The sequence below is a fragment of the Muntiacus reevesi genome, chromosome 12, assembly GCF_963930625.1.
Source record: "Muntiacus reevesi chromosome 12, mMunRee1.1, whole genome shotgun sequence".
Taxonomy (NCBI): Eukaryota; Metazoa; Chordata; class Mammalia; order Artiodactyla; family Cervidae; genus Muntiacus; species Muntiacus reevesi.
Window position 1 is genome coordinate 72,612,158 of NC_089260.1, and position 72,089 is coordinate 72,684,246.

Below are 72,089 nucleotides of genomic sequence, written 5' to 3' on the forward strand. Positions count from 1 at the left end.
TGCAAAAATTTCAATGAGAAAATACAGCCAGCCCTCTGTACCCCCCGGGTTCTGCATTCACAGATTTAACCAATGTTGGATCGGTACTCCACCAGCAATGGGCTTGAGCATCCCAGAGGGATGACTGTGGATGGGAAAGACTTTCGAGTGATGACAGTTTCTCCTTCTTTTGCTTCACCCTCAGCTCCTCCTCCTCCTCCACCATTTTTCCTCCTCCTCTCTACCTTCTCTGGTCAGTTGCTGGTGTTAGTAGCAGCTGCAACAATAGAAGTAGGAATAGAAAGCTTTACTTTCAAATGTTTCTTGGGTCATATCTTACTCTCTCACTGTTGGTTATATAAACCAGTGATTTACCCAAACCGGTGAGTTTTGATCTGAAAAATAAGAAAGATGCATATCTCCAAGGGCTGTTTTGAAGAATAAATAGAAACATAAATTCTTATTAGTACCACTTTGGCACATCACAATATTTCAACAAAAGGAAGTTCCTGTTATCCCTGACATCGTCATTCTTATCCACCACTCAAGTATTCTCAGGAGAAACATTCCTGCAATTCTGAATCAAGTCAGCTTGAAGTATGGCAGAAATCTTCTTGCTGAATCAGTATGAGGAAACCTATCCACAACAAATCTGAAGGCTCAGTGCTGGGACATTAAAGAATTGAGTTTGATTAAGACAAAACAATGGGGGAGAAAACCTTTGTGTGTGCATCACTCTGAAAAGCAACAGAAGATATACTACAGAAGAAAAGAAATTCTAGAAAATCTTTAGAGACTTCAAAAGAGAATTAAGTTGAAGGCCTTTGCACTGTTTCACATTTCCTGCTTTCCTTATTTTTACCTATTTTTAATGTATTTTCATGAAACAGCACCATAATATGCATTGACCAAAATTTGGTGACAAACTCCAAAAAACCAAGTAATAAAACTAGATTCTTAGTATCAGACTATTTTTCATATTTTTTTGAAAAATTATATTCATTGAGTCTAAAAACTATAAATTTTGTATTAAGATCCCTTGTCCACTTCACTCCTACCCTTCCCCAGCAAGAAACATAGAACTTGGTGGATCGACTCTCTGGTTTTGAATCTTGTTCTTGAGCTTATCTTCTTTATGAACTTTGGCACCTCACTACCATCATCTGTGCTATGGGTGTTCTCCAAGTGACGGTAACTGTCCTGCCAACAAATGGACCATCCAAATATAGACAAGCAGTCCATATTTCTTGGAATCACTATTATTAGAGTGAAGACATTTATTTTAACCCTTTTTGTCAATAGGTACTTGAATGGAAGCAAAAATGAAAACACAATATCTATAAATCTCTATGTACATTTATCTTGAGAGTCCCTTGGACAGCAAGGAGATCAAGCCAGTAAATCCTAAAGGAAATCAGTCCTGAATATTCATTGGAAGGACTGATGCTGAAGCTGAAGCTCCAATACTTTGGCCACTTGATGCAAAGAGACAACATACTAGAAAAGACCCTGATGCTGGGAAAGATTGAGGGCAGGAGGAGAAGGTGGAGGACAGGGGATGAGATGGTTGGATGGCATCATTGACTCAATGGACATGAGTTTGAGCAAATTCAGAGATACAGTGAAGAATAAGGAAGCCTGACATCCTGCAAACCATGGGGTCACAAAGAGTTGGACATGATTTAGCAACTGAACAATGACAATCTTTATCTTAGGGTAAATATTAAATCAAAATTATTTCAGATATTGATCATGTACTAAAATCATAACCCCTAAACATTTCAATTAGAGGAATGAGATTGGCAGCATGAGGGCCCTCTTTCCCTCTGAAGGACATGGACTCTTTCAGAATAAGCGTTCCCAACATTGAGGAAGCCTACATGAGTGCTGAACTAACCTAATGGTTGATCCCAGTGCTTTCCAAAGAGAAACCTCCATCAAAAGAGGGAAATGTGAAAGAAAAATCAAGATGGAGTTAGTACTGCTAAGAGAGCTCTCTGAGATGGAGTAGAGAGGCCCCTGAAGAAAAATGATTTACCTACAGTCTCAGCCTGGGTGAAATATGAAGTTTTGGCCACTCATTGTCTTAATGAAGGTATCTGGAACATCTGTAGGAAACTCAAGACATTTACTGGAATTTTATCCTAAAATAACTCATGACTGTCTATCTATTTGTTGGATGCACACTCTAAAACAACTCTTGACAGCCATCCTGTGAGGACAGGCAGTTCCTCTCCTGTGTCAGAGAACAGACTCTAGGCTTTGCCTTTCTAAGTCCTTGACTCTTTCTCTTTCCTGAACATTCTTTTGGTTTTACCCAAATCTCTGTCTCCCAAATTGCAGTTCTTAAGATCCCAAGTAAAACTCTGTTTTTTGGAGACTCAATATTCATTTTAGTTTAACAGGGAGCAAATTTAGAACAAACATTAAGAGATAAACAAGAAAGATGATAGTAACTACCTCTTAGGGCAACAGCTTGGTAGATAATAGAAATGTCAGGATTCAGGGCATATTTTGAAGATCCTATCTACAGGGTTTATTGATGTACTGGTTATGACAACAAAGAAAGATAATTTTTAGTCCATTTCTTTATTGTCTGTCTTTTCAGTCACAGTTTTCTTGGATACAGAGGGGAAGTTGCACTTGGTTTTGAAGGAGAAGGGCAACCTGAGCCTCAGTTTACAAAGTGAAATTGAAAGTGTTTGTTGCTCAGTCCTGTCTGACTCTTGGTAGTCCCATGGACTGTAGCCCACCAAGCTCCTCTGTCCAGGGGATTCTCCAGGCAAGAATACTGGAGTGGGTTGCCATCCCCTTCTCCAGGGGATCTTCTTGCCCAGGGATTGAACCCAGGTCTCCCACATTGCAGGCAAATTCTTTACTGTCTGAGCCACCAAGGAAGCCCATACTTAACAAGCATTCCTTCAGGATCACTCTGTGTAACACAGCATAATCTTCTAACCTCACACTCTCAATCAATATGAGCTGATGTAATAGAGACAGAGTTATTCTGGTCTGGTTCTCATCTGCTGGGGTGTTCCTTTGGGGACCACCCATACCACCACCTAGGATGGAAAAAAAAATAATGCAGCATTGCTAATCTACATGGTCTCACCACCCTCCTTTCTAGTGTAAGCTGCTCTCATTGGATGAGGGGCAAATCTTACGGACTAATGAAGAAGGTGGGCTCTCTAGTGAGGAGACTGAGCCAAGACGGGAAGCTCCTCGCTTGCTGTCATGCGGCTTTAGTGACTTAGGTTAGGGTCAGAGACTGACCAAAGTCTGGATCTTTTTATTTACCTCCAGTGTTACAGATTATTTCTATGCAGATATCAAACACACATATTTTCTTTTATCTATTTTTAATTGAGGATACTTACTTTACAATATTGTGTTGATTTCTGCCATACCTCAGCCTGAATCAGCCATAGGTATTCATATGACACCTCCCTCTTGAGCCTTCCTCCCATCTCCACTCCATCCATCCCTCTAGGTTGTCACAGAGCCCTGGTTTGAGCTCCCTGAGGCATACACCAAACTCCCACTCGCTCTCTGTTTGACATGTGATAGCGTATATGTTTCCATGCTTCTCTCTCCATTCATCCCCCCCTTTCCGTCACCCCTTCCCAGGGTCCATAAGCCTGTTCTCTACGTCTGCATTTCCACTGCTGCCCTGCAAATAGGTTCATCAGTATGATCCTTTTAGATTCCACATATATGCATTAACACATGATATTTGTTTTTCTCTTTCTGACTTATTTCACTCTGTATAATAGGCTCTAGGTTCAGCCACCTTATTAGCACTGACTCAAATGCACTCCTTTTTATGACTGAGTTATAATCCATTGTACATATGTAACACAGCATCTTTATCCATTTATCTGTCAATGGACATATATATAGGTTGCTTCCATGTCCTAGCTATTTAAATAATGCTGCAATGAATACTGGGTTTCATGTGTCTTTTTCAATTATGGTTTTCTCAGGGTATATGCCCAGAAGTGGGATTGTTGGGTCATACAGTAGTTTTATTCCTAGTTTTTAAAAGAATCTCCATACTGCCTTCCATCAATTTACACTCTACCAACAGTGCAAGAAAGTTTCCTTTTCTCCACATCCTCCCCAGCATTTATTGTTTGTAGATTTTTTGATGATGGTCATCAAACATTTAATTATTCTTGGTCCTGGCAATTTCAATCTAGTATCTATATTTCCTTTTTTAATGTTATTATTTTATTTTTAAAATCTCATGCATATATTTTATGGGGAAGATAAGAAATTCTGAATTAAAGTCAGTTACTGAACTTTCTGTGGGCAGATATTTGTGGTACTCAACTCTGAACCTCCATGAAGCACCAGAAGTAAAGACTAGCCTGGTTCAAAACAAAAATGCTACAAAGAATTATTTCCTTTAATAAGTCATTTAGAGTCTGCTAAAATTATTATCTGCATTAATTAAGCATCAACATACTAGCCAAATCTGAGAGAGGCAGCACACATTTAAAATACATTACATTTCTTGATTTTTTAATTAAAAATAATTATTCACTCAGTGCAGAGACAAATACAAAACCTAATTTTAATTAAAACCAGTGCAAGTGCATTTGTGTAAAAGTAGACTCACTTTGAAAAGATGACTTTGAATTTTAAATAGAAAAACTAAATGAAACATGCTATTACTCTTCTGGTGATAAAATATGTAAGCTTGTAGTCAGAAAACAAATTTTTTAAAATATTCCACTTAAAATCTCCACACACATTTTGATTTGTAAACAGTCTTACCACAAAGAATATCTGGTATCTACTATTTTCCTAGATTTTATTGTATTCTTTTAGCTGATGCAATCTTTCATTGTGTATTATGTTATCTGATTATTGTAACAACCTTGTGAAGTAGATCAGAAAGTATCTTTGTCCTCATTTTATATGAAACTGGCTTATCCAAGGCTGACATAGCATAGAGGCAGCAGAGCCAACACATTAATCTTAGGATCCTGTGGGCATTTCTCCCTCTAATCCCTTAATGGGCTTCCCAACTGGCTCAGTGGGAAAGAATTCACCTGCCAATGCAGGAGATGACGGTTCAATCCCTGGGTCAGGAAGGTCTCCTGGAGAAGGAAATGGCAACCCACTCCAGTGTTCTTGCCTGGGAAATCCCATGGACAGAGGAGCCTGGTGGGCTACAGTCCATGGGATTGCAAAGAGCTGGACACGACCGAGCGCCTAAACAGCAGCAGCAATCCCTTTATGGTCTGTAGTTGAGTCACTGTATGCATGCAGTCTAGCATGCTTGGTAGCTTCAGTCATGTCCGCTTCTTTGCAACCCATGGACTATAGTCTGCCAGGTTTCTCTGTCCATGGAATTCTCCAAGCAGGAATACTGGAGTGGCTTGCAATTTCCTACTCCAGGGGATGGATCTTCCTAACCCAGGGATCAATTTCCACATCTCCTGTTTCCTGCATTTGCAGGCGGATTCTTTACTTCTAATGCCACCTGGGAAACCCCTTTATAGTCTGGGTAATACCATAGCATGTACCCTGGATTTTTTTGGTAAAATTGTATGGTCTGTGTCACAGTTGCCACTTGAATTTTCTATGCGTGTGCATACTCAAAGTTACATTTTTACATTAGAAACCATGGTGACTATGATAAACTGCTGACAGGTAGCATTAATTTAATTAGTAGCATCCATTTTTTTTTACCCTAAAATCATAGATTGAGCAATTACAAAGTTCCAGGCCTCACAGATCAAAGATAGAACACCATTTCGAAAAAAAAAGCTAGTGTCGTCCATCTCAGTTGATAAATTGGCTTTTCTTGTTTCACTTGGAGAAATGCTCTTTCTACATAATTCTAAAGAAAAGACTAACAATTTAATGTATCAGCAACTCGATGAGATAAGCTGTAACCTTTGAATAATCACCCTGTCACCTGGCTTCTCAATGCTCGAATGCTAGAAATATTAACAAATATTTAATTTCCACATTAAAATTCTTGTTTGAAATAGTTTTATATTTGATTCTATCCATTTGAAAAGATTAATATTTACTATAATCTGCTTCATCTTGAAATCCAATACACTGTGTCCTGAGGACATTATAATTTAGTCGCATTTGACATGCCCAGAGAAGGATGCTGATTAAATCCCTGATGTGAGGCATTAAACATGAAAGTAGCCGATATTCCTGAAAGAGAAGAATACTCAGCTATGATTTGTTATTAAAAGAACAGCAATTTACAAATGCACTGCTATTGTCTGTGAAGACATAGAAAAAACCCACAGCAGAGCAATAATCTGCTGCAAAAGCAAGCAACCTTTGAAACTCAGCCTTAAGAGGCATTAATTCCTACTGCTTCACCATCCTGTGGATGTGAGGGGCAGGCTGAGCAATTCCAGAGAGTGGAGCCTTGTGATGCTCACGGCAAGGGGGTCGTGAGTGTCAAGGTCCTGACATCAGTCTCTTCCTCTCTGTGACATGCACTCCTGTGAATGTCTCCATTCAGCCTTCCCAGGATACCTTAGGATTTGGTATCTGTGTGTTTCCTCCTCACTTACTCCTTTGGGGCATCTTCAGAACAAGAGGATGATACCTGTGCATGTTTTAGAGGCTCAAAGGAGACTTGTTGAATGAGTGAAATGTGGGTGAACTCAAAGCCCTGAGGTCCTCCTGAGACCTGGACTATTTCAATATGAAATAGCAGTTGTAGAACAACCAGCACAATGGCAAGGGCTAAGTCTCCAAAATGGCCAATCCCTTTCCCCATCCTGTGTTCTTCTAAAGCCTTTCATATCTTCCTTTGCATTCACGTAATAGTTGTTTGTTGAAAAGTCTTCCCTGGTCTGACCAACTGTGCATAATGAGATGGCAAGTAACTTTCCTCATTAATCATTGTGCCTCCCAGTCCTAATTCAGTGTCTGAACTTAGGAACTTAGTATACAATCAACAGTGGGGCTTAGTGGTAAAGAATCCACCTGCAATGCAGAAGACACAGGAGACACGGGTTCGATCCGTAGGTAGGAAGATCCCCTGGAGAAGGAAATAGCAACCCACACCAATATTCTTGCCTGGGAAATCCTATGAACAGAGGAACCTGGCGGCTACAGTCTACAGGGTCACACAGAATCGGACATGACTGAGCTCACACACACACACACACACACACACACACACACACACACACACAGAGTCAACACAAGTTTAGTGAGTGAGGATTCAGAGGTATGAATGGGATGCCCTGTTTCAACCACTTCTCTTAAATGCTGTTGGGTATAATAAAGCATCCTGGCTGGAGCGGTCACAGAGCATGTGTGTGTGTGTGTGTGTGTGTGTGTGTGGACAGGAAGAGTAACTGGCACACTCCCATATGATATACAAAACAAAGTAAAGTGAGTGCAAACAGAAACCAGAGTGTGGGAACAGGAAGAATGAAATGTGCTAACCAAGGGCAAGAGTCAGGCACCAATTTAGTCTCCACACTCCCTGGTTTCCATGGCAAAGAGTAAAACACAGTGGCTAAATATTTCTGATTATCAGGAAGGAAGACATCTACCTAAAATTTTTCCTGGCACCTAATTATAAAGATATGTCATAACAAGGGCCTGTCAGATGCCAAACTCAAAGAAAGGTATCTTTATAGAACTAGCAGCTCAAATGCAGACCCATCTGCCTAGAGATCCCCTCATAGCACATCCATGAGAATCACAGCACATCCCCTGTCCAACCTCCAAGTGAGTCTTCTCATCTCTCTTAAGAAACACTGACCGCCTCACCTCTTACTCTCATAGACTGACTCTGGCACTCTATCCACTTAGAATCTTGCCTCTCCTGACTCCCCTGGCAAGGGGCTCATCGTCCATGTCCTCACCGCTGCTCTTCTGTTCAGATTCTCCCAGCATTCTTCTCTTTCTTCACCCAGGCATCTGACATCCTCCTTCTGCCTGGGAAGATGACTGACAACCCTCCTTCACTGGTTGCAAATACTTGCACTGTCTACTTGTGTCCACAGCTGCGTTCTCTGCAAGACTACAGGAGGCAACACCCATTTTCATATTTGGTACGATGTATCTCTACAACCCAGCGAGGTACCTGTAACAGAGCAGGTGCTCAGGGAATGGAAAGAAGTGTGATTCAGGGTCCAGGCTTGTTAAATGACTGAAATTGCCCAGAATTTTATAGACAGGCCATATTTAATGAGCAGTTTTCTCAGGAAAGAGCCATGATTTGACTGCCAAAGGATGCAGGCAAACTCAGGCACCAAGAAGTACATAGGACCCTAGTTGAGAGAGAAAAGCTCTCACCTTCATTCTGCCCAAAGAATAAACATCAGGCTTCTAGACTCGATATTCAAATCTATGTGGAAGATCCCAAAATATCTGTTTAGTCTCCTTTAACACCATTTCTGTTCCAGCATCCGAGACTCCAGACTTAACAGACTGATCGCTGAGAAATTTTTATTTCTCTCTGCTTTTCATGCCATGTGTTCACACAGCCTTGAAAGATCTTCCTTTTTTATTGTCCAGTATCTTCAAGACATTTAAATGACACTTAATGGCGATTTCCTTCATCTATTTTTAGAATTAACTTCTTCTGGGTTCTTATTTTGCTTATACTTATGTGGTGATCTTATTTCAATATGCTTTATCTGACTTCATTCTCCTGGATTTAATAATCTTAACAACAAATGCCAAGCAGCATGAAAAAGAAAACAAAAACAAAAATGTCTTCTGGCTTTCTTTTGCAGCTCTGTGATGAGCTTGGAGGCATGAAAACACCCATGAGACTGTCAGCACTGTCTATGCCATAAATATATTCATCATCTCTGAAAGTTTGCTCCTTCCCTCCTTTATCTGTTGTCATCATTGTTGTGATTACTTTGTGATAAGAGACTTAACATGATATACCCTTCTAGCATATTTTAAAGTATGAAATAGCATAGTTTACTATCGGCACAGTTTATACAGTAGATCTCTAGGGCTCTGTTCATTTCTGTCCAGTCTTCTTGGCGGCATCTTTGTCTCTACTTAACCCTTGATACAGGGGTACCCTGGGCACCCTGAGAAACTCAGGCTCCCATACTTGCTCCTCACCTGACCCACACTCTCTGGAGGATCACTTTCATTTTCTATAATTAATCCTTTCTCTGGTTGCAAAGGTCTCACTTAGGTTCCTGAGTGAGAACAGGTAAGGGAAGAGAGGGAAAGGAGAGGAGGGGAGAGGAGAGAAGGGGGAGAGATGGACTGGTGTTTGGGACGGGACAGACGTAGGAGAAGCCCTCACTCAAGACAGAAAGCCAGCTAGTTCTCAGGGAGGGTCTGGGACCAGGAGTTGAATCCATGTTAGAAGCCCAATCCTGTCTCATTCTCCATTTCTTTTCTCTTTTTACATATGATTTGCCCTCTTTCCGTGATCACAGTGCATACAAAGCAATCCAACATTCACGGTTCCTTAGTTTATTTTATTTTTATACATCTAGTCACATTGAAAGTGATTTCTCTTTGGTTCTTCTCATCGTTCTTAAGGAGAGAGACTCATGCAGTGTGGTTCAGCTGCCCACCTGTTGTTCAGCCAGTCCTGACCAGGCTCATGGGCTCAGTCTTCTGGGAACCTCTCCTGTGAACTGGAGACATTTAGGAATTTCTGATGACCTGAGACGACAACCCCAAATCACTATGACACCAGCAGTTCCTATTGTCATCCATAGGCTGTTACCTCTCATCCCTAGGTTGTTAGCAAAACTCACCAACTCATCCTTTCATCCTCCTGGATATACTGACTGAGATACCGTATAGCACATAAGCCAAAAATATTTAAAACCTACCTCAATTAATTTCCCTCCAACTTGTTCTCTTTCTCTGATGTAACCAAGAAATCTGGAGATTATCTTTTAAGTTCTTACTATTCTTTTGTAATTCAAATGTCTACTCAGTTATGAGTTTCTTTAAAATACATACCTATACCACTCATTGGTTTATTTCTTTGATTTCCCAGGATTAGGCTACCATTATCTCTAGCTTAAATTCAATACACACATTCTTCTTTTCCCCCAATCTCTTTGCTCTGATGTATTTTTCAGTATACATGCTTTAGAACAATTTTTTTATAGCTAAAGATATTGCAGCTGAAAACTACCACGTGTTTCTCTTTGTCTTGTTTTCAATTTACAACAATCCTTTGAGGACCCAGAGGAGTCGGGTGGAGGGGGGGGTGGGAGGGGGGATCGGGATGGGGAATACGTATAACTCTATGGCTGATTCATGTTAATGTATGACAAAATCCACTGAAATGTTGTGAAGTAATTGGCCTCCAACTAATAAAATTTAAAAAAAAAAAAAAGTTAAAAATGGGACTATCATATGATCCAAAGCAATTTCTGGGTATATATTCAAAGGAAATAAAATCAGTATCTCGAAGAAAAAAAAAAAAAAAAAAGAAGAAGATAGGAAAGAAACTCCACTTTATAGAAAAGAGAATGGAGTCTCTGAGAGATGAACTTCCTGGTGCATGTGGCCAGTAGAAAGATGCATGTGGGTGTAGACAGTAACTGAAGACATAAAATGTAAAAATATAGTTGGCTTAGGTGCAGAGTTCTGAAGGGGAGTAACTGGTGGGGGGGAAGCAGGAGATTTATTACTAATAAAAATAACTCAGCCTCCCACAACATACATATTCAACCTTTGTTAAACTTCAGTTTCCAATAAAGCTTGATCTATGTCTAAATGACCAATGAAGATATTTCTACTATTAATCTTTATAAGACTTATTTAACTTAATGGCTCTGAATGTCTTAAAAAAAAAAAAAATTGCAGAGCTGCTCTTTTTTCTTGACATTCATTGTGTGGGGCAATAGGCTTAAACTTAGAGTAACTTGAGAGTTTCCTTGATAGCCCAGTTGGTAAAGAATCTGCCTGCAATGTAGGAGACCCTCGTTCAATTCCTGGGTCAGGGAGATCTGCTGGAGAAGGGATAGGCTACCCATTCTAGTATTCTGGCCTAGAAAATTCCATGGACAGTCCATGAACTCCCAAAGAGTTGGACATGACTCAGCGATTTTCATTTTCACTTTAGAGTAATTTGACTCTAGTCTGATACACTCTGCTAATCTTATCCATTACTTTAGGTAGATTTCCTGAACTTTCTAGAATTGAGTTTCCTTGTTTGTTAAAGATGGAGGAACTGCCCCTTCACTGGCTGCGACCCTCAGCTGGTATGTTTCCCATTATTCCATCCAACTCATGGAGTAGCTCACAGGCTTGCCTGGTGGCTCGGACTGTAAACAATCTGCTTGCAGTGTGGAAGACCTGGGTTCAATCCCTGGGTTGGGAAGATTCCCTGGAGAAGGGAATGGTTACCCACTCCAGTATTCTTGCCTGCAGAATCCCAAGGACAGAGGAGCCTGGCAGGCTACAGTCCATAAGGTCCTAAAGAGTTGGACATAGCTGAGTGACTAACACTTTCACTTTCATGAAGTAGAGGTGTTAGCTGAGAGGTGACTTCTTTTCCTTCACATGACTCATTTTTCCCAATAAATGATTCATCCAGTCTAGTTCCCAAGAAGAGTATTTATTTCAGTCTGATGATGTACAGTATGCATTTTACCAGTGATATGAGTTTCAATAGTTAATGAGCTGTGGCTTTTTCTAAGAGTGATATGTCTTCGTCTTTCTGCAGCTTCAGCAAGAGAGCACCTTGCAATGATGAAACCTGACTTAAAAGTAGGTTGTCCACCACTTTTCATTTACAGCAAAGTTTCTTGAGTCTTAAAATCTAATAGAAATTGGCTCAATATTAGAGATATTTGTAATGCTGTGTGCCACTTTTGACTCGTAAAGTTGTTTGCAATTTGACACTGAAATAATCAAACCTCATTACTACTTGCAGTAAATGATGAGAAATACTGTATATCCTCAACTCTGGACTTGTAACAATCAATACGCACACATGTTTTGTAACGGCTACTGATACATTAGGGTGGTAGTTGACCTACGACCCCAGTTCAGGACAGAACATGGAGTAATCTTTCCTCAGTCTGCCTTTTTGACCTGTTCCTTTTCCCCATCATCTGCTTGTCTCTCTCATGACCTCTGTTTCTGAATAATATATTCATTATTTGGCTCAAAGACATATTTAGCTTTTCTGGAATAATTGTATGTTCTTTATCCTGTGCCTGGTTTTGTTTTCATAATCGCCCCAGGAAATTACTCTAACTGCTTAACCCTCATAATAGACAGTGCTCCTGGTCCTGGGCTGCCTGGCTAGGCTCACGCCAGGTGTTCCATGACCTTATTAAAGAGGATTTAGTGACTACAGCACTGAGGGAGCTGATCCAAATTGTCTGTGTGCATGAGATAATGATTCTGAGAATATGTGTAGGCTATAGAGAATTGATCAAGTGTTATTTGATTTATAAAACAATCTCTGACTCTTCTAAAGATATGTATGGATGGATGCATACATGCATCAGCAAAAAAACAGGCATGTACCTGGTATGTATGCATATTTATATACATGCATATGCAAGACTAGGTGTGTATATACATATATATGCAAATGATTGTGTGCATTTTGCTTACATATGTTCTGTATATATATCTACAGGTGCCTATGTTTTTATTTGTGTTTGTGGGTCTGTGTATGGCACAAATGTGCCAGAGTTTATTGGACTTCTCCTTGCTGAACAATAATTACTTCCTCATTTAACTTCACCCTTTACCCACACCTTTCATTTTTTTGGCTTCCTATCTCTGCATTTTTTTTTTTTTTCTTATCGGAAGTGGGGCTACATGATCCTGCTCCAGTTTCTAAGATAAGTTCTGGTGAAGGGCATAAGAATTTTTGAAGTGCTCTGCTCAAGGACAGAGCATCTGATATGACCAATAATACTTGAGTCAATTCCACACCCCATTTAGCGTACTTGGCTTTCTGCTTGTCACCATTTCCTTCTAAATCTTTAACTCAGTTCTCTCTAACACCAGGATGATTTCCTCTTGCCAGGACACCCCCTGCCTAGGGCTGGAGTCCAGTCCTTGCACAACAACCTCAGCCCCCACCGACTGCCTTTGTAAGAGCATGTTACTCACAAATGACTTCCCAATGATCTCCACCTACCCATTGGAACACTCCACTATGCCATGAAATGTGTTTGATACTGACAGAAATCTGTCACTTAACCCTTCAGATAGCAATGATCAAACCCATAACTATCTGTTTGCTTCTGGGGCATTAATGCTAAAATTTTGAAGGTAGCAAATGATAGCAAGAGGGGTGAAATTGAAAAAGGAAGAAAAAAATAGGTAGGGTTCAGAGATGGAGACTGCCCAAATGATGGATGGAAGGTATTAAGTACATATATTTACCTGGATATTTAAATAATGCTGAAAATGTAACAATTTAGCATGTCTGTTGTTCCAGAAATGCCTATACTACACCTCACGTATTGCTTCAGGCCCTTTATTCTACTGCTTAAATGGCTTCTTCCCAGCCCCAACCACAAAAGCCTGCCACACTGCAAGGGGCTGCCTTGCTTCAGAAAATCTGACAGACCCTAAAATATGACTGCTTCATTTTCCTTTCAACAGGCTCGATGTGTTGCTGGTGATTAGCACAAGTGATAGCCAAGCCACTTTTCCTGACTCGGAAGTTCCCCTGGGCTCTTTAGTATAATCAGAAAATAAAATGAATTCATATAACAGAAACAAGATAAGAAACACTAAGACTCCGCATTGAAATGAAAGGTTGAAAGCTTTACAAAATAATTAAAAATGTCTTCAAAACCAAGCACATAATTCCAGCAGAGTGGTATTGTGAAAGGATTTGAAGGGGCTCTTCTCCTCCACATATGTACCATCTGTCTAACCTAAGGCAATCCATAGAGCCTCTCCAGACTCTGTTCCCTCACTTATAAAAGAGGGGACTCTTTTTCCCAAATCAGGACTGTATCAAACAATTTTTTATGCTTAGTAAGATCTGATTGGTGGCTTCCCTGGTGGCTCAGATGGTAAAGTGTCTGCCTGCAATGTGGGAGACCCGGGTTCAATCCCTGGGTTGGGAAGATCTCCTGGAGAAGGAAATGGCAACCCCCTCCTGTACCCTTGCCTAGAAAATTCCATGGACTGAGGAGCCTGGTAGGCTACAGTCCATGGGGTCACAAAGATCTGATTATGCAATCCCTCCTAACTCCTCCCGTAAGAGGAAGAAGTTGAAAAAGAAAGACAAAATTCCTTTTCTACCCAAAGCAAATCCAACTCTGACGCACATGACTCTCATCCCCACCACCTAGACAAGCTCAGCCACAGGGCATATTCGTATTCAGCCAGGCTCACCAGAAAGAGGAAAATAGCGCCAGGAAGTACACCCCAGAGTCGTTCTCCAATTCCCATTCAGACTTGTCTCTCTTCTTTCATTTTCTCCTTTCTACCCACCTCTCTCCACAACCTTCCCACACGCATGCTTTGGCCTTCATTCTCAGTTCTCTGAATTGAAGCTTCCTGTGGCCTCACTTCTAACATCTCTCTGCTCAGGTGCCTCCTCTGCGTGGTCTCATGACAGCATGTGTGTATCTCATGTCCCTTAACCTGTGTCATTGTCTGTCCCGAAGGTTCGGTCCTGTCTCCACTACTACAAGAATCTGTCTGCAATGAAGGAGACCCGGGTTCGATTCCTGGGTTGGGAAGATCCCCTGGAGAAGGAACCATCCCACCATTCTTGCCTGGAGACTCTCATGGAGAGAGGAGACTTGCAGGCTACATACAGTCCATAAGGTCGCGAGAGTCGAACACAGCTTAGTGACTAAACTGCCACCACCACAACTAATACGAGGTAAACTGCTTATGGGCGTAAAGTAGGTTCTAGTCACTATTTTAAATGTATTACAAAGTAATATACACACAATATGTACTAAAAAAAAGTAACACTGAATTAATAAAGACACATATACTTACCAATTTAACTGTGTTATAAAGTAATATGGGCATCGCTGGTGACTCAGTGGTAAAGAATCTGCCTGCAGTCCAGGAGCTGCAGGAGACAAAGGCTCCATTTCTGAGTTAGAAATATCCCCTGGAGGAGGGCACGGCAATCCACTCCAGTATTCTTGCATGGAGAATCCTGTGGATAGAGGAGCCTGGTCCATAGAGTCACAGAGTCAGATATGACTGAAGCAACTTAACACGCATGCATAATACAATACACACACAACATGTTTTAAAAAAATCATTGATTGAATTAATGATCACATACACATAAGTGTAAATATAAATATATATTCTCAGACAATATAAATAGAAGTTATATCCAGTCTTAATTTCTTTATTCTTAGAAAAATCAAAACCTCATAATGAATCACTCTCATTTATGAATAACTGAATCATTATGACTTCTCTTTATGCTAGGATAGAGTATACTGCCCAGTAACATTCAAAAACGTTTGTGTCTCTACTATCTGGGGTCCATGTCTTATTTAAAAAGATAAAATATTAACAATGACATCACCCTTTATGATTTAGGAAATGTTTTTCCCAGATATTATCATTTAATTGCCCCAGCAACTTTATGTGATAGATTTTTATTCATGTCTATATTATCAGCCAAGGTCCAGCTAGGAGATAGAAAACATTCCAGTTATTTTAAAAGAGAAAATTTAATCTAATGACTGGTAACTAGGTTTTGAAGACCTGGAAAGACAAAAATGGAACCAAGAGGAAAGTTGGAGTTTTTAACACTGAGAAGTTCAGAAGACGGGCCCCGTGGGGCTGGCAGCGTGGGACATGCTGCCATCTCAGGGACAGATAGGTGGATTCTGGGGTCACTGGAGACACTGCAGACTGGAATAAACTGCTTACTTCTGGGCGAAGAACCTCTGCTTCCGTGAAGCTCAGAAACCCAGGAGGCAAAATCAGAAGCCGAGAGTAAACACGAAGGCTTGAACTCTTGCTTCCCCTCCAGCTTTCCGGCCTCCTCTGGCACTCCCTGTCGGCAGAGGATAAACAGAGTCAGTTCTCACAACAGACATCTTGTCGCCGAGTCACAACCCAGCCCCACACAGCTGAGTAGACAAGGGTGAGTTTGCTGCCTAGAGACATTAGTGCGTAACGACTGGCACATCCATTTCGTGTTCCAGAACATCGAAGAAACGAGAGCCTCATCAAGAATTTCCCCATAACACCTAGTCGGCATCATGTGCAGCACTGACCTGGGTTTCTATCTTTCTTCTCCAGATATGAGGCTAGGTTATTGGACCATGTCTCGTCCTCCATCCCCAAGGGCAAGGAAAGGGGTATGCTCGTGTGTATAGCAACGGGTACAGCAATGGTGTGGAGTTAAGAAACGAGGGTGTGAGTTGGCAGTATGGAGCACTGGCTGAGAGAGATCTCCAGCAAGCCCCGTCACCTTCCTGAGCCTTAGTTCCTCTACCTACACGTGCACATCACGGGCTTCCCATGCAACAAGATTCAGTCATTGCAGGGAGGAAATACTGAGCAGCCACAATACTCAGAACGCTGGGGGTAAAAATGACAACCAAGCTCACCTTCTCCTGAGATGAGAATCTAGCGGGGGCCACAGGCATTAATGAAACAACCACACAAGTATATGGAATAAATACAGCATTTATTGTTGTTGTTCAGTCGTGAACTGAACAAGTCGTGTCTAAGTCGTGTCTCACTCTTTATATGCCCATGGACTGCAGCACGCCAGGTTCCTCTGTCCTCCACTATCTCCCAGAGTTTTCTCAAATTCATGTCCATTGAGTCGGTGATGCTATCTAATAATCTCATCCTCTGCCATCCCCTTTGCCTTTTGCCTTCAATCTTTCCCAGCATCAGAGTCATTTCCAATAAGTCGGCTCTTTGCATCAAGCGGCCAAAGTATCGGAGCTTCAGCTTTATCATCAGTCCTTCCATCAGACTACCACAAAAATGACTGCAGTTGAGCTGACGGCATTGACAGAAAACCTCAGGCTCAAGAAATCATACAAAGCAAAGGATCCTGACTTGGGGTGGAGTCAGGGAAGACTTCCTGGGGGAAGTGAAATTTGATCTAAAATGTGGAGAGTGAGGAGGGGGTGCCTGAATGAAGTGGGAAGGGGAGAAAAGTGGATGAGGGAAGAGGTGGGAACCTGGCTCATTCAAGGACCTGAAAGAGTGACCGTGGGGCTGGGCTGATACACAGAGGGCAATGTGGGGGATGGAGAGACGGGCCTGGAGGGGGGCAGCGGCCAGAGCCTTGAGTTGATCGTTCCTGGGGATTTAAAACAAAATACAAGAATTTTTGCTCTCTGCCATTTGGAAAGTGAGCTCCTGGGCCAGAAGGAAAGACTGCAACTGGCAAGAAATCAGAATTATAAAAATTCACCAAAAAACACCCATGTATCCCTCCCAGATCAAAGTTTCTTCCCCACCCCCTGCATTAACGAAGTTGAGATTTTGCAGAGGGAAGAAGAGTGATAACACTTTACTGTTTAACTTCTTTCATCAGATATTTAAAATGTAATAATAATGTGGGCTTAAAAGGTTTGATTGCCTGATCACAGCAGCTTGTTAATTAAAGGTGCAAAGAGGGGAATGATTAGAGATGGGAAATTTGCACCTGAGGGAGAAGTAGGCTTCGTTCGCCTTAGAAATCAGATTAGGATACCTGGCAGCAGGCCAGTTGTGGAGGAAGAGTCCAGAACCTCCGGAGAAATAAAACCAGTGCCTTCCCAAGTGCCCTGAGAGAAGACAGGCCTCCCTTTCGCATGTCCAAGGGCAGAGGAGGAACAGAGACGCGTGGACTGCTCACCTTTGACATTGACTCGCTTCCCCAGTATGAGATGTGTGACTCTCTAATTGCTCTTGGTGGAGATAACTGTGTTTGGAATTCATTTGGCTGAGAAACGCGTGTGGCTGTGGACTCGCTGACACTACATGATTAATGAGGGAGCTGGCTCTCGCATCCTCTATTGGGAAGATTTGGGTTTCATCCCATTCCTAGGGCCCCTCTGGGTTTGGCTCCTGTCACCATGGCCTGCGTTTCATTAAGCTGAGCAGCTTGGCTTCCAGAGGGATGATGAGAAAGAGACAATAAGGTGGAACAGACTGGGAAGCTGGTGGCGGGAGGATGACGAAATCCAACCTGTGTACATGGTGGGCGTGACTCGATGAGATGCAAAAGCAGGGGCTTGGAAGCCAGAGGGCCCTGAGCTAGATCCTCGTCCTCTGCAGCATGGAGTCCCGTGACCTTGGGCGAGTTAGCTGGGTGTCTCTGCGGCTTAGATTACCTGCTGTGAATTGGGAAGCAGAATACCTGGAGGATGAGCTAGAAAATGTTTAGATAATGAAGCCCAGCGGTTTCTGACAGGATCATCTCATTCAAGAAGAAAAGGCTGTTGTTATAATTACAGCAGGCCTCCCTGGTGGTGCTAGTGGTAAAGAACCCGCCTGCCAGTGCAGGTAGACACAGGAAACACAGGTTCGATCCCTGGGCCAGGAAGATCCCCTGGAGGAGGGCATGGCAACCCACTCAGTAGTCCTGCCTGGAGAATCCCATGGACAGAGGAGCCTGACGGGTTTTAATCCACAGGGTTGCAGAGCTTCAGACACGGCTGAAGCAACTTAGCATGACTGCATTATTGTAGCAACGGGTTTTCACACATGTTCTCTCACTCTGCTGAGATGGCCAGATATCTCAGCCACCTAGGAACTGATCATTTTTATCTCAACACTGATGCCCCCACCCTGGGCATTTCACTTAACATGTCCAGTAGGGCTGCCTCCCGGGTAGCCAGGAGACTGTCTCAGTTTCAGTTTTGATGATTTGGGGCTTCTCTGGTGGCTCAGTCAGTAAAGAATCTGCCTGCTATGCAGGAGACCCGGGTTTGATCCCTGGGTCTGGAAGATCATGAGGAGGAGAGCACGGCAACCTAATCTAGTATTTTTGCCTGGAGAACCCCATGGACAGAGGAGCCTGGTGGGTACAGTCCATGGGTCACAAAGAGTCAGACGTGGCTGAAGCAACTCAGCACACATGCACACATGAAAAGGTTTAAAGTAAGAGTCTCACCCTCCCACCTCAAGGAACTCACAGACAGGTTGGGCAACCGGTCCAAAGTTAAAGAACAGCACGATGCGACCTTCCCGAGGCCAGCAGATCATGGACTAAGAGCCTGTGTTGGTCAAGGGAGAGCCCTGGAGTCAGATACATTTGAGTTCCAGCTCCAACAGTCACTACCTGTTCAAACTTTGGAAAGACACTGTGCCTCTGTTTAAGGCTGCTTCCTCCAGCATTTAGAGAAAACAAAGCACATCAGACCAAAAGATGTCCTTTTTGTGCTCCGTGGTTTTTAGTAAGTCACGTAAACCCCCTTTAACTTAACATCTTTCACTGACAGTTTGATGTAAAGACTTAATGAAATAGTATATTGCAAAATGAAATAATTCATTGCAGAAGAGCTTAGACTAAAGTTGATCCCAACTCATTGCAGGTTATTATTGCTGTGAATGTAAGTTCAGGCCTGTCTTTTCATCACACAGCCTGACAGTGGTTAACCAGTTCAGTTCAGTGGACGGTATGCTTTATGGGGCATTAAGTCCTAGTTGGTTTTAGCATGCTATTCCCTGACCCTCTGCACTTAGCTCAGTTTTTGACACATTGAAGGCACTGAATAAATAATTATCAATAAGCAAGTGATAATATATTTTCTTCATTACCTTGCAAGTGCATAATTTAAATAAATTGCTTTAAAACTCCCAGTAAAACCCTGAAGACAATGTACCATTTATTCTGATTTTAAAGACCTTGAGTGTTTTCATATTATCACTGACAAATATTCATTACATTTGTCTGTCAAATTATGACACATGAACACCATTTCTTGGAAGGAAATGAAAACTTCTGAAAGTATGAATATGCCCAACTTCTGTGTTTTCTGAATAACAGCAAGAATTTTATGTCAGGTTCTGTTTATTCATCTGGGAACTTTATGACATTTTTTTGTTCCTAGGGGAAAGGAACCTGAAAAATACCAGATTCTCTCAATACTGTACCTCTCTATATTTCTTACGAGTCCTGCAAGACACTAACTTAAGAAATATATCTTACTGGAAAACAACTTAATATATGACTTTAATGCTACTTCATGGAAAGGAAATATGTAAAACCTCTGCTCATTTGATTTTCTTCCAAGAAATGTGGGTCAGGAGATAAGATCAAATACAAACTGATATGATGATGATAATGATGATAGTGTGTGAACAGAAGGACTAATGGGCACTTGTCCATCTTATGTGAAAAGGGTGACATGAAGAGTAAAAGTTGCAGCCGTAAACAGAGAGGAGGACTCGGAAACAGAAATCCTGACTTGAAGACTTGGCTCTGTTGTTCTAACTCACTGAGCCTATATTAAGTAACTTTCAGAGTACTTAATATGATGATAGACAATTACATAACCTTATATATGTGAATTAAAACAATTTGTGTTATCACAGTGCTAGTGGGTGGAAATGGCTTCCCCCATGCTTGGTGAGGTGGTTACTAATTTTTGAAGAACTGACTCTGTTGTCATTATATTACACCCCTCCAGAAATTTGATCATTTTCCTTGTTCTGAAGTCTGTTTTGTTTAAGGTGAATACAGTTATTACAGATTTCTTTTGATTAATACTAGCCTGGTAAATCTTTATCTGTTTACTTTTACCTGTGTATTTATATGTAAAGATGATTTCTTGTAGACTACATGTAGCTGAGTCTTTGTTTCTTCCTTTGTTTTAGCCACTCTGACAATCTCTGTTTTTAATTGGTACAATTTTCAGTTAAAATGATTATTGGTATCAGTTCAGTTCAGTCGCTCAGTCGGGTCCTACTCTTCGTGACTGCATGGACCATAGCATGCCAGGCCTCCCTGTCCATCACCAACTCCTGGAGTTTACTCAAATTCATATCCATTGAGTCGGTGATGCCATCCAACCATCTTATCCTCTGTCATCCCTTTATCCTCCTGCCCTCAAGCTTTCCCAGCATCAGGGTCTTTTCAAATGAGTCAGCTCTTTGCATCAGGTGGCCAAAGTATTGGAGTTACAGCTTCAACATCAGTCCTTCCAGTGAACACTCAGAACTAATCTCTTCTAAGATGGACTGGTTGGATCTCCTTGCAGTCCACGGGACTCTCAAGAGTCTTCTCCAACACCACAATTCAAAAGCATCAATTCTTCGGCACTCAGCTTTCTTTATAGTCCAATTCTCACATCCATACATGACTACTGGAAAAACTATAGCCTTGATGAGATGGACCTTTGTTGGCAAAGTAATATCTCTGCTTTCTATTGGTACAGTTGTGTTAATATCTACCATGTTTCGGAGTTCCCTGGTGGTCCAGTGACTAACACTCTGCACTCACAACGCAGGGGTCCAGGGTTAGATTTATGGTCAGGAAACTAAATCCCTCATGCCACAACTAAGATCTGGTGTAGCCACAAAAATAAATAAAAGAAATATTTTAAAAATATCTACCATGTTTGTAACTTTTATATTTATTGCATCTGTTCCTGGAGGCCTCTTTTTTTTTCTGATTTCTCTGATTCCTTTTGAACATTTTATATGATTTCATTTGACCCTTTCTCCAACATTAATTATAAACCTATTTTAACAGTTTGTAGACGTGGTCCTGGAGTTTTCAATGTACATTTAAATCTAAGTCAAGTCCACCTTCAAGTCACAGTGCGTTGCTTCATGTTAGAGCAGGTGCCATACAGCAGGTGTTTCCACTTCTTCCGTCCGATCCCTATGGCATTTCTGCCATCTATTTCACTTACCTGCATGCTGTAATTTACAATCAGCTTATTATTATTACTTTAAACAATCAGATAGATGTATTTTAGATCAACTAAGGATAAGTAAAACACTTCACTTTCATTTTTTTCCTTCTCTGACATTTTTTTCTTTCTCTATGTACATTTGGGTTTCTGACCTATACAATTTTCCTTCTGCCAACCTCCAGGAGATGGTGAAGGACAGGGAAGTCTGGCATGCTGCAGTCCATGGAGTCACAAATAGTCAGACATGACTAAGCAACTGAACAAAAAAGAACATCTTTAGTCTTTCTTGCAGGTTACTTTTGTTAGCAATAAATTCGCTTATATTTTGCTTGAGAAACTATTTCTCATTCTTTTTTTCAAGAATGAAAAATATATTATATGCTATATAATATTATTATATTATATAGTGAGAGTGGTATCTGCGTATCTGAGGTTTTTAATATTTCTCCCAGGAATCTTGATTCCAGCTTGTATTTCATTCAGCCTGGCATTTTGAGTGATGTACTCTGCACAGAAGTTAATATTATAATATAAGTATATATTACATAATAATAATATTAAATGCTATTTATAAATAAACAATATTTCTTTCTTTCTCTTCCTGTTTGTATGGTTTTGTGCCGAGAAGCCCTCTGTAGTTCTGATCCTTCCTCCTCATAAGGTAAAGTATTCTTCCCCAACTGCTGGTTTATTTCAGAATGTTCTCTTTGCCTTTGCTTTCCTGCCATTTGCATATGAAATATCTAAGTGTAGATTTTTGGGGTATTTATCACATTTGGTATTCTTTATGCTTCCTGGTTCTGTAGTTTCTTTTCTGTCATTAATTTTGGAAAGATTTTGGACATTATTACTTCAAAACCTTCTTGTTACATTATGTTTTTTTTTTTTTTAATATTTCAATTAGATTTGTTTCATCTTTGGAAATTTTCTCACAGATCTTGGAGGTTCTGTTGTGTTCTTTGTATTTTGGCTTTAGTCTTTGCTTTGCAGTTTGAGTAATTTCAATCGACTTAACCTCCAGATCATTGGTTCTATCCCTGGTGGTTCAGTCTACTGATGAACCCATCAAAGGCATTCTTTATTTATGTTATATGTGTATGTTTTTTTAATTTTAACATCCTCTCTTAACTTTGTTCTTTTTGTTTCCATCTCTGCTTGCATTGCCCTTCTGTTTCTGCATGTTGTCTATCTTTTCCATTAAAACCCTTAAGACATTAATCATAGTGATTTCAATCCCCTATTGGATAATTCCAATGTCTGAGTCATATTTCATCCTGGTCCTTGTAATTGCTTATTCACTTCCGATGTGTTCTGTTCTTGCCTTTGGGCATGATGACTCGTAATTTTTTGTTGAAAGCCAAACTTAACATATTGGATATTAGGGACTGAAGTGCATAGGCTTTTCCCAAGAGTTCTATGTTATTCTGGTTAGAAGTTGGACTGGATTTTATGGTACTTGAATTGTCAGAAGCATCAAATTCTTCCAGTGTTCTCATTTTTGTCTTCCCTATTGACACTGAATTTCCCTACATACTCCTCAGAGAGGGTCTGTGTCTGGCATCTCTTCTACAATCCCTGTAAATATCCTGAGGTCCTGCTGATGCAGCAGTAAGGTCCAGGGAAGGGGGAGTGCCTTATCTGTTTGGACTAAATCTTTGGTTTTATTTTGTCCCTCGACTGTAACCTTTGCTTGCATTTCCCAGTCTCTCTCTCTTTTCTTTTTATCTTTTCATCCTTCCCTTGCATGAGACAGGTAACCTAGAAGGGAGAATAATAAGAGGAATGCTCTTTGTCCATGTGCAATAAGGTGGCCAAAGTGTTAGAGCTTCATCATCAGTCCTTCCAAAGAACATTCATGGTTGATTTCCTTTAGAATTGACTGGTTTGATCTCTTTGCAGTCCAAAGAGCAAACTCCAGGAGATAGTTGTAGACAGAGGAGCCTGGCATGCTGCAGTCCATGAGATCACAAAGAATCAGACATAACAACTTCCTACTAGAGTAACAACGGAATCTTTCTGGCATCTTCACTGTGACAGCCTGACAGGGTTGCTGTTGCTAAAACTCATGGAAGTTTGGTGTTCCCCTCACACCCGAAGAGAGGCAGCCAAGAGTTCCTCATCCTCACACTAGTCAAAACTCAGCCTCCAGCAGTTTTTAAAAGTTTCCATTTGGTGTTTCTATTAGCTTATGACCCCAGCAGCTTCTGCCTCAGGTCAGCAGATCTCACCACTAATTGCATTTTCCCATCTGCACAGGCTGTAGACTGGCTGTTGGTTACGCAGCTCCCATTCTCTGGTGCATCCCAGGAAAGTCGTCCAATATCAGGTTTTCAGGTGGGTGTCTTCTGTTTGTTTATAAGAATAAGCTCTTTCTTGTTGTTGTTTAGTTGCTGAGTTATGTCAGACTCTTTTGCAACCCCATGGACTGTAGCCTGCCAGGCTCCTCTGTCCTTGAGGTTCTCTAGGCAAGAATACTGGAGTGGGTAGCCATTCCTTTCTGCAGGGATCTTCCTGACCCAGGGATTGAACCCATGTCTCCTGCATCGGCAGTTGGGTCTTTACCACTGAGCTACCAGGGAAGCCCCTCTAAGATCTTTATGCACTGGAATTGTGTGTATATGAATTATATCTCAATAAAGCAGTCAGTTAGAAAATTAAGGACTAGAAAACAGTCTGCAACATAGGTGATATTATTTTAATGATAAAAAAGAGTCTTTAAAGAAAATGTTGTCTTCATTACATTGGTTTATTATAATATTACAATTCAGAGCTTTATGGCAGGTCATGCTGATTTTCCAATTACAGTGGTAATATCAAGTTACTCTTTTAATAAGAATGTTTAACTAAGATGCATATAAATAAGAAACAGTGTAATTAAGGTGGTGTCATCAGGACTGTGTATGTATCGAGCTTGGGAGCAACTCATCCAGACCACACTAACCTGTCCCATTAGTGCAACGTGGGCTGTCCGGAATATGTCCCAGAATCCTGTCCACTAAAGAGCCACGCAGAAACCAGGATGGGCTTAACCTAGTGTGGATATCTGGGAAGGCTGTTGCGTAATTCATGCTTTGTTAAAGATGCCAGGGCCTCCCATGGGAGCCAGGCCTGGAAGCAGGTTCTGGGAGCATGGAAACATAAGGTTAGGTGGAGGCTTCCTTCGCTTCTCCTGGCTAAAGACCCCTGGTCTCTTGGCTTAAGGTTGAAGACATGAGTAGTGACCCAATTTTCAGAGCCTATCTTTCGAGTTCTAGTGGCAGACAGAAATGTCTTCCAAGTGCACTGAAATCTCACCTGTGAGATCTCAGAAGAGCACCTTCCTACTCGCATTTAGAATATCATGTGATCTAGCAGAAGGAGTGAGAAAGTGTAGGGCAGAGTAAAGGCCTGGGGTCCACCCAGCTGAGGAGACGCCATGGAGAACTTTGCCCTTGGTTTCTGAAGCGAGAAAGACATGTTAAATGGTAGTAGGGATTAATCCCAAGGGATTAATCTACTTGGGATTAATAAAGTAACGAGGCCCTTGGAAACAAAATATGTTAGGAACACACATACTAAAGGTATCACATTTCAGAAGGGTGTGGTTTCAAGATAAAATAATTACATTGAAGGGACCTTAGAGTTAGGAAATGAACAACTATCGTGGTTAGGAGGAGGTCAAGTACCCGTCCTAGAATGCATCAGCCCAAGGACAGATTAAACTGTGCACTGAGTCAAGATATGAGAAAATTTCATTTTTAATAAATGTGCCAAATCCGAAGGCATGGGACAAATGGGGTAAATTGTCACTGAAAGGAGGTCAGATTGGACACAATGATACATCGAGAGGCTCTGTGTGGAGTAAGAGCTTTAGAAAGGAAAAGGCAGCAATGATGTCACATGGCAATTTCTAAAGCAGTGTGTTGTCAGTGCTGGAAATTCCGCCTTGAAATCAGGCAGGAAAGTACAGGTTTGCAACTGGGTGCTGGTTTCTTGGCGTACTCTGAAGTTGAACATGTCAGAAGAAGAAGACGCCACCTCAGGCTTATTGGGACCATCGAGAAGGCTGGATTTCACTTCCGGCTCTTTCTCCTCCAGATCTCTGTTCGCAGGCATAGCTGTTAGTATATCAGGGTTGTTCAGTTTATGCTCAAGAGGTTCCAGCCTGCTCATCGTATTTCCTTCCCGCCTGTGTGCTTGTGGACTCCGAGCTGCAGGGAAAAAATTAAAATGCCTGCAGAGACTTTTAACAAGCTCTGAGGTTGCAAAAATACGAATCCTTGTAACAAATAAGTACATGTGTGTGTGTGTGTGTGTTGTATTGGTTCTGCTTCTCTGGATGATCCCTTACTGATAGGGGTGATTAGCTTAAGTATCAGTAAAAGGAATCTGAAGCAATGCCCAGCATTCGTGGGAGAAGGAGATAATTCTAGTAGGAGAGTTATCAGGAGCGGTAGAGAAATGAATGGACTCACTTCGGCACACTGGATATTGTGTCAGCTCTGGAGATAAAGCAGTGGCTGCAACAGGATCCTGTCCTGGCATCAGAGCATGTGATGAACAGGAAGGACTGAGTTATCACAGGACATGCCAAGTAGCTACTGATGGAGCAACAACTAGGCTAGCATGTCCAGAAATACAGCCACAGAAGGAAAAGTTGCAAGATGATGGTACACTATAGAAAAACTATATAGAACTTTATTTTTCTTACAGTAAATTAAGGAGGAACCTGTGGCTATCGTAGGAAATGTATGCCTCTAGTGTGTGTAAGACATCGAGACACAAGAAAGGCAAATCTTTTGTCCTGTCCAGCTACTTAACCCCACCTTCATAGAGGGCGGGGCCCTGGGTTATTAAAGAACCTTGGAAGAACAATCAGAATGGCAGGGTTAGGTGAGTAGGTCATGAATGTTAATTGTCACCTATTGTCACCAGACTGCCCCTTGGCAAAGATGCTTTTAATTATGAGGATATCTATAAACACCTGAATTCAGTGGTTTAGGAACTAGACTTATTGGACTACGCTTCAGCAGAATTATATACCCTGTCACCCCCTCGGTGACAGCACCTGAATCTATACTAACAGGGCTTCTCTGTATCACAACTCTGTTCATTTGTACTTTTGTGTCCCCAAGTGTTTGTCTTTATGGACACTGGAAATAAAGGTATCATCTTTAACCCTCCCCCTCACGCTGATTCATCTTCCTACTTTTAAATCAACTAACGGAAAATTTAGGATTTAAGAAGTGCTCATTATGTATTAGGGCTTCCCAGGTGGCTCAGCAGTAAAAAAAATCTGCCTGCAGTTCAGGAGACTCAAGGCCGATCCTTGGCTCTGGAAGATCCCCTGGAGGAGGAAATGGTAGCCCACTCTAGTATTCTTGCCTGGGAAATCCTACAGACAGAGGAACCTGGCAGGTTACAGTCCATGGGGTCACAAAAGAGTCAGTCACAACTTAGCAACTAAACAACAATAACATTATGTATCAAGCACTATACTAAAGTGAAGAAACTCAGGCTGGGTTTGCATGCATCCCCATCACTTACAGAGCTTGAGCCCTTGAGTGTATCACAAACTCTGAGTTTCCGTGTACTGAACTACAGTTTAACACCCTCACAAAAATGCAGTAGTTACATTTATTTATATATGACAGAAAGCTGCATACCTCCTTAAGTGGTACAAGGGATGTCTAAAGACAATCCATGTCCTAGACATTTGTTTGTTATGGAAGACACATGAATCATTAGATCCATAGGGACAATGATAAATATAACAAAACCACATTGATAATAACCCAGGCAATGCTGTCTTTTGATTTTAAATTCTTTCTCATTCACAGCTAGAACATGGACTTTAGAGTCTAAAAACATTGGATATGATTTCTGCTTCTACCAGTTCATTTCTAGGTGGATTTGGAAAACTTAGCATGACCTTTTGAGAATGATCTTCCTTACCCATAAATCTAAAAAGAAATATGACCTATTTCACAAGGTTGTTGTAAGGACTAAGTGTGTTAGCATATGCCAAGTACTTAGCACAGAGCACACTTACAGCAAGCCCTCAAGGAATGAGAACAATCATTAGTTTTATTTTACTAGTTATTGCTGTTACTATAAATTCCCACCCCACGGCTCTGAGCCAGAGGTGATATTATCAGTCTTATTTAGGGAAAAGGACAAGAGATGAAGTGAGCTTCCCGGTCACAGCTCGAGAGAAAGCGGTGGAGTTGTGTTTTGGGCCCATGCCCTCCGTCTGCATGTCCAGCGGTGATTCCACATGGCACTATGAGGAACTCGAGCTGTAGTGAGATCCGCAAACTGTAGTTCAGATTATCTTGAGTGCTAAAGGGTTGGGTGATAGAGGTAGATGGCTTTGGCTTTCGGCTTTTGGTAAAGTTCTTAATTTCTCAGGATTCTCTACCATCCAGCCCAAGGGTTTATTTTTATGCCACAATTCTTTAAAAGATAACCTGACTTCACAAGCCTGAATCTGTAGCACCTTCTTACATTAATTGTTTTTCTGAACCCTGCAATTGCCCTCTTGTTGATGCTTTCTGAATAATACCTTTTATACAGATTTTTTTTTCTTTTAACTTGACCAGGTTAAAAAAAAAAAAAAATCCCCTCACACATACATACACATACACACACAGCAAGAAATGAATAAGCAGCAAATTGCCTTTGATTGCACACTATACATTATAGGGATTATGACTATTATAGCTGATCCAGATGCCTGACTTACAGGTGTAAAAAAAAAATAGAAATTAAAAACAAAAAATGTGAAGCCCCAGGTAGGAGGTTATTCTTAGGGTCTCACATATCTCACCATGCTAGGAACATTTCTGTGTATGCCTCTTATCCTGGGATAATTTTTAAGAGTGCCCCTTTTCACTTTCAAAATGGTTCTGGTATGATATTCAATTGAAGGATACAGAATATACATGCAAAACAGACAAAGACTGTTTTATGGATCATTGTAAATTCTTGAAAGAAAATGGAACAGAGAATTAACCAGTCAATATACAATTGGAAATGAAAGAACTATAGGCAAGGTAATGACAAAGTAATTACCCTGGTTTGAACTCAAGTTCTAAACTTTTCTAATTTATTTTAACGAAACACTGTGTTCTGACTACGTAAATCATATATTTCTACTAAATGATTTGTTATAAAATGTCTATTTAAATAGTTGAATAGAATGTCTGGCAGCAAGTAGGTGCTGGTGGGGATAATTCTGAGTCCAGACTTACTATTTGCATTAACAGAGGAAGAGAATCTGTAGCATTTTAATGAAAATTTGAAATGAAACTAAATTAGGTATTGAAATTAAGTGTAATTTCTCAAGCTAAGAATAGAAAAATATATCTAGTGGAACTCTTTATAGCTCAGAGACATGAGAATAAAAGTTTAACCCAATTTAACTATTCTTGATGTTTCTCTCTAGCTGGAGATATCATCTCTTTCTTATCCTAATTGAGTTTCCCTATCTCAATCCATTAATAAATGTTAGTGTGAGATATTGGTCAAGTGGGAAAATGACCATAAATGTTTTCTTGTTCTATAGAGAATTAGGCACTTGCAATATATGTGGATGATGGTAATTATGACCCAGTTGAACTATTCCTAAAGAAGGAAATGAATAGATATTTTTAAAATGAAAAATGTTCTCATTTTTTAAAATTTCAGGTAAACATTCAGCTCACTCAACAATGATTAAGCATTATTATTTTGAGATATTCTGCAAGTGCAGAACTTTAAAAATTGGAGAAATAAATAAGGATAGAACAAAAAATTGTCTCTGCCTACCCACCCCAAAATAGCTAAACTGATAAGAAGGACACGTAAGACAAGATAGAAATAATACAAACACCATAGATCACACGGTCTAACAGATTGTGTCAAAAATTAGAATGACCAATTTTTCCAAGAGGGTGAGAGAAGGTTTTAGGGTGGGTAGTGTTGGAGCAGGCGTCTTACAGGATGACTAAGCACTTCAAAAGACAGATTAACCCACCAAAAGTGTCTTGTGGGAGTTCGCAGGGAACATGCCAAGTGGATAAAAAGCACAGTAAGACCTGGGCATGTTCAGAGAAACCAGGAGGCGCCGTAAGTCTAGAAAGATGTTGGAAAGATGTGGCAAGGACTAGGCTGCAGGTTCGTCACACACCACGTCACTCTTCTGTGCTTCAGCATAAGGGCAACCACTTCCAGCTCCCTTTCAATGTGCTGAGACCACACGACTGATCCCATCCAGTAAAACAGGGGTTGTGTCTGAGCTGAGGAAGAAAACACCCTTTTCAATACATGATTCTCCAGCATATTGCTTCCCCTGAGGCCGTAAGTCTGGGAGCCTTTGACTGGAAGGTACCAAGGGGCTAAAGCAGGTTGGTCTACTGAATCACCACCCAGAAGACAGCTGCACAGTCATCCAGCCGACAGCAGGTTTCATATGAGGGCTGCTGGGTGGAACTTTGCCTTAAACCATTGAGACTGAGGGATTGTTTGTTACAGCAGCACAAGCTTTTCCTCTCTTTACTAAGTTCAGAGACAGTGGTAAGAGCTGGACCAGGAGATGAGGCAAACAGACTCAAAGGAATTACGCTCTGATTCCTTACTGATAATGAGAATTAATCTTTCTTCCTCTGCTCCCCAAGAATCTAACAAGTTTTATATTCAGCACTGATTCCACTCTGAAGGTCCTAGTTCATTCTTTGTCTCTTCTCCCCATTATATTATACAAGAACATGATTCAAGTTATGCATGCTACAGTAAAAATTCTTTGAAAAGCAGATGCACCTAAATTTGAATATCTGTTCAGTAAGAATATCTACATCTAGAACATGACCCGATCCTTTCAGGATTATCCATGAGGAACTCAGGGCTTCCCTGATGGCTTAGTAGTAAAGAATCTGCCTTCAATGCAGGAGCTGCAGGACATATAGGTTCATTCCCCGGTCAGGAAGATCCCCTGGAGGAAGCCACGGCAACCCACTCCAGTCTTCCTGCCTGAAGAATTCCACGGACAGAGGAGCCTGACAGACTATCGTCCATAGGATTGCTAAGAGTCGGACGTGACCAAAGCTACTTAGCACACGCACACATGTGAGGAGTTCAGTCTAACTTTTTGCTATTCAGTGAAAAGTCAGCTTCTTAAACCAAGAATGTGCTACATTTTTTCTACCAGGCTTCAGCGGCTCTGTGCTGAGCCCTTCACTGAGAGCAGGGGATAAAGAAGAGCTACAGCTGCAACAGTACTGCCCTACAGAAGTCATAGCACTAGCCCAGAACAGGGCTTCATAAGCATGAATGCAAGCTCTGCTACCCCCACAAGTAGTATTACAACCTATTGTGGATTAGCTTCTAACATGGTCCTGCAGTGTTTTGAATGATCTCATTAGAGTTTTGGGCAGAGTAGGGTGTCTAGGAGCCCCATAATGGCCAGTCATGCAAGAATTTGCTAAATTGGATGTTTATCATGTAAGCATATATATTGAATGTGTGCTGTGTGCTCAACTTTGAGACCCCATGGGCTGTAACCCACCAGGCTCCTCTGTCAATGGAATTCTCCAACAAGAATACTGGAGTGGGTTGCCATTTCCTACTCCAGAGGATCTTCCCGACCCAGAAATCGAAACTGTGTCTCTTGTGTCTCATGCATTGGCAGGTGGATTGTTTATCGCTGCTGCTTCCTAGATTCAAGATGTACACCGAATACTCCACATCATGGTCTACTTCTCCAAATGCTTAAGAAGCACTTTTGTTGTGGGAGGCAGATGCATAAGCTGCTATTTTCAATATAAATTAGTAAGAACAGAGAAGTTTCTCTGGTTTTATAGAAGAGGGACTATGAGTTAAATTATTGTGTAGACAAAGGTCACTTTCTAGAGTCTGCATTTTTATATATGATAATATCCTTAGATGTATTAATGTGGGAAACATTTTAATAATTTGTTTTATTCTTTGACATTTTGGCAGAAAACAACAACACTCTGACAGATAAATGATTTTGAATTTATGTAGGATGGCTAGGGAATGATCAACTTCTGATCAATTGACAAGCCGAAGAAGTTGCTCTAGAAGTTCTGCTCTATAAACAGTGAACTCTTACTGCTCAAAACATTCACGAAACACGTCAAAGTTTCAACACAGATGTGACTGTTTTGACTTTTAGACAGAGGTCAGTCTCTGTACCAAATCAGTCTCATTCTCCTCTCTGGCTATATTTTGTGTTGCTCAGGTTTCCAAATGCACATAGAATGTAATGGAATTGGCAAATAATTATCAAGAGTTTCACCTGAAAAGAAGAGGAGAGAAGCCACACTGCATTTGATGGCATCTTTATTCCAGTCATTTCTCTCTGCTCTGTGTCAGATGCATCCCCTCCCACCTCCATTCACCTCCTTACCTGGGTTTCTCAAGTGGTGCAGTGGTCAAGAATCTGCCTGCCAATTCAGGAGTCACGGGAGACATGGGTTTGATCCCTGGGTCAGGAAGATCCCCTGGAGTAGAAAATGGCAACCCACTCCAGTATTCTTGCCTGGGAAATTCCAGAGGAATTCCAGGACAGAGGAGCCTGGCGGGCTACAGAACATGGGGTGGCAAAGAGTAGGGCACGATTGAACATGCATGCATAATGACAGGTATCCGCCCTTGCAATATATGGGCTTCCCTGTTAGCTCAGACAGAAAAGAATTTGTCTGCATTGCTGGAAACGTGAATTTGATCTGTGGACTGGGAAGACTGCCTACAGAAGGGAAAGGCTACTCTCTCCAGTACTCTTCACGGAGAATCCCATGGACAAAGGAGCCTGGCGAGCCGCAGTTCATGGGGTCGCAAAGAGTCTGATACCACTGAGCGACTAACATACACTTTGTTTCTGCTTTCTAAATAAATCCAGAATCTAATTAATATTCAATAACCCCCCCAAATCCTATAAGTCTGTCTTAATCCTCTATGCCTTCCCTTACCGCCACCCCATCAAAAGCCAGATTATTTTTTTGTTTGGGTTTTTATTTTTGTTGTTATTGTTTTTAAGCCAGATTCTGAATTTTCTCTCTTTAAGGATGTGACAAAATGATCATCTCCCCCCACTTCTGCACTTTAGCATGGCTGCAGCCCAGATCTGGGCCTTCATTTCCTCCCACCTGAACTACCACAATCATCTCTTTGTTATTCTCCTCACACCCATATACTTCAAAATAGCCATTCTCTTCAGACATGAGAAAGAAAGAAAAAAAAAGATATATTATTAAATGTCGATCTACTCCAATGGCATTTCAAAGGACTTAGAGTACAATTTAGTCATGCCGTGACCCGCAAGGCTTGACCTAATCACTACTCTCTTTGTCTTCTCCCCAGACACATGTCACGGCAGACCTCACTCTCTTCACAATGCTTCAGTCATCGTGGTGTTTTCTGCGTCTTTTAAAGGGCATAAACTAGTTCCAACCTTACAGACCTTGTACTCAGGATGCATTCTCCTTGGAAGTCTTGCTGCAGAACCTCCCGTACCTCACGAATTTTTTATTGGTGGTGTTATTTGCAGTTGACTAACCATCTAAAGCACTTCTCGGGTTCCTTTATGTAAGGTGTTTCTGATTTCTCTTATCACCTGGAGAAATATTATTCTGTGCTTTTACAAACCTCACTGCTATCTGAAAAGATGGTTTACTATTTTCTCCCTTTATTCATTGTCAACTAGAATTTAGGTTCCATGCAAAGTGTAAAGACCTTGTCTGACTTCACTGCTGAATCACAAGAGAGCAAATGTCCATACATGTTACAGCAGCACAATACGTTTTGAATAACTGAATGAATTAGGTTGACAGGTAAAGGATGGCTGAGGGGAGAATTAAATGACTCCAGGAGCCCTTCTGATTTCAGCCTCTACAGGGAAAGAGTTTGATGTTCTTATAACAAGGGGAAAAAATTGCCAAGCAACGTAAAAATCAATGATTTTTCTTCTATCCATCAGAGATCTGTGGATATAGGACAGACCATCACCTTGAATCTGGAGAGACAGATGGGTACAGAGGATAACAGCCAAGATCAGAAGCCACTGTAACTACTGACTGGTAGGAATATGCACTTGGCAATTTTGATGAATTTCTGGGTCCTGAATGTGAACTTAGTTTGAGAATTAAAAACCCCTAGGAGGCCAGTCTCAAGGCCACACACTTTCACAGATTTTTGCCTGCAGAAGCCCTGCCAGGTTTTCATGATAAAGGTCAAAGAAAGGTTCTCTCTGGCCTTGGGAATAGGGACTGGGGAAAAAAAAAACAAACAAAAGGAAAGAAAAACAAACAAAAACACAAGGAAATTAGAGGAAACTGAAGCTTCTGGCATCTGTAGCTATAGCAGATATTAAACAGCCCAACTGCTAGCCAGACTAATCTGCTATAGCTATCAATGCCATAAAGAGTCAGAGAAGGAGAAAGAATTCACACATTTTTCATAGTCCCCTTTTCTGATCTGGGGAATCAGAGCTCAAATCATTGTAGATGTAACAGCTACACTGACAAGATGACGAAGTGGTCTGATGATTCCTTTTAAGATATTAATCCTGAGATGTCACATATTTTCATGCTTATAAACTGACTCACTCTCCATTTGGTTCAGATGTTGAAAACTTACTCTGAAAACCCAGACCAGTTTCTAGCAGAAGGGTTTTCCAATGGAACATGGTTAGTGAAGGCTAAGAGGTTTTGTGTCTTGAGTTGGACATGGTCCAGGCAGCTGTAATGAGAAAAGTTGGACATGGTTGTTGCTAGTCCTGCAAGAAGACTAAGCCTACTTGGTCAAGTGATGCAGCACTGTGTGTGTGGGTCGGAGCGGGGGAGCCCTGGGCCTGGAGGCTGGAGCAGAGTCTGTTTCCAAACAGGAAGATGTGAAGTTTTAGTCACCATCATATGAAAAATGGAGCAATTATTTCAGGCCACAAATGCCCCCTTCTCTCAGACTTTCAGGAGACTAGGGGCTGGGATGGGATGATCAGTTGAAATCAAGGTCCCTTTGTTCAGCTTTCTGACTCCAGAGCAGACTCTGACTATGAACAGCTACAGTGCAAGTGCTAGAGGAGGTTGCAATAAATGATTTCCTGGGAGTTGTGCATAATTTGCTCTGCCTCAGAAGGCATAAGCTAATTTTGAACAAATCCCTTTGCTGTCATCTAGTATAACCCAGCCGATTTAGATAAATCCTTGAACTGGGATTCCGCATACATAATATTGTCTCCTAAACAAAGACAGACATACTTGGGACATTCATAGTATCCAAATGATTGCTTGGGTTTAATGCCAAGCTCCTTTTTTAAAAAAAATAGTCCAATTTTTAATCTCATCTGTGCAAACAAAGACTCAGGCAGAAGATTAAGCATGTTCAAGAGATGCTAACAACACAAAGAGGAACTGTATTTTAAACAACAAGTGGTGCCCATCCTTCTTGCCTGCTTTGGCCAGATGATCTGGCTGGTAGTTAGACACTTATTAGGAGCCAAGAGTCATTTTAGTGTATTTTCCTTCAAAATACAGTGAGAAAATGCATCTTTGGTAATTTTATTATCAAGGCCCTGTAGTCGTGTATCAGGAGCCAACGGAAGCATCTTGAACCCAATTATGACCTTGTGTTTAGATTTAAATGAGGCCAGGCTTCAGTCTTCCCAGTTTATCACTAGGAATATCTCACACTATTAGTTTTCCCTTTTAATCTGCTTATTAATGCCGGTTAAGAGCAGGGAGTTACAATGATCACACTTCATGATTCTGGTCTGGATTGTCACTCTGTGCAGGTTATTTAATCTTTGCAAGCTACAGTGTCCAACCTGAAATATGGGAATAATAGTTCAATTTACTTTATAATGCTGGTGGGAGAACAGAATCAAATATGTGTAGAAAAGATCTAGCGCTGAACCTGCACACATATACATAGGAGCTTCTCAATAAGTGCTAGACCTGACTGGAGGGGATAGCCATTCCCTTCTCCAGGGGATCTTCCCATCCCAGGGATCAAACTCGGGTCTCCTGCTTTGCAGGCAGATTCTTTACCAGCTAAGCCACAAGGGAAGCCCAAGGATGTTGATAATATGCTAATAATAGGAACAACCTATTTAGAAGTCATAGTGTGCTAGAAGCTAGAAAGGCCTAGGAAGGGCTCCTTTCCTGTTATCTGCCTCGGCCTGAGATTCCCTATACTTCCTTCCCTGACTCTTTTGTGACATATTTAGAAAGAGAAGTATAATTGTTAAACATTTTCTGAGTTCTAACTATGTGCCAGACCAGGCCCTGGTCTTTGGGAATATAGGGATATACCCATATTTGTATTGCCTTGTGAGTCTTACAGTTTTTTTCACAGGACCAGCAATCTTGTCTTGATATCAGAACAGGCTGTGCTTTATGCCGAGAACCTAACAGGTATTATCATGTTTTACTCATTATCAAGTAGATATTTTTATAATAATCTTGTACTTGAAGAGACCAAGATGCAAGTAAGTTGCTCAAAGATACAGACAGTAGGCAAAAGAGATTTAGCCCTTCCTTACTTTGATGTCTTATGAGTAGGTGTTTAGATTTTGACATGTTGAGCTTTAGACACCTATTGGATAAACCACTGAAAACTTCAAGTCCTTGGATGTATTTAACTAGAGCTCAGAAAAATGTAACAAAAATATAGATATGAGAACTATCAACTCAAAAGCAGGAATTTGGAGAAGTGGAAATGAAAAAAATCACCTAGGGCTGTACCTTTGCGAATCCTCAGGGGACTGACACAAAAGATCAAATGTCAGGCTCTCCCTCTAGAGATTTTTATTTAATTGGTTTTCAGAGGGTCCTGAGCACAAGTCCTTTTAATTTTATAAACTGATTTGAATACACAACCTGGATTCAAAACCTAGACTTAAAACTCAGTGAAAAGATAAAAGACAAAAGAGTCCAGAGCCTCAGCTCCAAAATGAAAACTCATGCTGAGAGAAAAAAATGTAATTAAGGAGACAGATGTACACTGGGAAATAGACAAACATTCCAACCAGGAACACTGGGGATGACACTGATGTGAGAATTTGAACAATAACACTTGGAAAAACAGAAATGGGACTGAGTATGAATTCAGTGAGAAGAGGAAAAGATGCTCACACTGGAATACCCTCTGCTGACCTTTCTGTAGGACTCTGAAATCCCAGGGAGGATCTTCCAGATCAATCAGCTCTTGGACATGTGGTCACCAGCTGTCTGAAATAGATGCTGGCCCATCTCCTCTTGGCCACATCTCCAGGTGACACTGAGCCCTCATCCATAATGCAGAATCAGGTGACAGTTAATTTAGGTCATCAGATACTGTCTGGAAACTTGAGATCCATCTCTTTTTTCCCATCATCAATTTAAACAAGCTGACATCATTGTAAATTTCTCACAAGGAACTGCCACTGATCGAGCAGACAGACACAAAAGAATTCTCCAGATTGATGATCGAAATAACTCAAGAACAAGATCTCACCCTGAATGCCTTTGGTGGATGTGCTAGTAAAAACTTTCATTTAGGACAAAGGTGATTCTTTAACCCTTTTGTTTGCCTATTGCTCTATGCGGATTTTTTTTTTTAAATTTTATTCTTGAAGTCATAATTTCAGCCAGAAGGTAGGCCTTCCTTAAAATGGCAGTTAGAGTTGGTTCATATATTCCTGGTATATGAATCCCTGTCATTTACCACTTACTAGTTCTTTCACCTGGGACACACTAGAGCACACTTAGGTGCTCAGATTCCAAATGTGGAAAATAGTTGTAACACTAGAACAAATCTTACAGGATTTTCAGAAGTTTCTGGCACATGTTTGGGATTCCATAAATGTTGTCGTTTTGTTGCTAAGTCATGTCTGATTCTTTGTGACCCCATGGATTGTAGCCCGCCAGGTTCCTCAGTCTATGGGATTCTCTAGGCAAGAACACTGGAGTGGGTTGCCATTCCCTTCTCCAGGGGATCTCTCTGACCGAGGGATTGAACCCTCGTCTCTTATAATTGGCAGGTGATTCTTTACCACTAGCACCACTGGGTAAGCCTAGATAAGTCATCCAGAATGTACTTTAAAAAGTGAACAGGGCTTCATGCTAGGTGTACAGGTTTACACACCAGACCCCAAATTTCAATAGTTACATAATCATTTTGGATCACAGCCCCCTTATCTGTAAAATGGGATAAGAAGGGATAAAATGGGCTCCTGTATATCTCACATGGAGATGCTAAGAATAAGATCAGCTGTATATATGAAAACATTCTATACAGTGGAATGTCATTCCAGACTACTGCTGCTGCTGTTGGACAGGCACACAGTTTATGAGCCTGGGTGTGGATTATCAGTGGTTTCTGTGTGTGTTTGGGTTGACAGTGTTGTGGAGACTTGGGCTCGGCTCGGTTCTGCAGGAAATAGGCAAGGGGTCATAGATGCTTCTTGCCCTCCAGAGCAGCTCCAGACAAGAGGGGTCCTTTTCTAGAATAGTACACTGGTGGATTGGGTCCTCTCCTCCCACAGAGGGGGATGCCAACCATCCAGGTCATCAGCCTCCGTCTAATGCCTGAGTCTCAGAGGGAGGCAGGCAGTGTCCAAGCTCCATATCGTGTCTAAAATACAATTATCCAGTCTGGCCTGTTGACCATCAAGGGAAGCCTTCTGCTCTCAAAGCTTTTAGAAGCCAAGACCAGGGCTTACCTGGTAGCTCAGTCGGTAAAGAATCCACCTGCAATCCCAGTAATGCAGGAGAACCAGGTCTGAATGAGAAAGATCCCTGGAGAAGGAAATGGCAACCCACGCCAGTATTCTTTCCTAGAGAATCCCATGGACAGAGGAGACTGGAGGGTACATTCAATGGGGTCGCAAAATTAGGACACAACTTAGCCACTAAACCAAACCAGGCCAGGGTGGAGCCAGAGGCCTGCAATTATCACATTAAAAAAAATTAAGAACATTTCAAAGCTAAACAGTGTTAGATTTATTTACCAGGGTTACACATTTACTCATAGTTCACTCAATGTGCAAATAAATTTCTTATTTTTTTTCTTTTTAGCCTGATTTTTTTTTCAAAAACTTCACCCTTGTGAATAGTCAAGAAAAACTCAGATTTTGTCCATCAATGTAGTGATCTCTTGGTATTCTACCCTGACATCACTTTCTTCCCCATGATGGTGCTGGGTTCTAGTCTAGCAGATCCAGGAAAGAATAAGACTTCTCACTCACGGTAGCCACTTTGGATCCCTCTGTCATCTGATGTAAACAGCCTGCTGGCCTTCTTCCTGGGCTGGAGGTAGAAGAGTTGTTCTCTTGGCTCTTTGCAGCAATGCCCTAACATCCAGGACTGGAGTCCCTGACACCAGCCGGTTGCTGGTCTTTAAGCCCCTGTACACTGACCCCTCTGCACCTTGACCTTGGGTTTCTGCCAACCGTCAGCCTTCTGGCACCTTCTAGTTCCTCCTGGGAATGTGTAGGAACCTGACTTAGACACACACATTGGAGTCACGTGAGACGCCCAGTGCACGGCTTCCTCTGGATTTCTGCAGTCATCCCTCCATGTCCTATTCTCATACCACTCAGGACTCGGTGCCAGGTCACCAGGTAGAGGTGGGGATTGTCCCAGAGGACATCACAGAAAGCAGGTGGGGAGGAGAGAGTGGACGGAGAGCCTGGTTGCTGACCTTGCTCTTTCCTGCCTGCCTTCTCAACCACTCCACAACCTGAGTTAAGAAATAGAAATTTTTCTTCTTTTTTATTATCATCTCTTTCTTTTTCTTTTTTTATTATCTTCTCTTTCTTCTTCTGAATTCTGGGAAAAATGAATTTAATTAAACAGAGTTTGAAAAATTATATAATTGTTACAATACTGGGGGGGAAAACGAAGTCTCAGAAGCAATCAGTGATTTATCCTTACTGGGGATAGTGTTTTGGTGGACTCAAGGCTTGTTACTTTGATGAAAAAGCTAAGATGTGGATTTGTGGTGATTTGAAGGCTCTACAAGGCCCCAGAGGGGAGTACAAGGGGAACTACAGGAGAAAAGGAATGGGGATCAAGGCAAGGACTGGTATGGAGGACAGTGCATCAGTCTACTTCGGGAAGTGGTGTAGTGGTGTAGACAGATCGTGGAAACCAGACCCCTGACCCCTCCTAGCTGACTTTAAGTGAGTTCTTAACCTCTTTGAGCTTCACTCTGACACTATACTGTCATACTCATCCCTTAGGACTGTTGTGAAAATTGAATAAAGTCCTTAGCACAAGTCCTGGACAACAGATGGTTTGTTCTTCTTTTTACCTTTCTTAAAAATGAATGGACAAAGACACAGAGATGGATAAAGGAGTGATTACGAGAAACTGCTAGCAAGAGCTATTCACTTGCCCCGCCTTGTAACATCTACAAAATTAGTACTGCCTTTTTGCAAGTACCTGGTCTGACATAGAAACCAGAGCTTAAGGAAGCCAGCAATTTCCACGCAAGTTTAACATCAGCTTCCTTGTGCATAGCAAGTGCCCTTCTGAAAATCTTTCCCAGTGGACATCTTTTTCGTGTTCAAGTTTCTAATTGTGAGCTCATCCTGAAGAATAAGTGAAGGGCATTTGTTCATGATATTTCAGCCACACCAGCAAACTGATGGCATGTGCCAAATCAATTAGAAAATCCTGCTGGAAATGCCTTGCCGGTGGGGAGGTACCATGGCTTTGAGGAAAGAGCATGTGACTTGAATTGACTGCACTCCAACCCTACTGTGGGTGCTGACCTCTGGGCCTTCACTCCCTGGTCTGTACACTATGGATGTGCTTCCCATCTATTTCCTGATGCTTTTGCAAAAATTAAATGAGAAGATTTCGGGAACCTAATTTGTGGAGATTTACAAATTTCTATATAAATATTGGAGGTACTTAATACATGCCTTATGCATTATCCATGAAAGGCCCTTCTTATACTCAATATATTACCAAGGAACTTCCCTGATGATACAGTTGCTAAGACTCCAAGCAGGGGATCTGGATTCAATCCCTGGTCAGGGAACTAAGTCCCGAGTATTGAAACTAAGAGTTCCCATGCTGCAGCTAAAAGATCCTGCGTGCCACAACTAAGTCCCAATACAGCCAAATAAATAAATATTAAGAAAATAAATTAAAATATTACTTAAAATTTATTAGATATTTCTTCTCAACCATAATATTTACGTACTTAAATACAGTATATGTTGTTTAAAATATTTAAAAACAATGACTGATTCCTTTGTAAAAAAATAAAAAAGAAGAAAGGTGATAAGTAATAGTACTAGAAATAGAACTGGACAGAAAACAAAATTTACTGGTTTCTTTAAAAGGGGGTGAGATATTAGAGGTATGATGGGGGGTCTTGGGCATCAAAAGGGTTGGAAGAGGTAGAGTAATTACAGGAGGGTTTGCTGCATCTATTCCATGAGCAAAAGCAAAGAGCAAACTACACACATGATAAGCTCTGGCTTTAATGAGGCCTGCATTCCCTAAGCAGTCACTTTCCAGGGAAAATGGAGAATTCCCAGACTGAGACTTGCATAGAGAAGCAAAATAATCCTGACTAGAGACCTTTAGGGCAATGAGAAGACTTTGGTGGTTGTTCAGTGAGGTAGCAGCAATATTAAATGGAGCCCTGGGATGATAGAGCAAAGTGGTTTTTGGAATTAGATTGCTTGAGTGTGATGCTCAGCTCTGACCCTATCGGATGGTCAGATTCACAGAAGGAAGAACCTTCCAACAACTGTTCCAAGCCCGGTGATGACCTTGACAAGAGAAGCCCCGAATACAGGAAGGAGAATCTTCCAGGCCCAACTTGGGGTCAGCTTGTGTATCCAGAAGTGGTGATGAAAGCAAAATTTCAGAACACAGGTAGGAATTGTTTGGGCAGAGAAAGTTAGGCGTTCGATTCTGTGGGCTCATATTTGGGACATTTTGGGGTCAAGGAAGAAGAGAGAGATTGAGACAAGGAGGGAAATAGAGCACGCGGGGAAAACTTCATATGAACTGAAATTAGGCTTGAAGATTTGTCCTGAACGACGTGTCCACATGGACCCCTGCACCATACTGAGCCTCTCTGACTTTGTTCTAAGTTTGCAAGGCAGGAAATCCATCAGCGACTATTTCAAGCCCACTGCAATTCTGCTTTCTGTCCCTCCTGCCTGAACTGTCACAGACCCAGTAGGAAACCTGATTTGTTATATTCACAGCATTTTTTTCTTAGGGCAAATACTGACTCCTCAAGAAAAGTAATGACTAAAAAGCACCTCCCTCCAAACTCTCTTGTCAATAGAAGAGGAAAAAAAAAAAAAATAGAAAGAAAAAATACCTGCCTGGCATAGGTATTGTAAATGGAGCCATCAAAACCCCCTCTGGGTTTTTATGATAAATACACACACAAGGCAGGTATTTTGGTGAGAAACTATTTCGATTTTAATGCAAGAAAGGCAGACCAATGCATCAGCCTCCTGCCTCTTAATTCTCATAATGTGTAGGCTCATTTTACCTACCCTGCTCTTTGCTGTAGAATAAGCTCCTTAGATGTGTTAGTGACATGAACTTGGTTCAAAGCCTCCAAGCTGTCTTCCACAAGTTTCTTGTTTAGGAATCCCAAGTAGCAAAGTCTTAACATAATTATTCTTAGTGGAAAGTCTAGAATTTCCTGAGTTTGAATTCATAACTGACTAATGGTTTGTTTCCTGAAAAAGAAAAATTATACAAGAGTTATTGGGAGATCTGTGATAGACAAAGCAGGAGGCAGTGGTGACTTCAGAAGGTAAGGTCCTTTCATGGGGCACTTCATTTAGTTTAAAAACAAAGCTGGAAGGAAAGAAGGAAAGGGGAATTTCATACAATCTCTTTCTGTCCCATTACACCTTTTGCTTTATGGCAGGATGGATGTCCCTGGGTGGTGGGGTAGACCTGAGCAGCATTCTGTCTCCTGAGATGAACAAACAGTTAGGTGTCCTTCAGAAATTTCAAAGGGTCGAGGGTTCTAGCTGGCTCCTTCATCTTGGAGTAACTTCCTCAGTTTTTCATGCACTCAATGGGGTATTTCTTTCACTTATGATGGAATTGCTAGAAGCTAGACCATTCTTTCCAGTTACTGGAACTTTTGTTCAGACCAAGATACTGAGTTCTCCCCATGCAGCTTCTTAATTCTCTGGGGCCCCTGCACTGATGGATGGTCCTTAAATTCTGTGTTATTCATCAGTCAGAATGGCTGCTATCCAAAAGTCTACAAGCGATAAAAGCTGGAGAGGGTGTGGAGAAAAGGGAACCCTCTTACACTGTTGGTGGGAATGCAAACTAGTACAGCCGCTATGGAGAACAGTGTGGAGATTCCTTAAAAAACTGGAAATAGAACTGCCATATGACCCAGCCATCCCACTCCTGGGCATACACACTGAGGAAACCAGATCTGAAAGAGACACGTGCACCCCAATGTTCATCGCAGCACTGTTTATAATAGCCAGGACATGGAAGCAACCTAGATGTCCATCAGCAGACGAATGGATAAGGAAGCTGTGGTACATATACACAATGGAATATTACTCAGCCATTAAAAAGAATTCATTTGAATCAGTTCTAATGAGATGGATGAAACTGGAGCCCATTATACAGAGTGAAGTAAGCCAGAAAGATAAACACCAATACAGTATACTAACACATATATATACGGAATTTAGAAAGATGGTAACGATAACCTTATATGCAAGACAGAAAAAGAGACACAGATGTATAGAACAGACCTTTGAACTCTGTGGGAGAAGGCGAGGGTGGGATGATCTGAGAGAACAGCATCAAAACATGTATACTATCAAGTGTGAAACAGGTCGCCAGTCCAGGTTGGATGCATGAGACAAGTGCTCGGGGCTGGTGCACTGGGAAGACCCAGAGGAATGAGGTGGGGAGGGAGGTGGGAGGGGGGTTCAGGATGGGGAACACATGTAAATCCATGGCTGATTCATGTCACTGTATGGCAAAAACCACTACAATATTGTAAAGTAATTAGCCTCCAACTAATAAAAATAATTGGGAAAAAACAAAAACAAAATAAACAAAATTCTGTGTTATTGATAACTTCCCATAGGGATGGTCAAAGTTCCAAATTAGACAATGTTGTTAGCTAGTCTCCACTAACATCTTAGTTTATTCACATATTATCTTTGTCTTTTTGGGCTGCTATCACAAAATACCAGAGACTCATCATCTCACACGCAAGTAAAGTAATGCTCAAAATTCTCCAAGCCAGGCTTCAGCAATATGTGAACCGGGAACTTCCAGATGTTCAAGCTGGTTTTAGAAAAGGCAGAGGAGCCAGAGATAAAACTGCCAACATCTGCTGGATCATCAAAAAAGCAAGAGAGTTTCAGAAAAACATCTATTTCTGCTTTATTGACTATGCCAAAGCCTTTGACTGTGTGCATCACAATAAACTGTGGAAAATTCTGAAAGAGATGGGAATACCAGATCACCCAACCTGCCTCTTGAGAAACCTGTATGCAGGTCAGGAAGCAACAGTTAGAACTGGACATGGAACAACAGACTGGTTCCACATAGGAAAAGGAGTACGTCAAGGTTGTATATTGTCACCCTCTTTATTTAACTTATATGCAGAGTACATCATGAGAAACGCTGGGCTGGAAGAAGCACAAGCTGGAATCAAGATTACTGGAAGAAATATCAATAACCTCAGATATGCAGATGACACCACCCTTATGGCAGAAAGTGAAGAGCAACTAAAAAGCCTCTTGATAAAAGTGAAAGAGGAGAGTGAAAAAGTTGGCTTCAAGCTCAACATTCAGAAAACTAAGATCATGGCATCTGCTCCCATCACTTTGTGGGAAATAGATGGAAAAACAGTGGAAACAGTGTCAGACTTTATTTTTTGAGCTCCAAAATCACTGCAGATGGTGATTGCATTCATGAAATTAAAAGACACTTACTCCTTGGAAGGAAAGTTATGACCAACTTAGAGAGCATATTAAAAAGCAGAGACATTACCTTGCCAACAAGTACGTCTAGTCAAGGCTATGGTTTTTCCAGTGGTCATGTATGGATGTGAGAGTTGGACTGTGAAGAAAGCCGAGCACTGAAGAATTGATGCATTTGAACTGTGGTGTTGGAGAAAACTCTTGAGAGTCCCTTGGACTGTAAGGAGATCCAACCAGTCCATCCTAAAGGAGATCAGTCCTGAATATTCATTGGAAGGACTGATGTTGAAGCTGAAACTCCAATACTTTGGCCACCTGATGCGAAGAGCTGACTCACTGGAAAAGACCCTGGTGCTGGAAGGGATTGGGGGCAGCACCAGGAGAAGGGGACAACAGAGGATGAGATGGTTGGATGGCATCACTGGCTCAACGGACATGGGTTTGGGTGGACTCTGGGAGTTGGTGATGGACAGGGAGGCCTGGCATGCTGCAGTTCATGGGGTCACAAAGAATCAGACATGACTGAGTGACTGAACTGAATTGAACTGAGTGGCTTATGAATAGCAGAGATAGAAATGTATTTCTCACGGTTCTGAATGCTAGAGGCCCAACGTCAAGTCCAGCAGATTCAGTGTTTGGTGAGGGCCAACTTTCCGGTTTATAGTTGAAACTTTCTAACCATGTCATCAATGTGTCCTTATATTGGTCAAGGCAAGATGGAGCCTTCTTGGGTCTGTTTTGTAGGAGCACTAATCCCTTTCAAGGGGACTCGACTCTCATGTCCTAAGAATTTCCTAAATTCCTTATCTTCTCAGACTACCACTTTGGGCATTCAGCTTTTACATGTGAATGGAGGGTACTCATTCATGCCAATGTACATATTGCTTATCAATATACTCATATAAGGTCAACAGAGAATAGACATACATGTTGACATATATATTTGTGTGCACATATGTGGTTGGCTAGATAGGCAGATACATCTATGTATCTATCTATCTAGGTACATCTGGAAAGAGGAAGGGGAAAAGGAGGTGCTTGGGGATGAAGAGAAAAGATGATGATATTCTTACAGGGTCAACATTCACAAAAAGAGAAAGAAGGGTGTGGATTTAAGAAATATATAGAAATAATATTAGAATTTGTTGAGTGATTAAATGTGGGGAAAGACAGGGAGAAGTTTTTTTTTTTTGTTTTTTTTTTTTAACCACCAATTAAAACAGGGTATGAGAGGGGGTACATATCTGGTGACATGTAGAAAATAAATTTATATTTTGATATTAGAACTTTAAAGGGTTTATTGGGAAGAAAATGCCCAGGTAGAACTGTCCAGAAGGCTTCTGAAATGTGTGCCTCTGAATTTTAGGAAGGTGGTCTCACCTAGAAATAGTGATTTTAGAGCTAACATAGTATAAATAAGTAGTTGAAAATAGTGTAAAAAGTGGCTGACTTTTTTAGTGAACATAATGGCCCATGTGTGCAACTCTGAGAAGGGGAAGAAGAAGACCATTAAAGGTGATAAAAACCAGAAGGCAATTAGGCAAGAGAGATACACAACAGAAAAGGAAGAGTAAACTGCTAGTAAACTGGGAAAGATCTACAACGAACAGGTATTAGTGACTGACCTTATCTTTATTTAAGATCCTGATATTTTGTTCCTTATGAATTTTCCCATTTTTTTTTTAACGTTGCATTAAAACATATTTGTCTTGATTACTGAGTGTTTGGGAATCCTCTTAAATTCTGACTCTGAGGCAGGAGCGTCACAAAATCCACCCTCCTTCCAGCCTTGACAGTAAGCTCTGGGTCATTTTTTTTTTTTTTAATTCTAGGAAGAGCATTTTCAGTACAGAAGAGGGGACAAACATCAGACTTTAGAGACTTAGGTGTAAATGGAAGGGAGAAAATGAAACCATAAAGCACAGGTTACAATTGTGAGAGGTCCAGAAGAGTAAAGGAAAAGACAAGGCGATTGACATTATAGGATCTGCAAGATCAACTGAAAATCACACTGAGGAGTCCTTTTCACAACCTGGCACACCTCCTTCTGGGACTATCCTTCACCCTAAGTTCTCCCACCCCAAGAAAAGTGGTAAAGCTTCTTTCTCACACATCTACTCCCACTAACGGGCTGAACCAAGCACCAGCCTTTTTTATTTGAGACAACCTCCCAGAAAAAACATACCCACAGCCCCATAAATGTAGATGGTGGTGTCCTTACTGAGATGAGAATGCTCTTCTGAACAGGGAGGCGTCTCCCATCCTCAGAACCATGAAGGTGCAGCAGAGGCCCTGTGCTGACCAAAGCCCCAGCTCCCATTCCTCAGATGGCTTTTGAGGCAGTCAGCTCATACACCCCTTTGTCTTCATGATTAGCCATGAGTCACTGATGTCTGTATCTGTAGGTCCAACCAGAACTCCCTCACAAGATTGAATTCTGTACCATTGAAGACCTGCCTCATGGATATGTCCACTTACATATCCCACAGACCCCCCATCTCAGCTTGGTCATTACGAGAGTATCACTTGTCTTTGCATAAAAGTATTACAAGGAGATCAAACCAGTCAATCCTAAAGGAAATCAACCCTGAATATTCATTGGAAGGACTGAGGCTGAAGCATAAGCTACAATACTTTGGCCACCTGATGCAGAGAGCTGACTCACTGGAAAAGACACTGATGCTGAGTCTTTTGAGATTGAGGGCAGGAGGAGAAGGGGGCAACAGAGGATGAGATGGTTGGATGGCATCACTGACTCAATGGACATGAGTTTGAGCAAACTCAGGGAGATCGTTAAGGACAGAGAAGTGTAGCTTGCTGCAGTCCATGGGGTCACAAAGAGTCGGACATGACTGAGTGACTAAATAACAACAAGGATATCATATACGATCACAGATCATATATGGACAGATGGACTCATTGTTTATCAATTACATTCTTCTTTCCCCCTGAGCACACAGCTCGACTATCATTGCCAAACTCTCTTGGGGACTTTTTTGTGGACATGGAATTTTTCTGGCTAGTGAAACATGTACGAAAAAGTGAAAGTGAAAGTCATGTCCGACTCTTTGTGATCCCATGGACTATACAGTCCATGAAATTCTCCAGGCCAGAATACTGGAGTGGGTAGCCTTCTCCAGGGGATCTTCCCAACCCAGGGATCGAACCCAGGTTCCCCATATTGCAGATGGATTCTTTACCAGCTGAGGCACAAGGTAAACCCAAGAATCCTTGAATGGATAGCCTATCCTTTCTCCAGGGGATCGTCCTGACCCAGGAATCGGACCGGGGTCTCCTACATTACAGGTGGATTCATTACCAACTGAGCTATCAGGGAAGCCTGAAACATGCATAGCACAGATAGATTCTGCTTCCATGCCTGGCTTATTAAAAACCACAACAACAATAGTGCTGGGCCAGAATTGGGTCATAGGCCCATAAACTAGCTGTGGAGGAGGCTGTTGATGCAAACATATGGTGTTTCAATCCTGCAGTGGGAGGTAAGATCTGTGAGTGTGGCGGGATGGGGAAAACTGCTGAGCAGCCAGTCAACAAGGCCAGCTAGCATATCCCTAAGCTTTGTCTCATCTCTCAGGACTCTAAGCGGCTTCCCTGGTAACTCAGACAGCAGAGATTCTGCCCGCAGTGCAGGAGACCTGGATTTGATCCCTGGGTCGGGAAGATCCCATGGAGAAGGAAATGGCAACCCACTCCAGTATTCTTGCCTGGAGAATTCCATGGACAGAGGAGCCTGGCAGGCTACAATCTGTAGGGTTGCAAAAGAGTCAGACAGGAATGAGCAACTTTCACTCATGCACTCTCTTAGAGCTCTAACAGACACTGCCCCCCCCCCCAAACCCCTTGTGATATCCCTTTTCCCGAGTGGGACGAGTGTCATTCACCTTTGCTTCATCATGCCTTGTCCCTGTCACCACTGTACCCCTAGTGACATGATGCTGAAACTGCCTGGCTGGGTGTCTATCTCTCCTGATTAAAAGTGATCTCCTAGAAGGCAATGGACTTGTCTGGCTCATTATTATATAATCACCACCCAGTGTATTGCTTGGAATATAGTAGACATTAAAAAAATAGATAGTATTTAATTGAATCTTTTTATGATACATTTCACTTCTAATTTGACAGTATTTGGATTGCATACTGAGGAATAATTTATCTATAGGTTTTGATTTTTCCAACCTGGCTTTTAAACAAAAATAATATGAAACTCAAGGGACAATTTGTTCCAGGTCCCTGCATTTAATCATTTCATTAGTCTCACTAAAGAGATAAATTAGCTGAGGTCTCAGAGAGAGACTGGCTCCAGCAGTTTGGGCTCACTGCAGGAAACAAACCTCTCTAAGTATTTTAAACAAAATGTGAATTAATACAAAGAATTAAGTGCTTATGGAATCTTGGAAGGACAGGAGGAGCGAGAGTGCAGGACTTACAATAGCCGAGGCTAGAGTTCACTCCAACTCAGGGATTGGGAAATCATACAGAGCTGACTCATTGGAAAAGACCCTGACTCTGGGAAAGATTAAGGGCAGGAGGAGAAGGGGACGACAGAGGATGAGATGGTTGGATGGCATCGTCAACTCAAAGGACATGAGTCTGAGCAAACTCTGGGAGATAGTGAAGGACATAGAAGCCTGCTGTGCTGCAGTCCATGGGGTCGCAAAGAGTTGGACACGACTGAGTGACTGAACAATGAACAATAACACAGTATTCTTGCCTAGAGAATCCCATGGACAGAGGAGCCTGGCGGGCTACAGACCATGGGGTTGCAGAGAGTCAGACGTGAGTTTCACTTACACTTTCAAAGCCTGTCTCAAGTTGTCCACATAGAGACATTCTTGGTTGGCCCAGAGACATTTGCTTTTCTTTCTCCAGTTATTGGTTTCACTTCTCAGTTGAGATAATCACAACACATATGTATAGTCAGAAACTAATAGTTGTGTGCTGCAGCCTATTTGTGACTACTAGACAAGGTGGGGAACTACGCATCACCAGGCTAGTATCATCAGCCTGTTTCCAACCTGATGAGAGGAAGCCTCTGCAGGAAGTTCTACCTCAACTCTGAAGGCTCATCACCACGAGCCCTGGGTCACTAGGAGGGAGGATCATATCCAGGCCCAAGATCGGTCAAGACTCTGCACTGATGTCAGACTTGTGAACACAGAGGTGACGCTGAAGGGTGTTCTGTCCACTGCCTTGAGTCACAAATCTGTCAGCAAGTCAGTCATTCTGACTCTGCCCTTGAAACCCTGTTCACGTTTACACACAGTTAGATAACTTCTGAATGTCCAAGCTTGTACCTAACTTGTCCAGCCATTCATTCTTTCTGTTATTAATGAAAAATCCGACTCTCAGACAGAATAAATAGATATCGCTACTAGACAATTCATCCTCTATACATCTTAAAGCATAGATCTAACATTTCAACATTTTATCTATGCATGATGACCCACAAACTATGTCACTGCATGAGTTTAAAAAGCAAAACTTCCGCTATGAAGAAATCCATGGTCCAATCAGTACTTGGCATATTGTAGTAAAACAGATGAGTTCTTGCCGAAGAATATAAGTTCACAGACCAATCCTCCATTAGCAGCTACTAATTACAGCTACAAGGTTACTTCATCATTGCCTACCTCTGTTTTCCTATCTGTAAAATGAGGATAATAAATAATACCTTCTGTTTGAAGTCTGTAGAATTTTATGTGTGTGAAATTGCTTGGGACCATGGCAGTCACAGGGAAATTGGCCAAAATAAGTTGGCTATCAGTAACCAGAAAGCTATAGCTCAGCATGATGATTGCAATGAGTAGAGAATATAAAAAACATACTGGAAGCATGAAATCTCCTCAGTTTGAAGCCCTGTGATATTTTCCCCTTAAACTGGAAAGTAAATGGTTTATTTTAATTAACATGATTCATTTCAATTCAGTAAAAATTTGTTGAGTGCACATGCCACGTGCCTGGCATGGATGGAACACATTTTGCATGTATTACCTATTCAATATTTTCCACACAAGACACATTATATTTATTATATAAACAAAATTATCCCTCACCCTAAAGTTAGAAGACTAAATCTTAAGTTGTAAAACTGCACAAAAAGCAATATGACTTAGTAATTAATATATCCTCTGCAAATAAAAGGCAAACATTAAAACTTCAGCTCCAAAACTTATCTCTGTTACTGTAGGCAAGATCTTAACATCCAGGCTCCAGTTAACCCACCCATCAAATCTCAATAAAAATGGGACATGACTCACGGAAGTGCTACAAGCATAGAACCAGTAGGTTTGCGCCACTTCTTGGAAGAGTCTCGGTGCTTAGTAAGTGCGCTAATGTCTGTTGCTATTACAGAATTGCCAAAGGCATCAGAGTTAAAATGTGCCAGTGCTAGGACTTGAACCCAGGTCAAACTCATTCTCAAGCTCATATTCTTTTTATAGCATCATACATACACTTCTCCATCGATGTTTTGTTATTTGATAGGGAGGGTGATTAGAAGACACTCAGACCAAATGTGTATGCAGATGTGTGGCTCGAATGAACTCAACTGTCCAAAATTTGAGATTAAAACCTGGAGGGTCTTGAGGAAGCAGGACCCTCCTACTAGATGCTCTCATTTGCTAGACTGTCTGTTAAATAGCTACAGGCACAGTGAATATTAAGATTAATTTAAAGGAGTGACTATAGGACCGTACTTAATAAATGTCTATCAAGAGAGTAAGTATATAAGGATGGAGGATGTGATCTGAATTATGTTAGTTTGTCATCTCTAAAAATTCACCTTTTTTAATGAGTCATTTGCTAACTCAGGATTTCAATTTTTTTCTTGAGTTAAATTTCTGATTTTTTTAAAAAAATTTTATTCAATCTGCATTATCAAATATATTGTCATGATGTTTTCATGGACCTTTTTATTGGTTTAAATTTCAACTCTAAACAATGGTCTCCTTTTTAAATTTCAGATAGGTTTTAGTAAGGTTTTTTTAAAAATAGACAAAGGGAAAACAAAAAGAAATTTAAATATAGAGCCCAAATCATAATTACAAGTGAACACACCTGGTCACTAGCGTCCAGTTTAGAAATAGAGCAATACCAACACTCCAGAAATTGTCTTGTGCTTTGTCCCAGCCACTAATCTTTCTCTCCCCGACAAGGTAGCCATCATCTTAAACCTTGACGCCAAAATTAGCATTGCTATTTTTAAAAAAATTTACATAAATGGAATTGCACATTATTTAGTGTTGTCATTTTTTAAAAATACTTAGCAATTCATTAATTTTGTTTTGTATCAACTATTTGTGCTATTTTGTGCTAATTTGTCACTGTTTTCTAGCAACTATTTGTGCTTTTAATTTACGTTTCCTTGAAGATGTGCTATCAATAGCTCTGTGGAAATCCTCTTTTGATGAAATTTATGTGTTTATTGCAGAGAAGGCAATGGCACCCCACTCCAATACTCTTGCCTGGAAAATCCCATGGACGGAGGAGCCTGGTAGGCTACAGTCCATAGGGTCTTGAAAGAGTCGGACACGACTGAGTGACTTCACGTTCACTTTTCACTTTCATGCATTGGAGAAGGAAATGGCAACCCACTCCAGTGTTCTTGCCTGGAGAATCCCAGGGACAGGGGAGCCTGGTGGGCTACCGTCTAATGGGTCGCACAGGGTCGGACACAACTGAACTGACTTAGCAGCAGCAGCATGTCTTTATCCACTTTCCATTTTTAATTGGGTTATAGGTCTTTTTCTTACTTATTTATTGGCATTCCTGATGCATGTTCTGATTATGAGACTTTTGTTTGGTGTGTGTGTGTGTGTGTGTGTGCTTAGTTGCCTAGTCATGTCTGGCTCTTTGTGACCCCATGGACTGTAGCCCACCAGACTCCTCTATCCATGGGATTCTTCAGGTGAGGATACTGGAGTGGGTTGCCATCCCTTCTCCAGGGGATGTTCTCGACCCAGGGATCAAACCCTAGTCTTCTGCATTGCAGGCAGACTCTTTGCCATCTGAGCCATTAGGGAAGCCCAAAAGGGAAGGAAATTATGAGTTCTTATACATCTTCCTCCACTTTGTAGCTTCACTTTTCACTTCCTTAATAAAATATTTTGACGAAGACGCATTCCTAATTTTAGCAGAGCCTGCTTCATTAGTGTTTTCCTTGTATTAATAATTTCCTTCATAAATAATGTTTTCGCCTATTTAAGGAATCTTTCCTGATGTTATTATCAAAAAAGATATGCTAGTTTTGGTTTCACATTTAGATCTAGAATCAGGCTAAACTTTCTGATATTTTAGTATGAGGTGACGTCTGTTGTAAAATTCTTAACATCTGCATCCAGTTGTCTCTATAACATATACTGAAAAACCTTTCCTTTCCCAGTCTTCTGTAACACTGTCTTTGTCATAAATCACATGTGCTGTAAGAGTGAGATGAATTTTCAGTTCTCCCACCGGAGAATCTATGCTTATGCTGATACCACAAAGTTCTACTTGGTAGAGCTTTCTCATAAGTCTTCCCATGGAAAGAGTAAGACATCATATTGTGTCATTCTTCAATTTAAGAGCAAAAGAAAGAATTCAGGCGAAGGCTGGGTGTGTCTGGTAAGACAGTGCAGAAGTTCTGGGCCCAGAAATAGATAGGGTGTTTGAGCTCATTTTTCAGTTTTTCTCCAAAGAGTCCCATGGGCATCCACTGGAAACATTGCCACACACTCAGAAACACTGCTTCGTACCGGTGGGGGAAGGAGAAACAGCTCCAGAGGGAGGGGCAAAGAGGCCTCATGAGACTGCTCTTCTCTGCCTCCACCAGGGAACAGAATCTTAAACCGAAGCCCCCACCCCACAATCAAGGAATTGCTAGATAAATGTAAAAGTGATGATGCATTGAGTTTACCCACATCACAAACAAGTCCCAAACCCAATGCAACCCCTAATGAGACTAACTTGAACCCTTATCTTAAGGGCTTAATGCAGGGTTTCTCTACCAAGGACAATTCTGTCCCCCAACCACCATCAGGTTGGTTGTCTGCATTGGGTGGGGGGATGTTATTAGTGTATAGACAGTGAAGGGATGCTGCTACAGACTCTACAGTGAACACTTCCTCATACACTCCCTCATAGTCATAGGCTTCCCAGGTGGCCCTAGTGGCAAAGCCAATGCAGGAGATGCAGGAGATGCAGGCTCGGTCACTGGGTCAGAAACATTCACTGGAGAAAGGCATGGCAATCCACTCCAGAATTCTTGCCTGGAGAATTCCATGGATAGAGGAGCCTGGTGGGCTACAGTCCATGAGGTTGCAAAGAGTCAAACACAACTGAGAACCTTCAGCACCACAGTGAATTTGCCTGAGTCAAGATGCCAATTGTGCTCAGTTTAAGAAACCTTGAAATAGGGGAATGAAAACCTATGGGCAACATAATATTTAATGATGAAAATAATCATTTTCCTTAGAACCAGGAGCAAGACAAAGATTTCTACAAAGATTTAATATTGTATTGGAGGTTCTAGGTATTTCAATAGGCAAGAAAATTAAATAAAAGTTAGGGATATTTGAAAGAAGAAGGATGCAAAATTGATTCTATGTTTGCAACATGTTATAGTGTATGAAGGAAGTTCTAAGGAAATTACAGAAAAGCTAGTAGAACTAATGGGTGAATTTCACAAGGTTGTGACATGCAAGTTCAATATACAAAACAATTGTGTGTGTGTGTGTGTGTGTGTGTGTGTGTATAACAAGTAATTTAAAAATGAATTTAATGTGTTACCAGTGCTAGTTGCATCTGAAAATAAATGGAATACTTAGGGATAAATTTTTAAATATATATGTGTGGAATCTGTACTCTGAAAATGACTGAGAGAAATGCTACCAAGAGAAAATAAAAGTGAAATATTAAAATGAAGATATATATTAATACAATGTTTATGGGTTGGAGACCCAAACGTGCAAGATGCCAGTTTTCTTTCATTTAGTTAGCTATTCAATGCAATCCCAGTCAAACACTAGAATCCTTCTTTGTGAAAAGACAAGCTTATCTAATATGTATACATACTGCTTGCTTGCTTGAGTGATGGACTGTAGCCTGCCAGGTTCCTCTGTCCATGGGATTATCCAGGCAAGAATACTGGAGTGGGTTACCATCGCCTCCTCCAGGGGGATCTTTCTAACCCAGAGATTCAACCTGCATCCCTTGCGTTTCCTATATTGGCAGGTAGATTCTTCACCGCTGAGTCACCTGGGAATCCCCAAATATGTATGTGATAATTCCAAATATCTAGAGTAGCCAAAACAATTTTAATAAGGATAGTAATGTGGTATAACTTACAGTATTCGATCTTGAGACATATGGACAAGGTTTATGAGCTTATATACTTATATTTTTGTTTTAAATTTATTTCTTGAATTTCCTAAATTGAATGCATATTTATTTCATTGTAGAAAAGAAGTTGCAATAACTTAAGCATAAACAAACTAAAACTACTAGTTGTTGGTCCACTGTATAAAGACATCAAGCAGAGGGAGGACTGATTCCCACGTACCTCTCACAACTCAGTCCTAGTCAAGAGTGTGAGTTACCCCTTAGCACGCATTGTCACAGAAGGTGCCCACATCCTCAGGTGCTCTTACAAGGCTGACAAGTGCCCTGGACTCTAGACTCTGTGTCATCCATACATTTGAATCAGTGGCACTGAGGGTGGTTTACACTTCAAAGAGCTTGGTAAGGGACTACACCCAGGGTCCGATGGCTAAAACTCCATTACACTCCCTATGCAGGAGACCTGGGTTCCATCCTTGGTCAGGAAACTAGATCCCACATACTGCAACTAAAACCTGGCATAGTCAAATAAATATTCTAAAAAAGAACAAAAGAAAAGAGCCTGGTGGAGTCCCTACCCTTCTCCTTCTCCCATCTCCTTTTCCCCCAGAGGTCTCTTCTCCCTTCATGTTTTCCTCTTTTTTCTTAGTCCTCCTTTTTCTCTTCCTCTCTCTCCTCTCAAGATTTTTCTAATCATTGGATCGATATAATTGGATCAGAAATCAAGAAACAGCGTCTCTCTGTAACTGCTTCTGCTCAGAGGGTGCTCCCAAGGTGCCTGTGGAAGGACAGCAGTAGCAGAGAGAAACCAAAAGACAAAACAAACACCATCATAATTTCAGGTATAAATCTGCCTCCAAACCACAGCACAAACCTGGGAAAGAAATGATTGCGTAGGTAGTAAACCTTGCAGACACTCTCTACTTCTGTAATTCTGTTGCTGTGTGAATCACATAGGTGGCAGCTGAGCTACATCTTGAAAGATATTATTCACTGTACACAATAAAAGGAGGAAAAAGGTCATAAAATGTCACATAGCTGAATAACCTCAAAATTTTGAAAGAGGAATAAGAAAACCGGACCTAATACCCCAAATTTTTATAGATGAAATATTGACACTGTTCATTTGTTTCTGCCTTTGTTGCTTATATTTCAACTCAGGCAAAGAGAAAAATCCACCCTGTTTCCAAAATGTAAATTAAAAACAAAAAAATCTTGTTCAGGGTGAAAGTGGCCGTAGTTCTTCTGAAAAAGAAATCCAGTAATATCATACTTCTCATATTTATATTGATTTCCTTTCCCTTGTCCCACAGAGGTGACATTTTACATCTCATATTCTTTGCAGATATTGTGAGCTTTTTTTAAAGTGTGTGTTTACTTTGAGTTCTTTTTAATTCAGTTTCCAGTGGTGGAGGTGATAGAAGATTGAAGATATTTTAAATCTAATATTTTAATGTATAGGAAGCTGGGTTTTTTGTTTAAGCCCAGATTTTAATTTAGCTTTGGATACGTTTTGAATCCTACTTAAGATAAACAAACACACAAAACTAAAATTTGTGTCTGCTTTTTTTTTTTCTTACTTCGTTTCATCTAACCCTCTGAAGAATTCTGGCCTTTAGAGTCCTAGTTTACAAATCAAAATATTTGGAAAAATTTCTCTGTGACATAGGCAAAAGTTACAGAAAAGAATAAACATGAGCTGCCTTAAGAATAATCCATGTAAAATTTTATTTAAAACATATTCATTGTAAAAGTAATAGAAATATGATAAGCATAATTTTTATGTGGTAATATTTAGAAGTTACTGAGAAAGCCCACCCTCCCATTAGATTCCTCCGATCTGTTACTCAAGTCTTGTGACTTTTTTTAAGTGACAGTGTTTTCTAGTGAGGAAAGGGTAGGAGTCAGGGGATAAGATTTTACCAGCTTAAAGTAGTTTATCAGATCCATTCATTCAAAATGTATTAACTGATCTTCCCAATCATATTAAAGGCATTCTTCTGAAGGATCTTGTATTTTAACAGACATATAGTTCACATCTGTTCTCAATGGAAAAGTCAGAAATATCCTCTAAGTCAGTAAGCACGTGAATTAGTAGGGGTAAGCAGAGAAACAGAACTAACATACAATGAGATTTACCAAGAGGAATTGGCTCAGAGGATTCTAAAGCGTGAGAAGTCCTGTGATGCGGAATCTGTAGACTGGAGACCTGGGAAGGCTGCTCTCATGTGAGTCCAGAAGCCTGAGAAGCAGGACCACTGACGGTGCAAGAGTACAAAAGACATGTGTCTCAGCTCGAGGAGGCAGGGAGCAAATCCTCCCTTCCTCTGTTTTCTATTCGGGCCCTCCTGCACAGGTTGGGAGATGCCCGAGAGCACTGGGTGGGGGTCTGCTTTCCTCATTCTACCGACTCAGACGCTGATATCATCCAGATACACCCTCAAAGGCACACCCAGAAAAACATTTAACGGAATATCTGGGCACCCTGTGGCCAAGTTGGTTTGACACGTAAAATTAGCCACTACATTAGGTTACGTTGTTCTCCTGGTTCACACGTGGTCCACGTTTGTGTCGGCCCCAGGGCCCCCCATCTCGTCCCACTGTGTCCTGACTGCCCTGGGCTCACATCTTCCCAGCGCCTGCTTCAGAGCCTGTGCTCTGCCCATTCTTCCTTCAGGTCCCCCTCCTTTAGCTCCCTCACCTTCTGCGGGCTTTGACTGAAGTGCCACATCCTCGGTGAGGCTTCCGTCAACCATCCCTTTTAAAATCTCTACCTCCCTCACTGCTCCCTCTCCCCTTCCCCACTTTACTCTCTCCTTAGCCCTTATCACCATTTTATAGTATTTATTTTGTTTGAGCGTTTGCCCCAAATAGGCTGTAAGCTCTAGGGTGACCAGGAAGCCTTAGTCCCTGTCCATAGGGATGTTACATCCTTTCAAGGAAGATATACAATTAAGCTAGCAATGATGATGACCTGAAAGGTTTTATGAGAGAAGTGTAGAATATAGTTGTTGTTCCGTCACTAAGTCATGTCTGACTCTTTGCGACCCCATGGACGGCAGCACTCCAGGCTTCCCTGTCCTTCACTATCTCCTGGAGTTTGCTCAATTTCATGTCCATTGAGTTGGTGATGCCATCCAACCATCTCATCCTCCGTTGCCCCCTTCTCCCCCTGCCCACAGTCTTTCCCGTCTTCAGAGTATTTTCCACAAGTATATTAGAGGAACCCATCAAAAGGGCTGCTAGGCCATACTTGTTTGAAAGATCATGAGGTATCTTATCAGAATATTTACCATTAATAAACTGTCTCCTAGATGAGATATTGGATTTAGAGACAATTAAGTTAGAGGTACCAGGATCTGAGTTTAGAAGATCGGGGTTCGGCGTTTTGACCTTGCAACCAGCATAAAAGTGACTTGCTCAGATCCTCCAGGATCCAGTCAGATATGAGAACAGAGGTGTGTGCTGTGAGCAGCAAGGGAGTGCATGACTGTCATGGACTGTCAGGCACCGTGTGCCACGCAGAAGGTGTTTACTCTTCCCAGATTCAGGGTCTTTCTCCGGCAGCTGTGGTCATCTTCTGGCCCTGGGACAGCAATTACAAATACAAGTTGCATTAAAATATCCTATTATTTTTAGGAAGCCAGTGGATTCCACAGGATGAACCAGATTAGAAAATGAACTTTCAAAAGTGGATCACCCCTTCTTCAAAATGCAGATCAGGGATGAGACTGTTGATGTTTGTCTTCTTAGAACTTTACTTTCTGACATCCTTTGTATTTTTGTGGCGCCACCACCCTTATTTTAGATGAGCCATAATTCCCTTAACTTTCTAGAATTTAGGCAAGCATTTAACTTTGGAAGACCACAGAAACCAATATGTAAGCCAGGAAGATGGGAGTTTCTTTTGGAGAGTCATAAGATAAAGGAATTATAGGGAGATTTTCTGCAAATTTATTTCAAAACAGGTAGGAAATAGGCGACTCTGTGAGGAAGTGTTTTCGCTGATTCTTGACCTTGAGGCTATTCTGCCTAAAGATAACACAAAGTTCTTGGCTGGAAGTAAATAGGAGAAGGAGGTTAATGCTGTGCAAATATTAAAATATTTCAGCATTAAGCTTCTCTGACCTCAATATGTGTTAATTACTAGAGTAGGTCTTTGGGGGAGATGAGCATATGCCTGATGCTCATCAACATGGCAGTTCCTTAGCTACCTACCTACCAGTGCTACTCTTTCCTGCCATTATTTTCCCATACATTCAAGCTCTTCCCAGCTCCAAATGATGTCTGATATGAGATGTTTTGACTAAAATGTAGTGATTAACTCCTGATAATTATGAAAACGCTTCAATTATTAAAATGCTGCTAAAATGGGCAAATGGGATCCTGTGCTGAGAAGAGAAAAAGATTAATTACTCTGATTACAGGTTATAAGGGAGTTAGATAAGGCGTTTCTGCACAGAGAGCAAGCAGAGTCCACGAATTCCAAGAGCCGGTCTCTCTACTCCTGTGTTGTCTCCCGGTCTCCTGTTGTTTCCCAGAGCTCATGCATACAAGTTCCTGGTAAGTATAGTAGGGGACATGTGACACTGATGCCCCTTCAAATCTCTTGACACTGACCTGTTTCTAAGAGCTTCAGAATAATCCTGTTTACAGGGTGCATTTGCTGAATGGCTCATGGAAGATTCCCGTTTGGGTGGAAAGGTGTCTGAGGTGGTCAGCCGGTCTGCAGACCCCAGTGAAGGAGGCTCCCCACCTGCAGCCAAGATGACTTTTATTTCTGTAGCTCCCTCCAAATCTCTCATTGCTGGTTCTGTTATGTTGTTTTGTCACTGCAGTTTTATCAAAAGCCACCCACTCCTGCCATGGGAGTTGTGACACCATGAGTTATTAATGACTCTTCATGTGTCATCCCTCAGATGTAGTATTTGATAAATAAGCTTGCATTGAGCTGATTTGAGATAAATTATCCTTACAATCTTAATTAGAGAAAAAATATGTTTTAAAGGTTGGAAGGAACAGTGTGTCTTCCACTCTTGGCTGGGAAGAAGGATGTTGATGAACCATTCTTGGGCCTGAAGCTTCCCTGGTGCCTCAGTAAAGAATCCTCCTGCAAGGCAGGAGACCAGGGTTTGATCCCTGGGGGGGGGGGGGGGGGGGGGGGGGGGGGAGGAACCCCTGGAGAAGGGAAAACTCACTCCAGTATTCTTACCTGGAGAATTCCACGGACAGAGGCCTGACAGGCTACAGTCCATGGGGTCACAAAGAGACATGACTAAGCAACTAACACTTTCACTTTCTCTTTCTTGGGTCTAGAGAGTAGAGCCTGAGTTCTGTGGCCTTGAGAATTGAGAACAAAAGCCCAGAAAGAGCAGTGAGGGAACCCAGAGGTGTCTGGACCTCTGCTCACCTTTCTAGGTTTACTATGTTTCTAAACTTCTGTCAAGTCTGTGGAAGCAGTAGAATCCTTGAGGAAAGAAATGAAACAAAAGCCTGCCAGGGTACTTTTTATTTTTTTAAGGAGGGAGAAAGGAGCCCCAATTGATCCTGGCTTTCTCAGGAGGTCCTGGCCATCAGAGGAGAGAGTGCAGACAGCTGAGTGCATCCTTGGAAGCTAGAATATGGGAGTGCAGTCACCTCTATGGGCAGGCCTGGGGTGCAGGGGCAGCCTTCCTCCTTAGGGAAAATTCTTTAAGCATCAACTCAAGCAGGGGTTCCAAATGTATCAGTTAAAAAGAAAAAAAAAAAAATGCTTTATAAAAAAAAAAAAATGACAGGGAATTTTAAAGAACAAAGACTGCTGCCACTAGAGAAACTCAAGTTTCTGCCTCTGTCTCTCCTGACTGTCCACATCCTCTGACCTCCACTCTCTGGGCTTATTGCCTTATTTGCTTACTTAGAGGACATAGAGGTTAGTCTATCAAGCATTCTTTTGGTTTCTTTTTAGAAAAACAAAAAAAACAGTGATTCAAACCATAGGAATGTGCTTTGCAAACCATAAATATGAACATTTTTTTTTTCTTAATGTAAAACCTAAGCATAATGAAGCCGCAGTTTTGCTCTAAGGATTAAAAATAATAAATGTGAAAAAACCTAGCAAAGTGCCTGAGACACAGAGGTGTGTTTTGCTTTCCTTACTACCATTGCCATCATTATGATTTATTATGATTACTGTTTTTATTCTTACTAAGCCCAGTGACTTCCGATGCCCTTGGTGAAGGACTCCAGGTGTCGAGGAGAAGTAGCCATTCATTAGGCGGCGCTTTGGTGAGCCTGTCCATTCTGATTGAAAACACCCTCATCGACGGTCCCCAGTCTGGCCTGAGGCCGTGGCTGCGACAGAGCCTGTGGGCTTGTAGTTACCTCTGGGTGGTGAACCAAGCTGTTGGATGGATGGCTCTCTGAAAAGCCAGCTATCCTTCATGCTTGGAGCTATTAAACATGAAAGCTCATTACAACAATAATGACTGTTTTGATATTTCCAACTGCCTTCGGTGAGGCGGTCACCAGACGAGCCTCAATGAGGTGGAAAGCCTTTGCAATGCCGCAGGTATGAGGTCTGACCGGCCCATTGGTTTCCACGGATCATGCCAGCCAGGAAAACGCAGGTGCCAGGTGACGTGGCACTCGGAGGTCTAATTCAAAGCTGGGCACCCATATTTGTTCCCCGGTTCGCCAGTGAGGAAGGCTGGCCTTCAGAGTCTCAGCACCCCTTACACAACGAAACACCACTTCATGGTCACTGTACCGTTATTATTATTTATGTAGCTCTCTACAGTTTAAAACACTCAATCAAACCCATTTTCTCAAGTAACCCTCAAAATAAGCCTGTAAGAACAGAGTAGTTTATTATCACTATTTTTTGTTTTCATTTCCATTTGGTTCTTTTTTATAGTTTCCATTTCTCAGCTGAGATTTCCACCTATTTATGCATTACACTCATTTTTGGGGGGGGATTGCAGAAAAGCTCATAATTAGATTGCAGAATAGTCTCAGAAAAGTTCTATGACTCATTCACAGTTAAATATCTAGTAAGAGGCTTTGGGAGACTTCTCACGTGGCGCTAGAGGTAAAGAACCTGACTGCCAGTGCAAGAGACATAAGAGATGTGGGTTCAATCCCTGGGGTCAGTAAGATCCCCTGGAGGAGGCTATGGCAACCCCCTCAGCCTGGAGAGAACCCAACCCAGCCTGGAGAATCCCATGAACAGAGAGGCCTGGTGAGCTACAGTCCATGGGGTCACAAAGAGTCAGGCACAACTGAAGCGACTTAGCACATGCATGCACCCAAGAGGCTTTGGGAAGACACACCCATGCCTGTGCTGCCTGCCTTGGTATTTTATTTTGTCTTTGTGACCAATAAAAGGCCCAAAGGAAAGAGGTGCCAAGAGAAACTGCCTGAGATTGGAAACATTAGGAAAGCTCCGAAAATGAAAATGAAAATGTCTATATTTCTTCTTGGAATATCTTTTCTCCTGTATCTCAGAGACATAGGAGAGGGCCTGAATTTGGATCAAACACATTCGGCCTTCCCTGTTCTCAGATGTTTGAGTTCTCATACAGAGAACTGAACAGGGAAGAAAATTTAAAAGTCAGTGGCAATTGATATTTTGCTTTGGGAAGGATGGAAAGGGGGTAACTACCTAAATAGTCATCGCCGAGACTATGCCACTTGTTCCACGGTGAGAACACCAATCCTTAGGATTGCGAAGTTAATGCCTAAGCCACATAGCTGGGTGTGATAGGAGTGTGATTAGAATACTTTCCAACAAGTCCATAAACTCATCTAAAAGTCTATTAGAGAAAGAAACAGGATGATATTGAACTGCAAGACTAGTGTTTCCCATAAGTGTACTGGCAGAGCTGGAGGAATTGGATCCCCATGTCCTAGCCCACTCCCGTTTGCATTGTAGCACATTGAATTGCTCCCAATGCTTATGCAAGGATATAAAAAAATTGAGCTGTGGTCAGCCTGGGCTAATTAAGTAGGATAAGGTAGGAAATAAGTAGCAGAAGACAGTGTAGAAGAAACTGGGGCTGTTTTGCTAGGGAAGGAGACCTTAGGTATGGGAAGCACAGGGCTTCCTTGGTGGCTCAGTGGTAAAGAATCTGCTTGCAAGGCAGGAAGCACAAGTTCAATCCCTGGGTTGGAAAGATCCCCTGGAGAAGGGAATAGCATCCAATTCCAATATTCTTGCCTGGAGAATTCCGTGGACAGAGGAATCTGGTGGGTTACAGCCCATCTCCTGCATTGTCAGGCAAACTGTATGAAAATACTCCAAAATATGTTGGAAAACATTTTCAGCCTTATTTACCAATGGTAGGCTAATCATATGGTATAGTATGTTCAGATAAGAATGATTTAGAGATTGTAAGGGTGATGTCGTTAATAATTACTATGCTGGAACAGTCTTGTGTAAACAGAATCTTATAATAACCTTAGTTTCTGAATATTTATTGCATTTAGATATCATAAAATGTGTATGATGCAAGAACTCAATGTAAAAAATTTCTGTTTTGAACCCATCATGACCAAAGACTTTAAGACCCTATTTTTTGCAAAATATAACCTTTAATGGTTTATTATTAGAGTCCACAGACTTAAAAATGAATTTTAATAAATGTAATCTGAACAATCATACACAATTGTACAGGCTGTTCATGGAAAGTATGCATAAAAGTGATGAATACAGAGAATTATTTTCACAACAAACTATATTTTCCAAGGACGGTGGCCACAATCTCTCCAATCCCATATGTTCTTTCATAATGTGACCACCACTGAATGGTGGGAAGAATTTTTTTTTTTAAATTGAAAGAAAGTAGTTATCAATTTATTTTTGTTGAGGTAAAACTTGTAATAACATTAATCAGCCATTTCAAAATCTACTGTTCATTAACATTAACTACATTAACAATATTATATAAGCAATACATCTGTATAGTTCCAATGTATTTCTATCACCTCTAATGTAGACCCTCCCCGTTCATTAAGACCAACTCTCCATCCACCTCTTCCTTGGCCCCCTAATCTTCTTCTGCTCTCTACAGAGAGAGCAAAAATTAACCTCTACAGATGTAATTATTTTGATTATTTTATATAAATGGAATCATAAACTATGTATTGATATCTTTTTGTGTCATGTCTCTTTCACTTAGCATAATGTTTTCATGGTTCATCCACATAATATGTAATATATCCATATTCACCTTTATAGTTGAATAATGTTCCACTCTATCAGTCTCAGTTCAGTTGCTCAGTCATGTCCAACTCCTTGCAACCCCATGAACCACAGCATGCCAGGCCTCCCGGCCCATCACAAACTCCCGGAGTTTACTCAAACTCATGTCCATCGAGTTTGCATCGGTGATGCCATCCAATCATCTCATCCTCTGTCATCCCCTTCTCCTCCTACCTTCAATCTTTCCCAGCATCAGGGTCTTTTAAAATTAGTCAGTTCTTCACATCAGGTGACCAAATTATTTGAGCTTCAGCTTCAGCATCAGTCCTTCCAATGAACACCCAGGACTGATTTCTTGTAGGATTTACTGGTTTGATCTCCTTTCAGTTCAAAGGATTCTCAAGAGTCTTCTCCAACACCACAGTTCAAAAGCATCAATTCTTCTGTGCTCAGCTTTCTTTATAGTCCAACTCTCACATCCATATATGACTACTGGGAAGAAACCATAGCTTTGCAAAGTAATGTCTATGCTTTTTAACATACTGTCTAGGTTGGTCATAGTTTTTCTTCCAAGGAGCAAGCGTCTTTTAATTTCATCGCTGCAATCACCATCTGCAGTGATTTTGGAGCCCTCCAAAATAAAGTCTGTCAATGTTTTCATTGTTTTCCCATCTATTTGCATGAAGTCATGGGACCGGATGCCATGATCTTAATTTTCTGAATGTTGAGCTTTAAGCCAACATTTTCAGTATCCTCTTTCACTTTCATCAAGCAGTTCTTTAATTCTTCTTCGCTTTCTGCCATAAGGGTAGTGTCATCTGCATATCTGAGGTATCTGCATATCTGCATATTTGCATTTATCCAGGCAATCTTGATTCCAGCTTGTGCTTCATCCAGCCCAGCAATTTGCATGATGTACTCTGTATATAAGTTAAATAAGCAGGGTGACAATATACAACATTGATGTCTTCTTTCCCTATTTGGAACCAGTCTGTTGTTCCATGTCCAGTTCTAACTGTTGCTTCTTGACCTGCACACAGATTTCTCAGGAGGTAGGTCAGATGATCTGGTATTTTCATCTCTTTAAGAATTTTCCACAGGTTGTTGTGATACACACAGTCAAAGAATTTGGAATAGTCAATAAAGCAAAAGTAGATGTTTTCCTGGAACTCTCTTGCTTTTTTGATGATCCAACAGATGTTGGCAAGTTGATCTCTGGTTCCTGTCTTTTCTAAATCTGGCTTGAACATCTGGAAGTTCACAGTTCATGTACTGTTGAAGACTGGCTTGGAGAATTTTGAACATTACTTTGCAAGCGTGAGATGAGTACAACTGGTAGGTAATTTGAACATTCTTTGGCATCACCTTCCTTTGGGATTGGAATGAAAACTGACATTTTCCAGTCCTGTGGCCACTGCTGAGATTTCCAAATTTGCTGGCTTATTGAGTGCAGCACTTTCACGGCATCATCTTTTAGGATTTGAAATCGCTCAGGTGGAATTCCATCACCTCCACTAGCTTTGTTCACAATGATGCTTCTTCAGGCCCACTTGACTTCACATTTCAGGATGTCTGACTCTAGGTGAGTGATCATGCCATTGTGATTATCTGGGTTGTGAAAATCTTTTTTTTAATAGTTCTTCTGTGTATTATTGCCACCTCTTCTTAATATCTTCTGCTTCTGTTAGGTTCATACAATTTCTGTCCTTTATTGTGTTCATCTTTGCATGAAATGATCCCTTGGTATCTCTAGTTTTCTTGAATAGATCTCTAGTCTTTCCCATTCTATTGTTTTCCCCCATTTCTTTGCATTGATCACTGAGGAAGGCATTCTTATCTCTCCTTGCTATTTTTTTGGATCTCTGCATTCAAATGGGTATATCTTTCCTTTTCTCCTTTGCCTTTAGCTTCTCTTCTTTTCTCAGCTGTTTGTAAGGCCTCCTCAGACTACCATTTTGCCTTTTTGCATTTCTTTTTCTTGGAGATGGTCTTGATCACTTCCTCCTGTACAATGTCATGAACCTCCTTCTACAGTTTGTCAGGCACTCTGCCTATTAGATCTAATCCCTTAAATCTATTTGTCTCTTTTACTGTATAATCATAAGGGATTTGATTTAGGCTATACCTGAATGATCTAGTGGTTTTCACTAGTTTCTTCAGTTTAAGTCTGAATTTGGCAACAAGGAGTTCATGATATGAGCCACAGTCAGCTCCCAGTCTTGTTTTTGCTGACTGTATAGAGCTTCTCCATCTTTGGCCGCAGAGAATATAATCAGTCTGATTTCGATATTGACCATCTGGTGATGTCCATGAATAGAGTCTTCTCTTGTGCTGTTGGAAGAGGGTTTTTGCTATGATCAGCACATTCTCTTGGCAAATCTCTGTTAGCCTTTGACCTGCTTTGTTTTGGACTTCAAGATCAAATTTGCCTGTGACTTCAAGTAGCTCTTGACTTCCTACTTTTGCATTCCAGTCCCCTATAATGAAGAGGACATCTTTTTTGGGTGTTAGTTCTAGAAAGTCTTGTAGGTCTTCATAGAAATGTTCCACTTCAGCTTCTTTAGCATTACTAGTCGGGGCATAGACTTGGATTACTGTGATATTGAATGATTTGCCTGCAAAACGAATGGAAATCATTGAAACTATTAGCCATGCTGTGTTCCACTGTATAGAGTTATACATATTCTGATTTTCCATTTATCTGTTTATAGAAATTTGAGTTACTGGCATACTTTGGGTAGTCTCAGCCAGGTGATTCTCTATCCCTTCTGAGAGTGCCTCAACACTTCAAATCGGAGTAAGAAATGGTAACCCACTGTAGTAATCTTGCCTGGAAAATTCTAAGGACAATGGAGCCTGGTGGGATACAGTCCATGGAATCACAAAGGATCAGACATGACTGAGTGACTGAGCATGCATGCACTACAGCAGACTTTTTCTTTAAAGGATCAAATTGTAAATATTCTAGGTTTTATGGCCATAAAGTCTCCACTGGAACTACTCCAGTCTGCTGTTGGGGCTCAAAAACAACTATAGACAATCCATAAATAAAGAAAAAGCATCATTTCCATAAAAACTCACTTCCATGAAAAGATGATGGTCATTTGTCAGCTCCTATTTTAAACCATCCCAAACGACCAAATTAAAAATGCCAATTCAAGAATCATATGACATGAAAATGTGTTCAAAGACATGAATCCAAGAAAGAGTGGAGGCCTCTAAACAGCCCGAAAGGTCCTATTCCAAGCATGACAAGCTTTTCCTTTCCTCCCCTTCTTGTTTAACTGCTTGTCAGATTCTGAGCATCCTTGAGACTCTACAAACAATAGAGCTTCACTATCATGACTAGGAAATGAGTAAGATCCAATGGATAGGAATCCGGCCAGCCTGTTGACATGTGAAAATGAAAGTCACTTAGTTGTGCCCGATTCTTTGCAAGCCCATGGACTATACAGTCCATGGAATTCTCCAGGCCAGAATACTGGAGTGGGTATTCCCCTTCTGGAAATACTGGAGTGGAGCCTTTCCCTTCTCCAGGGGAATCTTCCCAACCCAGGGATCAAACCCAGGTCTCCCACATTGCAGACAGATTCTTTACCGGCTGAGCTACCAGGAAAGCCCAAGAATACTGGAGTGGGTAACCTAACTTTTCTCCAGAGGATCTTCCTGACTCAGGAATTGAACCGGGGTCTCCTGCATCGCAGGTAAATTCTTTACCAACTGTGCTATCAGGGAAGCCCATGCTATTGACCTAGATATTCTAATAGTGAGGCGTAGAATAATACTGAGGCAAGATTCTTTCTCAAGAAAGAGATCTTAGTTTGAAACAAGTTTAAAATTTTTCTAAAAGCCAGGCTTTCAAGCCTACTATTAATTTCATTTATCAAAGAAGCCTTTTCAGAAAAATAGAAAGGCATAATGTTGGAGACAGGTGGGTTTGTGTTTTTATATTCCTTTATTTTCCAGAAATTTACTCAACAGTTATTTTTTAAAAATCCCTGGGCCATATTCAAGACAGTGTTAAATATACTGGGAGCATAAAATTAGCTTTCTGGGTGGCTCAGTCCGTGAAGGGTCTGCCCGCAGTACAGGAGACCTGGGTTCACTCCCTGGGTAGGGAAGATCCCCTGGGGAAGGAAATGGCAACCCACTCCAGTATTCCTGCCTGGAGAAATCCATGAACAAGTCTGATGGGCTACAGTCACGACTAAGTGACTAAGTTTCACTTTCACTTTCATAAAGACAACAACAAAAGGAAGCATGGGCCCACAGCACTTGTAGTGCTGGCCTGTGATGATGCAGGAAGATGCCAAATTGGTGGAGCAGAGGGAGCTCTTACTTGAATATGGCCATCTCTCCCACCCTACAGATTTAAGGGGTGGGAGACGGGACTATACCCAGAGAAAATGGAGCTACTCTGATTTATTAAAGGGTCTGAGCCATAGATTCTGAGTTTAGGAAGGTAAGCCTAAAACATAAAGCAATGCAAGTTCTCACAGCATTTGTTGTATATAAACTTTATGCTTTCGATGAAATTAATTGTTTCCTAGGTCCAGAATCTTCATCTGCAAACTGTAAAAAAATAGCTCCTATTTTGTGGGGTGATACAGATTTAACTCACTTACTATGTGAAATGCTTCACATAAATGGGGGTAATTATTTGATGCCTAATACATAGTTGTCCCCTTTCCTAACTCCTGCACCTGGACACACACGCTCTTACTGTTCCTAATTGGAAATCCTCATAGATCCTAGACACATGACAAGTTGTGTTCAGTACAGGTTAAAAGCTTTAGCGCATTAATCAAGTCTATTCAAGGAAAATTACCAATTTGTTTTTGGTTTTAAAAATGTAAAAGTTATAATTACATTTTGAGAATCTTAGTTACATACAGTAATAATTTATAGGCTAATGTAATGAATGATTACACATTTCTATGAGACACTTTTTTTGTGAGATAAGCACTACAGAAATAGTTTAAAAAAAAAAACTTGAAATTTTATGGTAATTACTGTAAACAAGCCTGTGCCAATGGAGGAAGATGCCAAAGTGATGAAAGAGAGGCACTGTGACCTAACGTGGTTACCTCTCCCTTCCTGCGGGTTTCAGGAGTGGGGGAAGGCACTATATACAGTGGAAATGGCTCTGTGGTGGCTTATTACAGGGTCTGAGCCGCAGATTCTGAGTTTGGGAAGATAAGCCCTGCTCATTTCTCTTGGCCAAGTAATGCAACCACATGCTGCCGATCAGAATTTAAAAGAAAATTCCAAAACCTGCTTTTTTGTTGTTGTTCCTTCAACATTATGATGTTTGTTTTGTTATCGTTGCCTTAATATCATTGTCTGATCAAAATCTCTTCAAAATGAGTTTCAGTCTTAGAGATTCCCACGATCACAGAAAAGAAATCTGTAACTTTTAGAAACACACAACTCACTCACTATTATATTTCTATTTACCCTGCTTGTTTTTAGACCTCAGTAATTTCCAATGTAAAGAAAGAATAACTGTACAAGATAATCCTTAACTAATTAATAGTTGATTTAAAATGACTAATATTATTATATACATTTACTAGTAGGCACACTTGTGGCTTTTAGTAAGTCAGTAGGTTGTGGTCAAGGAAGGAACATTGCAGGCAGAGAAGGTAAAGACGTGTCAATAATATGTTTCTTCCAGTGAGAAAATTTACATCTTTGAGTTGCCACTTCAAGGAATGAAATTGGCCATCTCAAATGTTTATCGTTACATTTCAAAGCACAGCTTGGAACAAAAGAAACCACACATAGAAGCACTCATATGTAGTAATTCCATATAAAGTTCCTGAAGCAGGAAAATCAAAGTCATAGTGTTTGGGGTTACATGCTATGGTGACATAGCTGTACAGAAAATGAATGAAAAGCTTATCATAAATATCAGTTACCTTTGAAGGGAGCAGGAGGAGATAAACTTGGAAATGGAATCTGCTTCTTGACCTGAGTTGTAATGGCACATATGCCCTTTTATAATGAACCGTTGAGCTGTTTATAGATTCTGGAATCACACACATGAGGTTTTGAATTCTGGCTTTCTTAGAGTTAGGCTGATCACTTCTGAGTGTCCCTTATCTATGTAGCAATGTGTGGGGAGCGTGAGAGGCTATCCTACAGGAATGGGAGTATGAATCCAATTGCAAGGCTCCCCAGCCCAAATATTATCCCAGGTATGATTTCCTCCAACCACTCCCACTGCCTTCCCGTCAAGGTACAGACACAAGTGGCACTCTTATTTGGAACACAGTGCATGGAAGTGAGATTGCCGACATTTTCAGAGTGAGGCATGTGGGTGGGTGACTGCCTTTGTAGAAAAAAAACAGCGGAAGTGTTAGTCATTCAGTTGTGTCCGACTCTTTGGGACCCCATGGACTGCAGCCTGCCAGGCTTCTCTGTCTATGGAATTTCTCAGGCAGGAATAGTGGAGTGGATTGCCATTCCCTTCTCCAGGGGATCTTCCCGACCCAGGGATAGAACCCAGGTCTCTGGCCTTGCAGGCAGATTCTTTATCATCTCAGCCACCTGGGAAGCCCTTAGATGACTTTTTTTCTGTTAAGTTTTCCACAGGGAGGGACAGACTCCACATAGTTACAGGAACCCAGAATCCAGTCTCTAACTTTAAATTTCTGACCTCAGATATTTTTCCTCAGAAGCAATGGATTGCACATGTATAAGCTGTTAGTTGATATATCTACAAATTGAATAATAATGTTAAAATTATGTATTTTGGAGGAAAATGAAATGTGAAAGGTGACAGAGCTAAATACAGAGTATGGAGCATGACCTTAAGTGGGGGACACGTGTCAGGGAAATCCTCTAGACAGGGGGTGTCTGATCTGAGACCCAGATTTTCTGAGGAGTGAGTCTTGCAGTTACATGGAGGAAGGGAATTCCAGGCAGAGGAGGAAAAAAAGACTTAGTGTTTCGTGGGGGCAGCAAAGAGCCCAGTAGTGGATAATGAGCAACAGTGTGAGCAGGAGTGGACACAGGAGGCAAGTTGCCTGGCTCCCTGAATTCTCCCGAAGCATCCTTACTTTACTTCAGTCTCCGTGACAACACTTTACTTATGCCTTCATTACAATTGCCTTAAAAAATCTTCTCAGTACGTCTTTTGCAATTATTTCCTCTCATTCTGTGGCTTGTATTTTCATTTTCTTGACATTGTTCTTTGCAAAAAAAAAAAAAAAAAACTTTTTTATTTTAATGAGGTCCAGCTTATCCATTAGTTCTTTCATGGTGTTGTATCTAAAAAGTCATCGTTATACCCAAAGTCATATTATGTTGTCTCTTAGGAATTTTGTTGGTTTGCATTTTGCATTCAAGTCTGTGATCTGTTTCAAGATAATTTTTCTGAAGGGTGTAAGATGTGAGTCTAGGTTCAATTTTTCGCATGTGAATGTCCAGTTGTTTCAGCACTATTTGTTAAAAAACTATCTCTGCTCCATTGTACTGCTCCCCCTCCTTTGTCAACAATCAATTGACTGCGTCTATGTTGTTCTGTTTGTTGATTCTCATGAATCTATTTGTCTATTCTTTCACCACTACAACACTATCTTCTCAATTATTGTAGCTTTATAATACGTCTTGACGTAGAACAATGTTGGTTCATGGACTTTATTCTTCTCATTTAATATTACACTAGCTATTCTGGCTCTAATTTTTTTTTTCAAAATATTTGTAGAGAGGTCTTGCTGAAGCCATTGAATGTTGCCTTATGCCTCCCATCTGATAGCCTTGCTTAGTATTTCTTAGAGGCTACCCTTGATAAAACAATCTGAGTAGCTTATTCCGGATGGCCTCAGTAGTGATGCTTCTCTCTCAACTTGACTTGTGTAACTCAAGTCAAGTGGATATATCTCAATAT